The following is a 71004-nucleotide window of genomic DNA, read 5'->3' on the forward strand; positions in this document are numbered from 1 at the left end:
CAGAGAGCACCTTCGTCTGAGTTTGGGACCCTTAACAGCTCTTATTTCCCAAACAAATCCCTTGCCAGGATGGGAACTCTTACCTTGAATTCTCCCTAAATACAGTCAGAAAGATAGACAGGGCCTAATTCTGAGAGCTCCCACACGTAAGACAAGTCATTCTTGAACCAAAGGGTAATTCCAGCTGTAGCTGTTAACTCCACACACCACAAATTTCTTTGCATAATCAGGAACTTGTTCCATACATCTGCTATATAGATTCACTTGTAGAGTTTCTTTTTTTTTTTTACTGAGATGTCCTTTTTGTACCGTGATACTTAGCATGTACTTTCCTGTAAGTACACCCCATGGCTGTGTCTGCACTGCAGCACGTTTTCCCAGTGCTGGGGCCAGGCGTTCGGCTCCCTGAAATCCCTGCCAATTCTAATCTGCAGCTCAAGTGACTTGGCACCCATTTGTCACAAAGACCCTTGGTATCTACACCCTGTGCACGCCCCAGATACTTGAATTTATCTTTGCTTGATTAGGGCTCATCTGCTGCAGAGTTTCTGCAGATGTTTCTTTATTTAAACCATACTTCATGAAGGGAAGGAAAGGAGAGACACATGTAGAGGAAGGAGGTGTGTTTCATAGCATCGCTTACTCTGAAGTGACTCTGATGCCAGGAAAATGTGCACATCGCTCATAATTCTTTTTGTCTCATTTGTTCTCCCCTCCTACTCCCCCCTCAAAAAACCCACCAACAGGAATTCCTTGCTTCCTTACTTACTAATTAAATGTCTCTGTCTACAATAAACCAAGAAGGTCTATCAGTGAGGCAGTTTGTGGTCAAACGATGGTTGGAACTGCTCAGCAGGAAATTTGGTAGGAAAATACGACTTCAGCAGCTTAGCAGGCTTTATTTTTAGGGCGCATGAGCTTATTTAACTCTCAGATGCAAACTGCCAAATTTCTATTGTTGTCAGATGGCTCGTGTCCCACCAGGCTGAGTCAAACTGGTGACTCACGGGCAAGGAGGAATCACTTTGGTGTAAGGCGTTGCGATTTTCTTCCCTCCTCCAGTCTAAGATGTCGAAGGTGATAAAACCTCCAGTCTAAGATGATAAAACTTGTTTGCAAAACTAGTTTCCAGCTTGTTCTGTTTAAAAAATCCTGTTTGTAATCAAAAACCCATCACATTGCAAAATTGTTTGAAAAACACCCGATGTATTGAAGTTGGGTGCTTTTGCAGTTGGTGTGGGCTGTCTCTGCTCATGCTCTTGGCTGGCCAGGTGCAAGCCAAGCCCCAAATGGAAACAACGGGGATGTGTTAGCTCAGCGGTGTTTCTTGGCCAGCAACCCCTGCCGAGAGCTGGGATTTATTAAACCTGGAGCACAGTGCTGTACTGAGGCAGGGACAGGGATTTCAGGTGTGAGCTGGCTGGCACATAGCCAGCTTGGCAAGTGGATGTAAGTCCTGTGGAAGATTCAAGTCCATACATTATTTGGGGAAATTCATGTTCTAATTCCAGCACACAGCCTCTCTCCCTCAGCCTTCCTCCTCCCAAATCCTTACCTTCCTCTGTAGTACAAGCTACTCCTTCTAGAAGTCACTAAATTAGTTCCTCGATATAGATACATGTGGGATTATCTTGGACTCCTTACTGTGCTCGTTGCTTACCCTTCTGCCCTTTTGGCTCTTGAAAGCATTGTGTGCAGTCGGATACCAGCTGGGATAAAGCGAGGGCATGCTTTCAGGCCATCACCCATAGAGATGAGAGAACCTTACGGCGTTTCTGGTGGTTTTGTCTTACCGTGGGCTCTGAAGCAGGTCAGGGGTCTGGTGCCTTGCACGAGAGGAGCAGCTGAGCAGTGCGTGGTGTGCATCACATCGAGCACTCCTGGATCATAACGACTGGGTCAGTCTGTGTGTAGCAGAGCTGGAAGGCAGCGAGCCTGACTGTCTGGGGGGTTTTAAGGTTGTTTCCTCAGGCTTACAACACCTTACGAAGATCTTGTGAGTTCACTCAGAAGGTATTTAGAAGGAATCAACATTTTTTTCTGTTATCACAGTCACCAAGAGGTGTTTGGATCTAATGACATGCCCACCCGGCAAAGCAACAGGTCATTCGAAGCGCTCGTTTCCCTACGCGTGAGCTTTCTCCTCTGCATTCGTGTGTGCTAGGCATCGCTCTCTGGTGGCTGTTCAGGCACTGAAGACACAAAGTGTTGCTGTAAGCATTGAAGTATGCTTGAGCATGCCCCTTAAAATGAGTAACAAGTCTCTCACTGTAATACAACATCTTGTTCTGTAGGTCTCAGCAATGTGGAAAAAGATGGATGGCCTTAGCATAAGGTACAATTAAACTTATTTAGTAGCCTACTACAGTGTGACACTTCTGCTTATAGCAGGCTTATATTGGTTTAACTTTCAGTGACTTATGTACTGAAGAGTCTGTTATGAGTTCATAGTTTGGTAACTATATGAGTTTGTTACTGTTTATTTTGCTTTTAAGGAACTTTACTTATTGTGAGTTTCTTACAGTAGCATCTTCTTGGGCCCTTCACTAAAATGTTAGATCACACAAAGTCTGAGGTTTTGGTGTCAGACAAATCCACATGTGATTTTCAAAATCCCTAAATAGGCAAAATGTCCAGTCCTGCAGTTTTTACATCTGTCAAAGTCTGGCTCAAGGCCATGGCAGTCTGTCACATACAAGGACTGCTCAAGAACTCAGGCAATTGTTCTCACTGCTTGACAGTGGTTATCCTGATTTTTTTTTTCTCTTCTTTGGCCTTGTGACTGATCCGCACACTAAAACTGTCCTGCTTTGTCTAGCAGGAATAAAGCGATAACTGTCCCCCCTCAGCTGCAGACTTCCTGATAACTGCAAAGGATGCTTTTAACATTTTTTTTTTTTCCCAAGGGCATGTTGCTATATGAGCAGAAGGTACTCTGATGTTATGAGAGCTGGAGTGCAAACCCAAACAGGTTAAGATAACTAAATAAAAATGGAGTATGAGTCAGGCTCTCAAAGTAAGGAAGGTGATAGTTTGCTGGGGGATGTATGCAGCATAAATGATGCGTGCAGTGGGTTTATTTCTATATTGAACAGTGAAATAGTGTTTGTATTGCCCTTCATAATTCTGATCTGAACTACAGGTATGCTGCCTTTGTGTTGACCTCTAAGGATGAGGTGGCTTTGACGAGGTGCTAGTCTTATCAGCTAGGGCCTTTAAATGTTCGGGTGTTGTATTTAAGACTTCACATGGAAATCAAAATCCACCTCCACTGCACACCTACCCTTTATTCTGGGAGAGGGGCTCTGTGATGCACTGACCTGAGGGGCAAAGTTGGCTTTAAAAGTTCCCGTTGTCCTACCCACCCCCAGACACCCTCCTCTCAGTTGTCCCAGCACAACCATCGATGGGATAGAGCTCTTAACAAGAACCTGGTTAAATGACCCAGGTTAAAATCAAACGCCTATTTTGGGGGGAGGCCATGGAAATGAGGGTTAAATTTGAACCAGGTCATTGCAGTGATCTGGTAGGCAATGTGACCTCCCAAACAGGAGTTGCACAGCTCAAGGGCAGTGGAAAAGGCAGAGAGGGGTATGGGGAGAAAAGTGGGCAGCAGCCTCCAAAATAAGTTTCATTGTCCTCCACCCCTCAAAAAAAAGAGGGAGAATTGAACTGTGAACCCTGGTTTCAGAGAGTATCAATTAACCAACATGAGTTGTGTTTAAAGGGGGAGTTGAGAATAAATATTTGGGAATGAGTGACTGCTGCATGACAGTGTCTTACATCTACCTCCCCCATCCTCATCCCTACCTGCTGTGCTAGTTTGTGATGATGAGATAATACATGGGAACAAGACAGGAATCTGAACTGCCAAAGGGCAACCACATTTATGGCTGTACCAACATCATGACAAACAGGTCTTACCAATATTCTCCCTGGGTTGGGATGGCTCTATTGCACAGGTATGTCTTCTTTCATACACGCAAGTGGGAGTGGGGTTGGAAAATGAAAAATTATTCTCATGAGCAATGCTGAGAGAAGATGCATTTCAAATTATATAATTTGCAATGCAAAATCTTCAGGTTAGTGAAGGAATTTTAATAGGAACCCTTGGCCCCTTGCTCTGTGGCCTCCTAGCTGTACACATGCCAAGTGACCACTGCCAGCAGTGAAAACAGCATAACCAAGGACCAGAAACAGAAAATGCCTTCTCCAGATATTACTGCGAGAAGAACATTTAGCAGGATGTGGTTGTTGGACTTGAGACTGAAATTTATCCTATGATAAATCTGAACCCTTTTCCTGCACAAATCTGAAAATGAATCAAGGTCTCCTCAAATTACTTCCTGGCTATGGTTGCAGTCAGGTAGTTACATACTTGGCTTTATAGTGGTTTTAAGAAGACGTTTTGCATACTTGATATTGCCCATGTGCAGGAAATTTTGTTTCTCTTCCAATAGCTCAACAGTTGTGTGAGTGAATCTCAACTCCATTGTAACCTCAAGCTCTATGAGTGGCGCTGATCATGCTATTTATATGAGAAAATATTCTCTTGTTAAAATATCTTTACTGCCTTACCTGGAGCAGCATGGTCAGCATCTGACCTTGCTAAATCATGCTCTAAGCTTACACAAGACTTCATTGTGGTGGGGCGCTTTAGCCCAGGTTGTGAGCGCGTTACTGCACAGGTTCTGCACAAGGTTGTAATGGACACTGACAGAGCACACTAGAATTTGTGATCTTAATAATGCCAGGAGGTCACTATTAGAACATAGGAAAACTTTTTAAACTTGTGACACCTCTGTAAAACTTGTAAAAGTATTTCCCAGCCCAACACTACATCTGTGCAGTAGAAAGCAATCCTACCCGTGATATCTGTGTGCTGATCTGATGCTGTGCAATGGGACACCTGTTTAAAGCACTTTCCCCCACTCCCTAATGCAGCTGATATTGATTTAGTATATGAAATAACACCTCCACTGTGTATCAGCTGCTAAATCAGCATTGTTCAAGTGTGCCATACGGTTCTCAGGCTCCTTGTGTAAGATCTCAACACTCACATTTACTGAGATGGCTTTTCTGCCATCTCACTTCCAGAGCTAACACAGCTTGATGCCAGCTTTGGAAACAGCACAGTCCTTTCAGCGGTCAAAAGATATTTCAAGATCAATTTTATGCTGTTAGCATGAGGACACAAACTTTGTGCCACATTTGAATTTGAAATTAATGTGTTAACAGCCAAAACACCAAGTCTAGAAAGACATTTTCCTTTTCCCTTAAAGAAGATATCTACCTTTGCTTTCTTTTTGGATTGAGTGTGCTGTAACAGTAAACAAACTCCTTCCAGCAAGGCACGAAAAGGAGGAAATGGGAGGATGAAAGAGGGACTGCAGATATGCACACTGAAGGGAGGGCGGCTGCGGGAGGCACAAGCAGGACAAAGTGTTTTGGCAGCCCAGGCTCTGACTTTGTCACCCTGTGCAGGAGAGAAAGGTGGGAGCTCGGAGAAACAAATTTGTTAAAATAGGATCAGTGGCAACTGCTTTAGTCTTATCTGTCAGTTTTGGTCTTAGGATGCTGACTCTCAGAAGTGATCTAGTGAATGAGTTCCAAGAAAGTATTCCGTGACTGCAGAGATGATTGAGGTTAATGATGCACTGCCTCAGAAGTTGGGGGATTTGTATAAAACAAAAAGGAATGACTGGTTTCCCATGCTTATGGTTTCCAGGAAATTCTCCCTGTGTGCTGGATGTACTCAGAGTTTCTTAAGAGGTCTACAGAAAAGCTTAAATTTAAATATTATTCTAGTTAATATGTATATTTATAGAAGAGTAAATGAGCACACTCACACATACTGTTTTTCGGGAAAAAACTTTCCTTTTTCATTATACACACACATGCACACACGTGCCCACAGATACATAAAAGAGCAAACAGTGCAAAACATGCATGTTGTTAAGTTCTATACAATATTTATATTGGTCAAAATCCCCCAGGCAGAGAAAAGCTAGCGCAGGATTTTCTTGGTTACTGGACAGTTAAGTATTCTGGGAAAACATATGCACAGTGATCCTAAAGAGAAACTGCTTGACTTCTTGCTTGTCCCAGTGTTTTGGGGGGGGGGGGGGGGGGGGTGCGCTGTTGTTTTTGTATGGAAGCTAAATTTAAGAATCAAAACCAAGAACAGCCAGCAGTGTTAAACATTAAAGTGAAATGACTGTTTCTAGAGAAAAAACAGGAATAGTACTATGCTTTTCTTTGCTGTGAAATGTACCCGTTTTATAGAGGTTAAAATCACTGTGTTAAACGACAAGCTTAAGACTGTCTATTTTCTGCCCCCCACTTTCCTCCACTCCAGCATGCTCCAAAACTCAACCAGCCCTTTTCCCCATGAGAAACCCCGGCAGGCACAGTCCTTCACACATTGTCCACATCTGCTCTATCTACAGCTCTGCCTAGCAATCTTTCACTATGTTTCATGTCTATAGAGCAAAAAGGACAGCAAGGGGCAGAACGAGCCCTTACTAATATACCCAGATATTGACAGAACAAACATGAAGTGGAGAAGATTCCAGCAGCTGGAATTGGTACCTAGAGAAAAGGATCTTTGACCACTGCTGTGGGAAGTAAAAAAAGGTATTTTGAGTAGATCTTCCTCACTTTTTAGGCTTTTTGAGTGCATCTTGAATATCCCACCAACTTAATTTTCCAAACAATGCACGTCCGTAGCACAGCATCTCGGGGGTGATTTGAGTTATGGTCCTTAGGAGTGTGTCAGAGAGAAAATGCGCAGCTTGTACCCAGATAGGACTCTCGGGGGTAAGCTTGAGGTCAGCATTCAGAAGTTAAAATTACAGCTTTTCCGGCATTAGGCAGGGAAACAGGGCTCGGACTTCTAATCTTATGAAGAATAGCTCTGCCTCTTTCTTAACGCTGGGCAACATAATCTGCTTACTGAAACGAGGACTGTTTTGTTTCTGTTCTTAAATCCTACCCAAAGAACATTTGCAGTCTGCCCTCTCAGACACAGCAAAGCTCTGGGGTTATCCTGTGCTTAGGGTTACGTTTGCTTGGCTGGCACAGCGAGACCCAGCCTGGCTTTCGGTGCCCCGCACCAGTGGAGAAGCACAGGATGGCTCTCCCGATCCTCTCTGTGGGACAGTCACCTTTACAGCCGGCTGCTGAGCAGAGCTGTGGGCACACAGGAGCCTGGCAGTGCTGCTCCTGGCATGCACCGCTCTGCCTTTTTTGCTTGGACTTTGCAGCCTGGGTCGATGATAATTTGAGCATCTCCTTGCTGTGCTCCGTGGTGTGCTGTGGAAACAATCTCGGCTGCTCCTCTTGGTTCCCTCACGCCTCCTATTTTTGCTTTCTGCAAATAGAGCGCTGTGTACACTTGCTTTCACAGGGACCGTTTTCTGTTGCTGGTCTCTGTTCTGAGACAGCGCTTCTGAGATGCTAATTTCCTGCCTGTTGTACAGCAAATCCACCCACTGGGAATGACATAGAGCGTTACTGGGGAGCTCTTTAGGGACACTGGCCTTTGAGAAGATCATCAGAGGTGCCTTATAATCTTATCAGTGTGATAGGTCCCCTTTTCCTTGACCAGAGGGAAGTCCTCTTGGGTTTTGCTGGGCAGAGGGCAGGGAGGGAGAGCAGACAGTGTCACCCCATCACCCCTGCAGCACCACAGGGAGAACTTCCTAAAAATGTCATGGGGATGTTTTTAGAGGGACCTAGAGGTTGAATCCATCCAGCAGGTCTGTGGTGGGCAAGGTTAGGAGGAACAGAGCCTTGCTCTCTGAGTAGCTGTTTACTTGCATGTGCAGCACAGGATCTTTTCATCTTTCTTTCTTACGTGACTTTTATGTGTGACTTGTGCTGCCTGCTTGCTTTTGCATTTCATGGATTTGAGCCTGGGTAGTTTGCACTGGTTCTACAAAGCTGGTGAAGATTTATGCTGTCCCACAAACACTTGGCACGTTTCATCTGATGTAGAGCCTGCTGTGTTACTAAGAAAAGCCTACTGTACGAGGAGGGGCTTTCATGGTGACTGTAATACAAGGCCCTGCTTCCTCCTCTCAGGACATCTACCATGAAAACTCAGACTGGCGTGGCATTTTGCATAGGTGTGCCTATACAAAGGTGAGTTTGCGCAGAGAGGTTTTCATATTCCCTTTCAGAGCTTCAGCTTTCCAGCAGGGCAATGAGTTGCAAAGCTTGTGGTGAGCTTACAGCAAATGAATTGCATGTGGAGAACTGGGGAATAGGAAAAGTGAGCTGGCTGGCAGCAATGAAATACTTGATTAATGCTGTATGTTTAGCATCCAAGAGGATTACTGGGTCCTGTCTCTCAGCTTCAGCTAGATAAAGGCATCGACTCCTAACAAATTAGATTTTTGCTTTTAAACTCATAGTTCTGGTGTGTGCCGTTTGCTGACAATAGCCCTTTGTCAGAAAGGGGAGAAGGAACACTGAGCTGCACCTCAGCCAGAAAAACTGTGAATCCACTTTTCTTTGTACCCACATCGTTCCTTCCAGCTTGGCTTTACCAACATCTGAAAAATTACTTTTCCTCTCTCTGAATGCATAATTGGTTATTTATACACAAAGCATAGAGCATTTACTTGGTATACCTGACCTAGAAAAAAAGATTAGTCAAGAACTATCCTAGCAGATGTGAGTGTCAGTCAACATATGATCTCCATATAATTTATAAGGTATTAAATTACAAAATAATGAATCTTTTCAGTTAGCCTTTTGGCACATGATGATAGTATTACATTTTATGTGAGAATATTGACCACAGCTCTTGCCCCATAAAACTGCAAACAGAAATTTGTAAGCATTGGCACTAGTTTCACTTAGAAAAAGACACCCATTATGCTCAGATTACAGTTAAGCTATGTACGTACAGCCTGGAGGTTGTCCAGTCACACGCAGTTCTTTCCCCCCTCTCTTTTAACATTTCCTTAAGAAGCCTAGACAGTGGTTTCTAGGGTGATTTTTTTTTTTTTTTCTTCCCTTGGATTTAACTAGAGGAAGGTCTGCAGAGCACAGAGCAGAAGGTCTTCCAGGATTCTTGCAGATGAGTTATTCCTCTGCTGTCAGCTCTGAGGTGCTGGGCCAAATTCTGCTCCCGCTCACCCCAGAGCGACTGAGCGGCCACCATGTGTGAGAACAGCCCTGTCCCACGAAGCTCCCAAACCCACGTAACTTGGGAATCTCATCTTCCTGCTTCTTGCTTGCAAGTGGAAAGAAGCAGCTTTAAAGTAAGATTTACAAGCTGACAGTTGTATGTTGCCCATTGAGAGTAAGCTGGCATGTAAACAAGTTTCTCATCTGTCTTTGTAAAACTGAAATAATATGAGGTTTTGCCTCAGAGAAGAGCACTTACTCGTGTACCGTATATTTTTCTTGCACCCTCCTGGTTTTAAATGCACCCTCAGGTTTTTAGTGAATCCTCCCCACTCTCATTCCTTCTCTCTCCCATCCCTAGAAGTGGAGCTCTTCTCTCATTAAGTACAATTTTTAACAACCATTTAATGGCAGGCCAGTGGAACAGGGGTGTCCCATGTCTTTCACACAGCTTAGGACATGTCAGACTTGTTGATGGTTCCACAATCCCCTCTTCTTCCCTAGACAGCACTGCACTGTGAAGGATGGTTTGCTGCATGCAGAAAACCCTGCCTGTATCGAAGCCTGTAAAATCCTTCTTGCCTCACTTTGCATTTTGATCTGAAGTTATGGAAACAGCTTCTCTGAAATATATGCATTTTATGGCAAGTGTTGAAATGGGCTCATCGGCCAAAGGAAATACAAATTTTAAAAAGCCCTCTAAACAGTTGGGTTCAGGCCTGCACAGGAAGGAAAGAGGCATGGCACTGGCTTTCACTTTGCCTAGGGTTAAAATGCAATGACACACAGATAGGTAACTTTCCATATATTTCTATCATCTAGATGTATAAAAGGAAATGCAGGATATGTAATAAATGATTTGAAAAACAAGAGAACATTGCTGTAACAGACTAAGAAAAGAGTGTGGCTAACTCATTTTACTTGCTCTTCTTTTGGAGTTACTTTAAGACCCTCTAGTTTAATTAGTTGACTGTATAGCAAAAACTGGCAAGCAATCACTTACAAGATCTTCTCTTAATTGGATGCTCTAACACCAGCTGTCTGTATCCAAGCAAGCTCTTTACTAAGGTCAGCACTCTGGTTCTTCAGCCCTTCAGCTGCACTCAATTTCCGCATAGGAGATTTGCCCTTGCAAGAACTCTGGTGTTTCAGGCCCTTTCCTTCAGCTGGCTTTATAGTCTAGCCCTTGCCAGAAATAGTCACATATAATCTCCTGGGATGTAAAAGCCCAGGTGCAACAGAACAGTAACGAGCTCCTTACTTCTCCCTGGAGGTGCCATTTAAAATAAATTAAAAGACAGCTTAATCTGACAAAAATTAAACTTCTTCTTTCAAAACTGCATTATTAATTACTCTTTTCGCTTATTATTTTTTCTCTCTATCACCAGGCAACTGTTTTGCCTACTCTCAGAACAATTATTTACACATGAAACCTCTCCATACAATAAATTCAGCATGCCTCTATCTATTAAAACCAGAATGTATACTCTTGCAGTGAAATAAGGAAAAGCCAAAAGCTTTTATTATGTCTTTTTAAGCAAACATACATATTGTGTGAAGTTATTGAGTTAACATATGATGATGCATTTCCCAAAGACATGAAATATTGACAGATATCTCTAAGAAAATTAAATTTTCTATTTCCCAACTGGTCCCATGTCAACTGTTGGGGGAAAAAAATGCCAAATGTTGGCATATTCTGACTAAAGCTGTTCTGTTCCCTCCTTAGTTGGCGCATACATTGTTACCTATCCATAATCTCCAAAGGGAGATCCATTGGGATTTTTATATTTCATGTTCACCTGTTGTATCTGGTGGGACCATCCCAGTGTAAGGCTTTGTCTACCTGTGTAGTTATGCCCCAGCAACTTTTCTTCATTAACACCATGTGTGAACCCACAAATTCTGAAACAACTCTTTCACACATGGTGTTAATCAGAAGTTAATGGGGGATAACTCCATGTGTAAACATCTCACTAGAAATGCGATTCAGATGTTGGGTCTCCTCCATTTGTAATGGCCTGGTCACTCATTTCATCCTGTGGTGCTGGTAGTGCAGTCTTTGTTAGAGGTGTCTCAGTCTTGAAAAGAGAATCCATTTTTATCTGGGTTTTTATATTGAAAGACTTCTGGAAGGATTCTGATGTAAAGTAATAGATGAAAGGGTCAAAGCAGCAGTTCATTGTTGCAATGCACAACGTGATTGGGTACATTGTCCTTGCAAACCTCTCCAAGGAGCAATTTGCTATTGCTTGGGACCGCACCAGAGCATACAAGAAGAGTATGGAATTGTAAGGCACAAAGCACACGACAAAAATGGCCACGTGCACAATGATCATTTTCAATACTTTCTCTTTGTTTGTCCCGATCTGAGACAAGGTGGCAGGTTTCCGGAGAGTCCTGAGAACTAAAGAAGAGCACGTAAGGTTGAGTAGCAAAGGAATTATGAATCCTACCACTTCAATAAATATAGTGATCTTAGACAGATAGGTTTTCCAGATACGTTTGGAAAAACCTTCAAAACAGGTTGTGCTGGTGTTGGAAATGTTGGTTGTGGAGAACAATGAAGCTGAAATTCCACCGCTGAGGACCAGTATCCAAACACCAGCACAGACTATGGCAGAATTTCTCCTGGTCCTAATGGTGCGAGATCGGAATGGATAGACGATAGCAAGGAAACGGTCAACACTAATGCAGGTGAGGAACAGCATGCTCCCGTAGATGTTAGTGAGAAATGCTGTACCAGAAATCTTGCACAGGCTATCTCCAAAAGGCCAGTGCCTGTTGAAATTGTAAAAAATTTTAAAAGGCAAAGTGAACACAAAAAGCAAATCTGAAACAGCCAGGTTTGTCATGAAAATGGCTGTTTCACTTCGCATTTTCATCCGAAAGCAGAAAACAAAGAGGGAGGCACAGTTAGTAATCAAACCAAGGATGAAGACCACGCTGTACACGGCTCCATACAAGTTATACTTAAAGGAATCATCTATCAAGCAGGTATGATTGTTGCTGTGGTTTCCCATGCCAAGTTTGTGATGTGCTTCCAAAGAACTTCAAAGTCTACTTCAGTGACATCCATAAAATAAGGCAGTGATCTCTTCTCTTCCTGAAGAAACACATTCCAGGAAGGTTGCTTGACACCTTGCTACCACGTCTCCGTCACGAATCCTTTCATCCTAAAGGAGAGAGAAATAGATGCCATCAGTCTTGCAACCTGCTATCCCCTAAAGTGGCTGTGCAAGAGAACACATACTCTTTCCTTTCTAAATAAATGGATGTGCAAACAAGACCAGTAATTAGGTTTCAAGGTAGTCTTTAAAAATTTCACTATTATTGGGATTTTTCAAAGTTGAACAGAGCAGTTACTGTACTCAGCCTTTCCTTTCCTTCCCCCATCGCTCCCTTGTCCTCCTATTGGAAGGAGAGTGATTGCTAATTCCAACTTTCCACTTGGAAAGGTTTTTCTTTAAAATTTGAGATGGAATTGGCCCAGTGTGTTTGGAAAGAAATTAAATCATGGGCCCACGATATTGCCCAGGTATAGAATCAAACAGTCTGAAATGCTCACCTAAACTCGTAACAAGAGGAAAAGAAGCTGAAAGTTTTAGTGTTTGCTTTTAACTGTGCAGGAATGAAAGTTCTATGGTTTTTCAACCTTTTTTGATGCAAAAGTACTAAAAAAAACCCAAACCTATGTTAACAAAGTACTGCTTTGCCTTTTTTCTATTTGAAAATAGGAGCATCCTTAGACATGTTTTTCAAAGTGAAAAACTGAAAGGTTGTATTTCAGAAATGTTTTTCAAAAATACTTTCCAAAATTATGCTTGCCACTTTTGGACAACGGTGCTTTTTTTTTCTTAAAAATTTCTGCAAAAATGGTATTACTTTCAAAAGGACTTTTTTTGCAAATGTAAAATACTTTGCAAAAAGGACTCCCCTAAGTACCAACAGCTTCGTTTCATTTCTATTCTTTGTCAACGTTCAGAACCTGAAATTTCAGAAGTCTCAAACTATGCTCTTGTAAGACTTTGTCTCAGTTCAGCAAGCTTTAGAGAATTGTAGAGTTGAAGTAAGCATGCTGTTTGTTGGAAATAAGTGCTTTCTGAACTGTCTTGATGTTCTCTTACTGCTCTTCTAAGTATTTTTTTTAAGGCCTGGGAGGATAAGCAGTTGGAAAGTCTCCCTCGCTGGAGTAAGGAGGGTTTGTGAGTTGGAACATGGGCCCTGCAGTCGGCACATCTTGGAAATGTGGAGCAAAGTTGGACAACGAAGAGAAAGACCTTTTGCCTTGTAAACTACAGCAAACCAAATACAAAACAAAGTTTGTAATCTAAGAAACATCTTGGTAGCTACAACTATGGAGTAATTTAGAGAGATGAAACCCTTGTGAAGAGTAGGATCCGTTCCAGAAAGTGATCCTCTGACGCTGTAGTTTCAACAGCAAACATGTAACTGACTCGTGTTAAAGGTTGAAATGGCAACATATAAACAAATAAACTGGGGAAGAAAGCATGGAATCAGGACAATTTGGGATGCAAACTGATCAAAATCAAATGTCTTCCATATGTTTTCCTACTGGAAAAGCTCACGCTGACAATTGTTCTTGCACGCAGGCTGTCAGTGAGTCAGCTGGTAAAACGTCAAGTGTTGAGACAGATGTAAAAGCCATGGCTTTGCCAGATGGAAGGTGCAAGCTCTGCCCTCACCTGGGAGCGCCTGGACAACTGCAGGCTTTACAAAAACCAGCCCTGTGACCCAGAGAGCAGGCAGCACCTCGCCTTTGCCCCTTACAGATTAGTTGGACGTAAAGCAAAAAAGCAGTAAGGGAGGATCCCCAGATCTTGCTTCTCAGAAAGATGACTTTCAAATTACTTGAACCTTTTGACATCCAAAAAGATGACTTGGAACTATTAGGTCTCTCCTGTCAGGGGGGTTCATGCTCTCTGCAGGTTGAGGCGGTGTCAGGACTGGGGCAGCGAAGTGGTGCTTTGGGCTGGTTTGCTGTTCTGGCTGAGTTTGCTGTGCAAGCCTTGAACTACCGGAATTCCCTATGATATTCGTAGGCAGCTTTGGTACATCCTCTTCACTCAATTTAGTAAATTCTTCCTTCGCTTTAGTTGCGTTTTGAGTAACACATTTGTGATGATATCCTGTATTAGCAAATGTTCAAACCAGAAGTAGATATGCCTTTATCAGATTGCTGTGGCAATGACAGAGGAGACCGATCCCATGTTGGAGCTTTCCCTACAGAGCATGTAGGCAAGTGCTTCATTATGCAAACTGTACAGGGCTTTGGGGCCAGATAGGCAGGGTAGGGAATGGGCTGTGTAGGGGAGCAAAATGTTCCTTGCACCCCTTTGTGCTTTTGCACTTATCTCAGGGTTTTTTCCTACTAATTCATGCCTAAATGAACTTTATTGTGAAATGACCTAAAAAAGATACCAAACATTTAAACTTATGAAAAGGATAGTAGTAAAATCTCAAAGGTGCACTTCCTTTGAATAGGTGGTAATCTAAATAAGCGGAGGTCTCACCTACAAGTTGAAATGCCTTTAAGCAAGAACTTAGATTCAAAAGCATACATGAGCTCCAACAGGAATAGCTGTGCCTCTTAGCTTAACCCTCAGCCTAATGCATTAAATTCTTGGCCTGTAACTCCCTTTCAGCAAAGAAAGAGAGTGCATGTTATCTCCATCAGGAGCAATTTTTGTTTATACTGAAATGTAAACTCCATAAGTAGATCCTTTTCTTCTGCAGTGTGTAAAAACCAGGTGTGCCAGACTGTTCTAGTCCAGGCTTCATGTCTAACTGGGGAGGTCTGAGAGGGATTGGGTGTCCTTTGAAACCTTACAGAGCCATATGCCTAGGAGGCTGATGGAAACTCCACTTTCCAATCTGTGCACACAGTCCAGGATTTTGGCTGTTCCTCAAAACACAGCCTGACACAGCAGGTTTGAAAGGCGGCTTTGAAATGCTTACCTTTACTACTGACCTATGTGGCCGTTGCCAGCAGCCTGACCCAGATACTCATTACACGGGAGAAAAGATGCTCAATCACTTGATTCTTTTTTCCCTGCTCTGCATCAGACAGCCACAAGGTCAAACACCAGTTTTTCTGGTGTATAAGTCTATGGGAATTGCCTGCCAGCAATTGTTTAGCTAAGTTATGGTCTTTAAAATACAGGCTTGTGTTGTTTACCTATCTAACACTGAAGTGTTTAAACAAGCTGGCAAGTTGCTTTGAAACTCAGCCATGTGCTTTAAATTCTGCAGCATGAGTCTACAGATTTAGTTTTCTGAATGTAAAATTCACTTTCCTTCCTTTTCACTAAGGATTAAAGTGGTAGGATGCTCTTCATTTATCACACGTTCACCACCGCTATTGCCTTGCTGGGAAAAAAACCCTAGCAATACATTTTAAAATGCTGAGTTAAGTGAATATAAAGAAAACCACTTTAATGTTCTGTATTTTAGGCAGGCCAAAACTTTAAATCCTGTATCTAAAATGGGGGGCAGTACATGAGGGCAGGAATGTACCTAGCTGTTATCAGAATTGGTGCCATAACAGAACATGCAGCCTGTTTAATGTGGTAATATTAAGAATATTCTCTCTCGTAGCAGGGATGGTACAAGTAAACCTACAGCAGCTGTTGCTTACTCATTTAACCCTGTTATTCTCAGAGTTATGAAGTGGGATTCAGCAGAGTAGCTGACAGGGTTTACTTCCATTTGCCTTTTATTGTAGAGAGATCCCCTGTCCTCTGTGTACTGAAAATAAAGGAAAACTTCTACGTATTACTTCCTATGGTGCACAAGTATCCTGTTTACAATTCTTTTGTTTCCTCCACCTGGCATCCCAAGAAATCTTCAAAACAGCCAGTTTGCAGCTTAATTCAGACCAACCATTTGTTAGTACAGAAAATTACTGCAGGTAAAAAGCACACTTTAAAATCAGATTCTGTAATTCTATTAAGCCCATTCTTTCTGCTTCATAAACATCTCATTCCCCACAAGTCCATCAAACTGAGGTCAGAAAAAACAGCATGAAGTTTGGGACTGACATTTTTGCATCTTTGCATTTTCTTTTTCTCATGTGAGATGTAAGATGAATGTAACTTTATCAGTCCGAATATGTAGGACATCCTGTGTGTGTTCATTTAAATAACTAAACACTGCAAAGCATTTTCTTGTGAGGTCTGATACAGACCGAATGTGAAAACCTTTCAAATCTGAAGGATCTCTTTCTAGATTATCGCTATATGTACTCAGGTTATCTCTAAATCTTGAAAGACAAAGGTTTTATAGGTACAGAAGCCAAAACCTGATGGATCAAAAGGTGGGGATACTGGGGTTGGGGAGGAGGTTCTCTGGGTTTTGTCCAGAAATGTCTCTAGGTTACGGCAGCACTTGTTGTGTTTTGGTATAGTCTCAGACCTTGACCTTGGAAATAAATAAGTATTTTCCTTGGGCACAGCATGCGCTTTATGCCTTCTCTTGACAAGAACTACATTCATTAGAGGGTTTTCACTTCCCTGTTACTCACCCAGTTGGTACAATGATCATATGATGTGCAACTCACTTCTACGACTGAGCCCAGGGTTACAGCTTTACAACCACAAACTGTATAATTTCTTCAATTTCTTGGGGTTTATTTCCCTCCTTCTTTCTATTTTAATTATGCAGAAGGCTCAAAAAAGGTTTTGTTGGGTTGGGGGGGAGTTGTTTGGGGTTTTTGAAGATTTTTGCATAGATGATAATTCTGCATGAGGCTATAGGACTTGGATTCTTCCAGACTGGTAGGAGTACTGTAGGTAAGGTGAGATATAGTGCAACTGTTTGAATATGGACTTAATAGATAAACAAGAAACTTTTTCTACCTGAAAAAGTAAACATTTCTGATAATTGTATGACAGTGCTAATGAGCAATCGTAACACCACCAAACTATCATTTCTAAAGGCTTACAAATGTTCACTTGAAAACCACAAAATGTGAATTCAAAGAAAGAAAAGCAGCAATGGAAAACACAACAAAACCATCTCACCGCTGAGTTCCCCACTGCTTTGCCACTCTCGTAGTACCTCAGTGCCTGCAATGGGATCTCCACTTACTAATACTTTCTCTTTTCAATAAAGCTTCACTAGTTACTTTTGGTTGCAAAGAACTTTGAGGGCATTACCTGAAAGCAGTTGTAAGAACAATCCTCCAGTTTGGGGGAATCTGGTTGCTGACTTTTCCTGTTTTGAGGCTGACAGGGCAGTAACTGTGTTGCACAGCGATGCTGGCTCCATTTTCCCAGTGCCAGCAGCGTGGGTTTATGGAAAGCTGTACCAGCAACAGCAGGTGTTGCTGGACCCGGCTGCTGCTGCAGGGAAATGGCTGGGGATGGGCAATGGCTTGGGACGTCAAGTTTGGGGTTGGTTTTTGAACCGACCAGCTTGCCGAGTTGCTGTGAGCTCTCCATCCTCCCCAGAGCTCCTTGCAGTTTCACAGTAATATTTGCCTACGTTTCTTCCCCGGTGTGGTAGGAGTGGGAGAAAGGGTGGGATTAGACAGTGGGAAACGAAGCAGCTGCCTGTAAACAAAGCACTATTGACTATATGAAGCGATGGAAAGTAGAAATGCTTTAATCTCTTTCATTTACTAATCCTAAGTGATGAATTTGAGAACAGTAGGAAAGTAGACAGAAGTGTGACTTTGAAGTCCAGCAAAGGTTTCTGTAGCTTCAAAGAGCCATTCTTCCCTGCGTTTTATCAGAGTGAATGCCTAGCTGGTATGCTGGGCAAAGGGGGACATTTTCTGATGGTTAGCATAAAAGACAAGGCAGGAAGGCTTTTATTCATGGCTTTAACACTTATTGTGCAAGGGTCTTCCGTACCACTGGTACTTTCATTCCCCAGTATTTGCTGCGGGTGTAATAACATCTCCCGCACCTGGTGGGAAGGTGAAATCCTGAATTACTCAGGATCGATCCAGTCAGGTTTCACCGTCTGCTTTTCAAATCCTCTTTGACAGAAGAACAACAAAGCATGGGAGCCCATGACGCATTTCTCTTCTCTCAGCCACCAAGAGTCATCCCGGGGACCCGCTGGGACTAGGTGAGAGCGCACCAGCCTCTGCTTTCCTCCCTGCCTGGGGTGGCCTGGGCTCTCCGGGAACCTCGCAGACCCTCCAAGTTCAACAGCTACTTTCTGTTGCCTGGAAGTCAGTGAACGCAATTGCAGCAGGAACCCAATTTAATTCTTCTCCAAGATGGAACGGGGAAGTGGAAACTTCAGCCTATCGAACCTAATCCTAAAGGTGCTCTCCTTTTTTCTTTCCTTTTTTTTTTTTTTTTTTTTTTAATTGGTCAGTGCTGCCGTTGTCTCCTAACTGTCCTCTGAGACTTACAAAGCATTTCCTGCTCATGGTGACTTCTCTGTGCTGTATCTGTTTTGTATTGAGCTAATTAAAATGTTTCCTTCTGAAGAGAATAGTGAACTGACTTACCCCATATTCAGACACTGATCCTCAGGGCATGACTCTCTTTTTGTTTTCACTGAGAATGTCTCTCTCCATTTACATCACCCCTTTAACCCTTGACGCGCTTTGGCCTTCCCCATCCACTACAGCCTTCAGAGGGTCTGGTCCGGAGACCAGAAATGACAGAATTCACCCCAAACTTCCCAGCAAAGTTTGCACTATTTTATTCTTGTAAGAGGGACTTTTTTGCTTGCAAAGGAACCTCAATCTGATGATGGAGGACTGTAGGAATGTTGGTTTTTTTCACTCTCAGGTGTCTCACTAAGGGAGATTGCTTTATAATAGCATTGCTAGATTCAATAGAAATCCCAATAAGAGAAGATTTAGATGCAAAGAAAAAACTGATGAACTGATGACAAGCAGAGTTACACTGTTTGACCCAATACTTGAAGATTTACAGGTTATTTTCACTCAGAAGTAGAAGTTGGTGATGGAGGTAGCTATGTCTTTGATGTATCCCTGTTTATTTACAAAGCGTGGTTAAGAAAAAAAAAATAAAAAATAAGAGAGTCCTGTTTCCCTGAACCACTGGGGAAACCAACAACAGGACTCAGTTTATTTGCTTATGGTTCCAAAATGCTTTCCAGTCAGCGTCCTGCCCAAAAAGCTTCCTTTCTTTGCTTTCTCTGACACAATTTCCAGTGGTTCCTTGGTGATTGCTTGGCTTTTTGGCTCCTTGTTGCCTTTCCTTGGCTCCTCGCGAGGCGCCTGCAGCCGCATGAAGCCGTCCTTTCACCCGAGCCTTGTTTGACTGCTCTCACCCAGGACCGTGGCTCTGGGCTGGTTCCTCTGCAGTCCCTTTGCTGAAGCAGGAGAGCTGAACTTTCACCTCTGTTTATCCCAAAATTATAGGCCTTTTTTTTTTTTTCCTTGCATACATTAGCACCAACAAGCTTCCATCCAGCTGCCAGCACCACAGCACAAACACCTATTTCAGCTTTTGCAAGCTAAACTGGGTGCAAGGACGTACGGCTGGTTTCCTTGCGGGTGCTGAGCACAGTCCTTCAGCAGGGCAGAAGGCAATCTGTACTCTGCTCCGGTGCTCAGGACCTTAAAGGATCTGTGCCCTGCATTTATTTACTGGAGGGAGTTGATAAAACAGGGCTTTGTTCTCTCAAATTGCTTTATTCTGGAGGGAAAGGGTTAGGCTTGAGAAGCCTCTTCTGACAGCAGTATAGAATGGGTGGGTATCGTCAGCCTTAGTTTCATTTGCTCCAGTGGTCTGGCCTCTGAGTGCTGGAGATGCATGGTCCCCTCCCGGAGCTGCCAGGCTCCCTCTTCTCCTTGGTGTATGTTTCTCAGCAAGATATTTGGAGGCATGATTGGAGTTTTCATGTCATCTCCCTCACCCCCCCTCGGGGGGAAAACCATTAAGGTCTTGAAAAATATTCAGTGGTGTATAATGAAAGGACGCGTGAGGAAGAACAGCACACAGCTATGCTGTTTTTCAGCAAGCGTTACAGAGGGTAAATTTGCACTAATGTGTTAAAATAAATAAGAAATCACTTTGCAATGCAAAAATATCAAATGTCAGCCAGTGACTGATGTTTCTGCAGTGAAGTTTCTTAGAAATCAGATTTCTAATAATGAGATGAGAGAAGGGGAATGACATCTTGGTATTTTATAAGGGATGCTGCTTTTATGGTCAATATCCATTTACCATGTAAAAGCAAATGCATGCTGGGGTGGAAGATGGTGTGTTATCTGCGGGTTCAAGAACTTAAAATGGGAATATTATTAGGTGAAAATAAGAGCTTCCGTCGTGGCTATCTATTTACAGGCATAATAGGTACTCGAAGTATTATGAGATCATGTTATGTACAGAGAAAGCAATCTGCTCTGTTGCTAGCACGCACCTTTGTCTCGGGGCTTAGGGACTGATGAATGTCCCTCAGTTTCACTTGCCAAGATAAAGAGACTTTCCTTTTTCTGCAAAACCAACCCAAACCATTACAAATAATGCAGAAAACTCTCCTTGCAGCTGGGGTCAGCTAAGGCTAGTTTGGCTCTGGAGCGGTGTGGATCTTTACCCCCTTTTATGAGACTGAACTGAGAAGAAGGTGCATTAGAGGAAGTCTTGCAGAGCCACTGTCTGTTCTCACGAATAAAGAGCTCCTCTTTTCAAGGGACAAATTTGCCTTTCACAAAAGGTGATGGCTCCCCTTCCCTGAGACTAAATCGGATCCTTATTTACGGAGGAGGAGCAACGCGTGAAGGAACAGAGTGAGCCTCTGCACGCACACTTGACCTGGAAAGACCTATTGAGGCTGGATTTGTGCTCCAGGAGCCATCCTCACCCACCCCAGCCTTAGACGGGATGGCTCACCGGCATCTCATTTGTGATCCTGGAGCACTGTGTGAGCCATCGGGCTGGGACCACCACATCATCTGTGTGCACCTGGCCAACAACACTCAGGCATCGGTCAATAGAGCCCCGATACTCAAATATGCTTTTAAGCAGAGTTAGGCGCAGCCCGCACAGATGAATCGCAAACATTGGCATAAATACGTATTGCTGCTATAAGTGCCAATGCAGTACCACAATACCTGAGTCCCAAATTGTTTTGCCATGTACATCTCTCTCCAGGGAGCAATGTTCTCTCACCCCCTGTTCCAGGAGTAACATACCTTCCTACAGTGCACCCTTACCCCAGGATCTGGCCCAAGGTTTGGGAAAAATTGCCTTAACTCCTGCTCTTGTGCTCCAGCCATGAGGTCGCAGGCTGGAAGAGGGCAACCATCTTACAGCTGGGAGCGCATCCTCTCTCTGGCACAAGCTGCAGCGCTCAGGCACAGTGAATGTTTCGATCACTGCTTCTCAGAAAACTGGGAGGCGAGGGTTTTTCACGGGTTTTTTTCCCCTCTCATTACAATACTCTGAATGAAAGTGAATGGGTAGTTGCATTCAGGCATTAGTTCTGTTTGTCTGTCTGCTACAAGCTGAACTCCTAACTCCAGAATTTGAAAGACACTGATTTTTATCAGTTGACCTAACCCCAGTTAAGGAGGAGTCTCATTTTTAGTCTCAAAGGATTAAAGTGAAATGCATGCTCAGCCTCCCCCTCCCTTCCTCCCTCCCATGTTTTTCAGGACTTTCTTTTACAATTCAGAGGCTTTGAAGCCCCTAAAGTTACCAAGGTTAGTTTCCTGCCTGGTTTTTTTTTTTAGCTTTCAGAATGCTAGTAAGGGAAAGAAGATGGAAAAGTGCTACGAGGGGGGAATATCCTTATCACCAACCTGTGAACTTTGCACTTCCCATCCTCTGGGTTTTACTGTTCTGTTCATATAAGGGAGCAATACAAAAACACACAATTGCCTCCTCTCAAACAAAGATTGAGGAGTGCCATTAAAAAACCCAAACTTTTCTTGCAAATTCTGCTGCAGTGGGCTTATATTGTGTTAAATCCTATTTCTTCTAAACAGCTGCGCTTTTAGATTAAGTATGTTGTTCATCATTCATTTTACTTCTGACACCAGGTTTTCTATCTGTTTAGAGCTGTATTTGACTTTTTCTCATGGAATTTTGCCACTGAGCTTAAAAGGAGTAGATTTTAGCCATAAATGAAAGCCACAGGGATAAATAATACTTATAAGTTTTGCAGTATAAAATATATAACTTACTTCCTAATTTGTAATACAGTTTGTAGGAACCAGTTCTCACATTACATGAAGCTGAAAGCATGTATCATTGTAAGCTGAAAGTCTACGTTTATGCCACATTTACATACAATCCTTTCTTAAGCTTAAAGTGTCTTTATGATACTGACTTCAAGTACAAAAAAAAGAAGCCCTAACCAAGGGATATTTTTTGCAAATCTGAAACAAACAACAAGGCTAGAAAAGTCCTTAACTTGTCATCTGCAGTGACACAATGAAAATTACAATGTGAATTATATCAATTTCCACTGCAACAGTTTGGAGGAGTAGCTCACATAGTAATTACCTTCCAAAAACTTGGAGATCATCTTTCTCACTTTAAACAGAAACATTCGCCTCTCCCATCCTGACCATAGCATAGCTCAAGTATGAGGAATGAGATCTGGCTGTATAGAAAAAACATTGCTAATCTCCATTGAAATGTACAACTCGAGCCCATCCCCGGCTAGTTTTAACCCCCGGATTTGTCTGAGCCTTCAGATTTCGGAAAACACTACAATCCTTTTTTCAGAGCTGACATGAAATCTGGATGCTTTTCTGTTGAGTTCAAAAGCGAGGAAGCAGAAACTTACCACGGCAGAGCAGCCGGGGCTGAGATCATGCCCACGGCTCGGCAGATTTCAGCCCGATTCCTCCCTGACAGCCCACATTTATCCTTTTTGTGTGCGTGGAACGCGAGCCGAGTTAGTCCCACGCGGAAGATCTGCGTGCTCGACTTTCTAAAAGTTTACCCGTTCATCTTTAAAATCTAAAGCGACTGGTAGTTGTCTGCCTTCCTTTGTTCGGAGAGGAAAGAAAACTGCTGAACGCTGCAGCCATCATGTCTTGGGAAACGGGACACAAGAATGGGCCCAATGTCTGGGCAGGGTCTGTGGGCTGGGGGAACTCTTGGGGGTCTCGATAGGAAACGCTTTCCATTGGGTAGGGATGTATTATTAGTGCCTGAGCCCGCCCCGCGCCCCGGTCTCTGCTGGGTCCCTCTCGCGGGGCTCTATTCCCTTCCAGAGCGTTGCCCAGCCAAGGCAGCTCCCAGTTCAGAATTAGCAGCTTAAGGACAGCCCCACAATGGGTAACGCGGATTTCCTGAGCAATTAGCTGGCGGGGACAGCCTGCGAGAGCGTGCCCGCGCCTCCACGCCGGGGATGGTAATGAGCAGGGGAAAAGCTGTTTAAATCTCGGATTTTCCTTCGCACGGCTGTAATTGGTTTTCCTTCCAATTAAAAAAGCGAGGAGCAGAGGGGGGAGCGGGAAAGCGTTGGGTAAGACTAGGAAGCTGCAAAGCAAAGCTGGCCGTGAAAATAAAATGCCTTCTAAACAGATTTAGAAAGGGGTTGGGTTTTAGGTTGGGGTCGGTTTGGGGTTTTTTAAATCTTCTCAAAGGAGCTGACTAGAACAGTCTGGACTCTTGTCCCCCAGCAGTTTGCTCTGAAAGCCCCGGGTTCCTGCTGGAAAACCTGTAGGCTTTCAAATGTTTAGGGACATAATTACAAATACTCCAGGGAGGCGCTGCTGCTTTTGCCTGTGTAGCTCACCCCGGGAGCTGCTGCTGCCTTTCAGTGAATCTGCCTTCCAGCAGAGCCACTAGCTAAAAGCTTTTTATTTTTATCTCTTACCTTTAATACCAGCCCTTCAGCTAGGGAAAGAGGATCTTCTGGCAGCAGGAGTAATGCAGCAGACGGCTTATTTGCCTCCGCCTGTTTATGCTGTGGAGCAGCTGGTGCCCTTTTCTTTCTTTTTCAGCCCTCTCCAGTTCCATAGGTTTGAAATCCTGAGTCTGCTTTTAAAGCCCAGCCTCCCACCTAACGTGTCTCGCTCGCATTGTGTTTGTCTCTCCTTTTCCTCCACTCTTCTCGGCTGTTCCCACAGGCAGCCAAGGCCAGTAAACAACTCATTGTGAAGCTGGAACTAATGTTATTCCTTGGGCTGGTGGCTGATGCAGCGGTCTCTGACTTGCTTCTGCAGCACGCTCAGCTGCCACAGGCTTTTATCCAGTCGATGCAAATAACTTCCTGAATATCTCATATAACAGCCTAACTCCAGTCTGCAAAACCTCATCCTCTGAGGGCTTACAGTTTAATAAAACATATGAAAACACGAGTGTGGATTTGGATGGCAAATGGCGAAGGTGCAGATGTTTCCTGCTCCTAATGGTCAGAGGTCCATTTTCCTTTTTTCAGCTGGTAAAGATGACAGCCAATCTGGGTAAATTGTGAAGGGATGGCCAAAAACATCGGCCACCAGTGTCACTTGTGTACAGATGTGGGGGGGAGCATGCAGGCTGGGAGAAGGCTCAGGATGCAAAATCCACCAGTATCACCAGTAAACTGGCATACAGAAATCAGCTATGGCCCTTCATGGCTTGTGGGCATTTTCAGGCTGGCTGCTTTTCACACCCCGGGGCCCATTCTTATGCGAGTGTGAGTGCTCTCAGCAGGGACCGATTAAACAACACCTCTGCATTTGAAATCACCCTTTTTACAGAAAGAAGCGTGGTTTGGATGGTTTGGAGCTGTGTGTACTGCTACAGATTAGAATGAGCTGCCTGAAACCCTTTGCAGATTAACATCTTGTGTCTCAGCCTTCAAAACTATCAGTTGCTGGGCAAACCCATTAGAAAGGAGACTGATTACTCCTTGAAGCATGCAGCATAAATCTTAAAACAATATTTCTGTGCTTCTTACAGTATTTAACCTGAACGTGGCAATCATGCCAACTTTGATGCTGCTGGAATTTAACCAGGCAGCTGTACCTATCTGGGATGTTTGCTTTCTCTCTAGAGTTATTGGTTTAATTAAACCCTCCTAATGAAAGTCTTCAACTGTTGTGAACTTCAAGGGTTCTCAGGAACTGCTCCTTATTATGTTACCTTTAACCTAACAGGAGACCAGGGATGGTATTTTTGCCCTTTATGGAGTCCATCCTTCTAAGCCACTGTAGTGGTTCCAACTTCATATCCATCCGTGGTTGCCATTGAATTCAAACGCATCTCTAGTGAGCAGGTTATTCAGTCACCTGTTACTCTGGGTTTTTTTCTTTAAAAAGGAGCATCTTTTTCTGCCAGCTATAGGCAAAACTAGAAGCTGGAAAAGTGGGATCTCTAGGGTGACCCATGATGCTGCTCTCTAGCCTCTAGAAATCACAAAAAAAACTCCCAACATTTTCCCCTATGGGACATAAAAAGGTTTTGGTATTAACAAGAAAGAAAATGTCCCCAGAGCAATATATTTCTGCTTCCCTCTAAGGCACATTTCACAGAGCAATACACATAGGCCTTTACCCTTCTCCACACCAGTTTAAATAGGCCAAATGCTGTGCTATCAATGTACTCAGTATATTTTTTTAAATAAATAAAGTACAAACATTTCCAACAAAGTGCCCTTAACATAGGTTTATTTGCCAAACATGAAAAAAGGAGGTGGCTGCCTCTCTTCTTGGTTACAGTTACAGGCAAGTGTTTTCTTTAAAATGGAAAAACAATGAATAGACTCCTCAGCTCTTCATCTCTCCTCTTTGCACAACTCATTTGCTGTCCCCACCCTGATCCCATGGTGTTCATCTTAGACTTGGGACAGGGTGGGATTTAGTGAGCTCTCCTTGTTAAAACATTGGCAGTACATCAATAATCTCTAGTTATTTTGGAAAACAAGGGAAACTGGACTGTTATCTTATTGAAAACCACGGCTGCTGAGAAGGCATAACATGTTTAAGCAAAAGTTTTACCCCCTGTTTACAGTACTCAAATTTTCTGCTTATGCATAGAAACCCTACTGGTATGATACCTCTGTTGTGTTTTTGGTTGTCTGTCGTGTCAGTGGTCTGGTGGCTTTTGGACTGGCATATGATATTTCCATTGATTTCAGCCAGACAGGAATATCTGAATTTAAGGGACAATTTTGCCCAGAAGACTAGCATATTGCATTTCTGGATGATTAACACTTAATTCTTCTGCTGTCAAACATACTGGCTATTTTCAGTCAATTGATGCTTCATTGTGCCAAGATTCTTACTTCAGGGCACTTAGGAGCACTCAAAAGGAGCCAAAGAGCAGAAACCAAATCAAAATTGCATTTTAAAGACCACTAGAATATATAGGATAGAGACATTAGCTTTTCCCTTTCCTCCTCTATTCGTTGGCAAGGCTTGTTTCCTTCCTTTGCTTTCTTACAACAGCAGACTTAATTTGTCATTTGGTAGCTAAATATTGCATGGCTTTAGTTAACCCTGATACGGCAGCGCGTATCAGATGTTCCGAGGCCCCGCAGAGCCCTCCCTCCGTAGAGAAGAGTCTGTGAACAAGATTCTGTTAAGCTGCTGTGGTCAAAATGGACCATCGCACAGCACCGGAGTGCTTTAAGGACCCTCCTTGGAGAAGCAGGTAAACCCCACATTGCCAAAATACCTTCCCCTTGCGCTTACAAACTTGGTTGTATTTAGCAATTTTGGCTGTCTGCAATACATCTATATGATGTCCTGTATCATTTGCTCATCCGATGAGGCACACCGCTTCCTAAGGTCTCATGCTTTTGTAAGCGCTGGCTTACTACAGCTCCTATAGAATACGGTTAATGTCTGGGTGACCCCAAAGGAAACATTTGGATGATTAAACCAACAGGTTCAATTATGTTAGAATGGAGTATTTCATTTAAATGTGCCCCAGGAAAGCTAAAGGAAAAAATCAGTAATACTGACATTTTCCTGGAAAAAAAAATATGTTACTTTACAGAAACCACAGTCTCTGCTGGAAAAGATTTTGAAGGAAAATTCCTGAGCAGAGGTAGCAGAACCCTTCAGGAGCTCACTAGTGCTGCAGTGTTTACTAATACTTAATGGTTTGTCAGTTCTTCCATTTGAAATCCTTTTTGAAGAGTTTTATAACAAAGCCATAAAAAATCATTTTGGAATCAAGTGGAAATACAAAGCCTCATCCTGTGTATGTTTTTTTCTTTTTTAAAATATGCATTTAAAAGGACCTTTTTTAATGATTTTAAATGCTGTAGTGAGATGGCAAAAAAAAAAAAAAAAAAAAAGGCAAGTGCCTATTTGAATCAGTATCCTTGCAAATTTAAGAAGGCTTCATCTGAAAACCCTGGTTTGTCAACTTACCAGCACTTAAAGTTCCATCACTTTCCAATCCAACAGGACTTTTTGCTAATAAATGACAGGATATTTCTTCTCCAAATATTTAGTCAAATCAAAGCTTTTTGGGGGGCGGGGGAAAGTGCTACTTGCAGCAGCGGAATGACTGAGTGTCCAGAAAGTCCCTGCTGCTCTCAGCACTGACAGTTTTCTAGTGTGAACACGATCTGCTAAAACACGCATACGGTCCATCCGGGTAAGGATTGGATTAACCAATTAACCTGTGATTTGTTTCTCTGATGTTTAGACCCATCCAATAGCAACTCTTTGCATTCTCATGAGTCCTGAGGGCCTGCCTTTATTAAATGCGCTTAACTCGAAGCAAAGGCATTACATTATGAGCTGCTGAAATGTGTTTCATTGTGTGAAAAGTGAATCAGAAGTTCATACTCTTTGCTAGGTCAGGAAAATAGAAACTTCTGGTGGCACCAAGTGCCTGAACTGAATATTCCTCCAAAGCATGCATTTTTTCCTAAACTTTTGGTTTTCTTTGCTATGTAGCATCATTAATAAGCTCGAAGAATGTCAGTCTTTTGGACAATGTCCTCTCCGTGCCTCGAGGCACGCCTCTCCCTTTGCTTTCCATGTTTTGCAGTAATTTAATCGGGCTCTTCCAAGTGTGTCTCAGTAGTTTCAGAGTCTTTAATTTTTCTTGTCAACGGAGAAGGGATTCATTTTGCAGACTCCCTGCTCATTAGTCATTTTCCCCATAACGTGGAACAATTTCCAATTTTGCATGACCAAATCTAGCCGATAATGTCTCCCTTAAGAAACTGCATCCAGGAGTTACTTCAGGCAAGAAAGAAATACCTGATTATTCCCTCCACCAGAACGAGTTCAGAAACTCACTGTCCTAATTTGGTGGGGGATCTGCGTTCGCTGATTCTTTTTACTAAGTTCAAAAGGACTCTGCATGCTTCAGAGTCCCCGCTTTAATAAACACGCGGTAACGTATACCGTTGTTTTGACAAGAGGCACCCGTTATGCCGAAATCTTATCCCCAGGAAAACAGAGCAGGTGTTTTCCAGCAAAGCTGCTGGGCTGCCTGCGTGAGGCACCGCCAGCACCGGCTGATGAGGAGCCTGATTTCAGAGTTACGCGACGTTGCTCCTGTCACGGCAGAGGATGATGTTTGAATGTGCCCAAGGGGAAGCTGAACCGACAGCGTTTGTCTTCCCATAGCGGGGAGCAGAGCAGGTTTTAACGAAAAGCAGGTGAAATAGAGTCATTTCATTCTTCTTCTGAATCCCAGCGATAGCCAGCCAATGGATCCTATTCCAGGCATGGTGGAGCCTGGTTTTTTTAGCAAAGAGCGCCCTGTTTGACTGGTGTGACTGGACCTGCAGCGGCTGTTGGTGTCAGCAGGAGGTACCGTATCCGTATTTCACACAGCGCAGCTTCCCTGGGCTGAGGCTGTGGGGCGGCTGTAGTCAGACCGTAAAATGGCTTCAGTAAGTGCTGGTGTTTTACTGGAGGAAACTGAGTTTCACCAAACAAATGGGGAAGGACGAAGAGTGACCATGTCAGGAAGAGCCACTGCAGAGCAGTTAATGGAGCAAGCATAGAACAACAGACGATGCGGGCCAGCGCTGGCTGACTTCCCCATGCAGTAGCAAGGACAGCACCTCGGAGCACAGCACTGGAGGGATATTAAGTTTCAACAAAACAAACCCAAAGGACATGAGAAACTGGTGAATATAATCTCTGTTCCGATGGTAAAAAATCAGAGTTTGAAAGGAGCCTGGAGCACCTAAAACAATTGAAGGCGCAACCGGGCAGGAGCTTGCAATTCTGCTGTGCATGAATAGAAGGAAGAAGCAGCTGAATATCAGGAAACGTTTTCTAACAATGCGGACTATTAGACTTCAGTGGAGACTCCGGAGGGAAGTGATAAAAGCCACATGGACTGAATAATAGAAAACTAGACAAAACCATAGCGTACATATACTGGAAAGAAATCTTTCGGTACAGTGATACACAATTCACAATACCTAGCAAACATAGCACTGCTATTATTAATAACATCTTTGAGATGCGTTTTTTGATACACAGATTGCCTTGGCTGTCCCTGCGCCTAGGAGGAAGCCTGTTTTCTGCACTTTTGTAAGAAATCTCAATTAACCCAGGTCCCGCTCCCTCTAGAGGGCAGCTGCTTCCCTTAGAACCACTCGGGAGAGTGATCTCCCCACCAGCGTGCTCTGGTTCCCACTTTACGTGCAGTCAGTTTTGGGGGCTTGCAGGATTTTGGCTGTGCCGCAGACAGCAGGGTGATGCCGGAAGATTCACAGCCCCATCGGGCTCCCCCCACCTTCGGCACTACACCAACCTCCGTGGCTGTATCAGTATCAGAGTTAAATCAGTAAAATTCATCATGCTCTCTAGCTTCACTGTCTTGGAAGCCTCTTGCAGCATCACAACATACAACAGCATAGCTGTTATCAGGGAATTTATTGATGAAAGAAATACGCTAGAATGGATGAAAAATATTTCCAGTTTTCATTAGCATCCAAGCTATTGCAGTACCTAGGAGCTGGTACAGCCTGCGGTTCCCCACTGCCTTCTCGGTGGTTGACCCTTTTGAGTATCTTAAACCAAAAGACGACTGTTTGGAGCATGACTAATGCCCAGCTCCAGTGAGGTGGGTGCCATTGCACAGAGCTACGCCGCACGCCGAGGTCCAAACCTTCGCGCCGGACTTCTCTCCTAGGGACTGTGTTAGTAAAGCGTATTAACGGAGCTAATCTTGCCAAGCCGTGTGCTTTTCTGTTGCACAAACTTACAGTCAGACAGTGTTATGCAAATCAAAGCGGTATTATTCGTGTTGCACCACCACTTAACTCCTGCTCTCTACCAGCCCATTGTTGATAGTACTCTGGCATCGCGTCAATCTGATTGCGATTAAGCTTTTTACAAAGCATCGTTCAAGGCTGTCTGTTCTGGTTTTGATTGTTCGTGCTCTGAAAGGTTCTCCACAATGGATGTTCCGGGGAATATGCTAGCAGCTGTGTTGGTAATGGCCTTCTCTGATAGTTTTGATAATTTTTTTTGTGACTCATGAAGGTTATTTTGGTACTAACTTATTTGTTTTTCTGATTGAAAAGTGGTTTCCGAGGAGAGAAAAGTACATATTTAATGCCCTAGTGTTATGCAATTTTTTCTGAAGCCTTTTTCTATCCACAAAAAACTTTCTTCTACCAGACACTCCAGAGAAATGCCTGTGTTCCTAATGAAAGCAGGATGTTATGTGTAGAGGAGCAGTAAAGAGGAAAGATTCTGATACAGATATCAAGGCCTAAGTGTGTTGCCAATACATAAATGTAAAAATAAAATGGAGCCTGCATTTCATTTTGGAAATAGGCTATATTTCCAGCTGAAACTTGCTGTCTTGGTTCAGCAGAGTCTGCAATAAAGCAGTTATGACGGTGTACTGAGAAGGAGCAAACGGTCTTTCTCAGCTTGTGAGCAAATGTAGGAAGGCAGCAGCATCCAGGCAGTGACTGTCTTATTTGGGGAAGGTCTGTACCTTGGGATCCTCCCTCCACACGGAGAGGAGGCTGGTTTGTTAGGCTTAAACTTGGGAGGCTTCTTTTCCATTATATTTTTTCATCCTCTTCTGTCTCAGGACATTATTTTTGCATTTGGGGGTAGTGGGGTGTGGTTTTTTTCTCCACATGAGTTCAATGTGCAGGAATTAGGCTGGACAAGTCTCTATTTTACATCAGCTTATAGAAAATACAGAAACTTTCTCTCTGCTGTGCTCTGTAATTCTGCTGTCCTCCCCTGCTTGCAGTCCACCTAACCCAGAAATGATAGGAAAAAGATGTTTCTTTAACGTTTAACTGTTTGACCTAGTGCAGGAATTGCCTGGTACAGGCTCTCTCCAGCATTTCTTGTTTCTCTTCACTTTGCCCTGGACCATTATATTTCACTTCATAAGTCTGTGAACTGCTATTTGCATCTGTGCTAAAGCTACATCAAATAAACATCAGGTATGCAAATACAGGCATTGGCCAATTTCCTTTTATTTTAAACTAAAGGCAACTTGCAGTAATTTAGTGTGAGTTGAGCATATCAAAGTTTCCCTGATATGAGAGAAGATCCCTCCTCCATTTGACTGAAAAGCCTCCCGTACAGAGGGACAGGACCCAGCTCCCATCTGCGAGCACATTATCTCCATGGAAGCCTGCAATAAAACATTGCCTTGTGGATGGCCCCAAAACACCTCCAAAGTGCCCATCGGGGAGCTCTCACAAACCCTTCTTCCTACTGGCTCTCCTTTTCAGGACCACAATAGCCTATAGCAGACACTTGGCATCCACTGGAAGTCCAGCCTGAAGTTACAAATTAATCCCAAAGCTGCTAGTTAACAACTAAGCCCCAAATTCATGCCCAGGCTAACACTGAAGAAATGTGGCCGATGGAAGGCGTACTGCGTGCTGCACGTCACCAGGTGTCCTCTGGAAAGTGAATTCAACCAGTTTTTCATGGAGTCATCTGGAAAGAAGGTATTAACGGGCCAAACGCACCCCTCAGTGATAGCTTCCACCAGCAAGGAGGCAACAACAAGTACCTAATTACAGGTACCAGCAGCGTATCGGTCAGGGCTTAGCTTAACAGTGGGTCACTGATACAGGACAAGCTGTGCAGCTCGCGAGGTTCAGAAATAAGGATGAGTCCAAAGTTCAGACCAAAGTTCAGTTTTGAACTGAACTTTCCCACAGACATGGGGAGCTCAGGGAACGGATCTCGGCCTGAGCCACCTTGAAAATGGTATCACCAGTGCTAGGATTTAAAATACAGCGGGGTGCTGTTAGCAGATGACAACAGATGGTCTCTGTTCGCTTCCTTGGAGTGCCCGAGGGGGGCTGCGGAGAAGCTCAGGGGGTGACACCTGGACACTGCTCAGCTGCTGCCAACAGGTTGCGGTACCGAGAACGCAGATGTCACGTCCTAGCCCCTGCCACGCTCCCAGGTCTGAGGGTACAGCGACAGCCGTGCCTCGGGATGCCTGTCATGATGAATATTTCAGTTTCTGGTAGAAGGCTGCCATGGGGCACTTCAGCACAAGCGGAGAATTTGTTCCAACACTAATGACTTTCTGAGATAGGTTTGCAGCTCTCAGCTGCTCATCACATGGAAAGAGCCGGTGCCCAAGTCATGCAGTGACTGAGACCCAGTGGTCCTTTTAGAGGAGATGGGTGTTTCTGCAGTGCCATCAGGTTGAAAAAAAGAGCACCAAGACAAATAAATACAGAAGATATACTGCATAAAAGCTGCTTTTCTAAAAATGTTTTTACTCCTGAAGGAGAAGTTGCTTGGAGAGGCAGCTTGCCATGTCAGGGGAAAGGCCACCCTGTCTAGGAGCTCCCTAGATAAGAATGAAAATCCTTGTATAACATTTCCCCCTGTTATCAGAGGGGAAGAAACACTTTTAAAAGCATTGTTTTTACAGAGGAAAGCAACACCATCAGGGCAATGACTTTTTTTATTTTACCTTTTCTCTGTGGACTTGGGATGGCCTTCCAAGCCAAGTCTTCAAACCACCCTCCACCGCTGTCCCTTCACCCATCTCTGCCACAGACTCTTTCTGGGTTTGATCGGTTCTTGTTGCAACTGCAAGAGGTTTTTGCTTTCCTGCTGTCCTCCCTCCCTGGCCTGAGCTACCCACCTGCTGGGGGCACCATGTCCTCCCCCCTGCCTGTTGCTTCCCATCACCGTGGCCATCTCTTACGCTTTTCCACCTGCTCTCAGGGCACTGAGTCCCTTGCTTCGCTGAATGCACCCTGTGCACAGGTTGCTGCACAGGAGAGGCTGGTGCTCTGTATTTGTTACCAGGGCTAAATATTACCTAATTTGTTCCCTCAGCAGAGCTGGTGCTCTGCTGGGTCTGGGTCAGGACAGGGTTCATGCCAGTCTGCATCCTTCCTTCTGTAAGATGTTCAGAACTTTGACTAAAGTTTTCTTGCCATTCAGTGCCCTGGGATTTAGTTGCCAAAGTTCCAGAGCCCTTGTGAAACCAGCTGCTCCTCTGAGATTCAACCGTATTCAGATGATCCCTTCCCTTCTGGGTTTATGCATTATCTGGTACCACAACAACGGGGGTTACACGTAAAACCTGGGAAGGCTGAAGAGTATCTGGATTTGAACTTGCACTTTTGATTTTTCCTTTGTCCAAAAGCCATTTTTAATGTGGAACTTCTCAGATTCAAAATTCAAATAGCATTCTCATCCAAATGACATCCTGACAGTTTGCGCTGACGCAGAGATTTTCACCTTGTAGAATTCCCCATGGCCGATCGCTTCCGAGTGACCAGTGCCGCTGCCGCCAGCTCAGCTCCCGCAGGAACACGCGGCACCGCAGCCCCATTGCACGCCCGCCACACTGCTCTAGAGAAGAGCCCTCCACGAAATGTGAGACCCTCACTCATAATTCATGGACTTCCTATTTTATCATCACTAAGTGAACAGGGAAGGGCAAATGTATTTCCTGTGACTTGGAGCAAAATACAGGATTTACTCCTAGGTTCATGTCTTCCCTCCTTTACCATCCTTCTGTTGGGAGAGGATTTGCTTAAAGGAAGGATTTTACTTAACATTTAACGGCAAGTGTTATTGGCTGAAGCGAATAGACCAAAACAAATAAACCCCTAGTTTTACATAGTCTGATTACAAGTCTTTCCTGCTGGTTGCTAAGTAGTGTCTTGTTTCTTGTGATGTAATTTCACTAATTAGCAATCATCATGGACTCCTCCAAGGCAAACTGGCTGTGAAACGGGGGAAGATGGGATGCTTTTTTGTTTATGATACCACCAGAGCGACTGCTGTCTGAACTGCGCCAGCACCCACTGCCCTCGGGTACAGTGCTGTGGGCTTGAGGATTATTTCATCCATCCCGTCCCCATCACTGCCTTTGTCAGAGCCACAGATGTGATGTTCAGCAAAAAGAAAGCTGGGAAGTTTTTCATTGATTTCAGCTAGGTGGTGACGCAGCCACGGCCGGCAGGTTTGCTAAGGCTTTGATGGAGCTCTTCTGTATTTGTTGGAAAAGGCTTTTATTAACCTCGTGCAACCAAAAAGCTTCCAAATGGCCCAGTTCCAGACTCCTTCATCCCTGGGCCTGACTCTGCGCTGCCTGTCCTGAGGACAGCCGGGAACATCAGGGAGCAGAGCGCTCGGTGGGCTACGAGAGGCCGCGGTACCCAATTTGACTGCAACGCACGTTCAGAGTAGGACGGCACGTCGAGGCCACCGAGGTGGGTTGAGGAAAGCCCTAATCCTCCTCCCTTTTCTGTAGGCTTGGCGTGTGCGATTTCCCTGCTTGCAGCGAAGTTGCTTTCCCTGCGCAGCGGTGAGGTGGGCTGCAAGGAGCGGAGCTGCAAGGCAGAGCCCAGCTCTGGGGACAGGCAGCTCTTCTGCAGGAGCTGCAGATGCAGTTTCCTCGCAGGGCTGGAAAACAATGAGTTTTCAATCAAGCCAGCATCTTCCAGCAGGCTCTCAGCTCCGTGCCTGGGGGGATCCGGCTCCAGCTGCACTGTGCCGTGATTCAGGGCAGGAAGCAGAAACCAGCACGCCCAAAGGGAAGCGCCGGAGGAATTCAGGGAGACAGAACGCAATTAAATAGCCTGGAATTTGTCCAGGTCCTTGGGGTTGTCACCCCATCTCCTACAAAACTTTAACGACCATATGTAGCCTGGGTCTCTGCGTTATGTCTCCTCTGAGAGGCGGTGTGCAGGGCAGTGGTACTGGAACAGTGTGAAGTGTTTCCTCCGTACTGGTTTCAAACCAAGCTCCAGCCACTGCCGTGCAGAGGTTTTGCTTTGGGAGCTCTTGCTGCGGCAGTGACATGGCTGGACTCCGCTGGGGCTTGTGATAAATATTCTCATGTGAATTTGAAGCGACTTCTTGGACCATTACTAGTGGATGCTATATTTATCCTAATGCTGACACATCTTTAAATAGTACGGTTACATGACAAGGTCCCTGTTTAAAGGGTTTACCACTATCACTTTCACTGAGTGTAGTTCATTCAAAGCAGTTTGAAAAGGAGCAGAGCCTCCCTAAGCACCACTTTGATCCTACTAATATTTTTCTGACCAGAAATAGTTGCCAGAGACTCTCCCTTCTCTGTCAAGTCGTTGTTACACCTCTTCTGTAAACGTTTTTTCCTCTCTTTTTGTTTTCTTTAGCTTTCCCAAACCACCTCTCCTACCATCTTCCAAATCCTGCTAAACTGCTTCCAAATTCCTCATCACCCCCCTTTCTCAACACAGCCTTTTGGTACACGCTGCCCTCGACTGCCAAGCATGTGGTCCTCCGCTTCACCTTGGAGTAAATGACTTATTTCTAAACATCCCTTGAGAAGCATGATTTCACCTCTTTGGCTGGGGTGCCCTGCTCCAATATTGGTGGGACATCTGTTTGCAATGTGAGTGATAGAAAACTGTAGCCTTTTTTTTTTATTATTTTAACTGCTCCTTCTTGTTGGCGGCTCTTCACGCTTAAACTTGGCTTCTGCTAATTTATAACAATGACGGATGCATCTTTAATCACAGGAGTACTTTGCACGTACCTCTGGCAGCTGCCGGCTCTGATACCGTGCCCGCGCTCGGGGAGCTGCTGCCAAGGCAGAGCAGCGGCTGCTGGCCCGGCTGGTGGTGAGCACAGCCCAGGGTTCAACGCACTGCTCGTGTTTCCTGGTCTCTTTCCTTCTCATGTGCTTTTATTTATTTTTTTGACTGCATTATCTTTTAATGAGGACAGTGTCACCAAATGACAGTTCCGTCTTAGCTTTCAGCTGCACCAATAAAATACCATCTGTGGGAAATGAACAGAATCGAGGCCTTTTTGGGTGGTAAGCAGTAGTTGCAGCAGCCTTACAACCATTTTTAATAATGGACCTTTATCTGGACAAGGAAGGAGGAAGAATCTTAATAAAGCCATTTGATGGAAGGAAAAACTTACCCAGGGCATGGGCTCAGCTTCGCTACCACTGCAGTTGGTTTGGGTCGATGAGAGCAAGCTGACTTTAAAGTCCTATATACCTCATCCTCGGACCCCTTTATAGGCAACAGAGCTTTCAGTTTGTTAAACATGATGCTGTAGGACAGCTGACAGTGGAGAAGGGGGAGTACGCAGCCAGCCCTGCGGTTATGGCTCGCTTCCTAAGGAGAGAAGGGGAAAGGAGCTGCTGAAATGGCCCCTGCTTCATTTTTTGAGTTACTGCCACACCTGAAGTCACAGGAAGCACCATAACTTCTTGTCGCTGGAGAAGCTCATGATTATACACCCTGTTCTTCACCCCACATTGCCGTGGGCATATCTGTGGTCCAGTGCACATCTTCTCCCCATCCCTGGCGTGGGTCTGTAACCCACTTTTTGCTTCTCTTCCAAGCTGCTGCTCAGTCTTTGCTCTTCTCTCTGGGACCCTTTTGCTTGGCCCTTTTCAATTTAGTTTTGCTATGAGCAGAAGTTATGACCGTAGCTCTGTCTTTGCACAGTGTTGGAGTTAAACTTTCCCCTTGTTTTAGAAAAACACATGGTTTTGCTTAGCACTAGCTAAGGAATTACAAGCCGTATGTCTTGAATATGTATCTGCCAAGGTAAGTAATCTCTGCTGTGAACTTGAACAATCAAAGCTCATGGTTATTTGTTTTCCTATGTATAGATTTACCATTTATTGATGTTTTCTTTTCTCTAATCAAGACGTCATTGCCGTGTTTAACTAGGCGGTCTGTCATCTGACGTGCCGTGGGTAGCTGGGCATACTGCGAGGCTTTTCCACCGCCCGGGGCAGCACAGCCCTCCCGCATGTCAGCAGCAGGCTGGGGCAGGATCTGGCAAGGAATCCCAATTTACTGTTTCTACCAAATCTGCTGGGGGAGGAACAGGTATAAGCAGTGTTTTACACATCCAGATGGCTCCCTGTAGTCAGCCCCCAGAAAAGGACTTACAGAAATCTTAATCCAGGCTGTTCAAAATGCCAGGGGATGCTGAAAGAAGTGACTGGGTATTTTGTATCAGCTTTTTTGAAATGTGCAGCATATGTTTGCTTAAAGAAATAAGGGAAAGCCTGACTTTAAAGGTGTGTAGCATATCTTGTGAGTTTCCTGAATATTTTTTGTGATTCACTTTGATTTATGTGGTAGTTACATTCTGAGGCAAAGCTTTGCAGAAAGAGCATATCCTGGAGCCATCACGACTAGATCTTGAATCTTGTCATTCACAGGTGGACATCTGGGTTTGCAAAACTCATGATAACTCTCAAAGGCTTCCTTGCTTGCTGCCTGTCTCTTAGCCCTGCCAGCGGATTGTATAGCTTTATCTGCACCAAGGTCCATGGGTTAGACACGCTGGATGAGGACAACTGGAAACTATTTGTGCTGTTATGATTCAAATCAACAGTTATCCATACACCTTATGCTGAAAAATTTTAAGTGTTTTGAGCCATGACTATTAGATTTACAAAGCCTGTGCAGAAGGAGTTTCACTTATGGAAGGAACTCCTCAGTAAAGGATGAGAAAGGGTTTACTGTAAAAAATGATTGTGTTTTGCAGAACTGCCTTGGCAGCATTGACACAGACAAGGTTTTGAGACCATTTTGTTGGCTCGTACAAGTTGCTTTTACAAATAAAAATTATTTCCTACACTGTCATTTAGAATAATTTAGAATTTGCTTCTTGCCTAGTGTCTTAACCTCAGACAGGTGCGGAGAGATCAGTGGTATCAATTTAGGCTGCAAATGGAGCATTCCAAAGTTAAGAAATGCCACTATTTCCATTATCTGCATATTTTTTGTACCAGCAAGTATGTTGGTTTCTCCACACTCCATTTTGGTGCACAGGGTGATAAACAGCAGGTTTCAGGACTTGAAAAATTGGCTAAGTCTTTACAAAGAAAGAGTTTAATTAGCTCAGAGGGTTTTTTCCTTGCCAGATTTCAAAGGCTTCCTCAAACAACGACAGCAACAGAGATTCTTGGGACAGTTTTTGAGAAAATTTTAAAATGCAATTTGGGAGCAGTTATCGCTTGCCTTTATAGGACAGAGAAAAAGAGATTTGAAATGTGGGTGCTCTCTGATAATCTACTGACTTAAATGACCCTTTGTTTTAGTCCTGGAGTTATTTGACATGCATACAGACACAGGGCACTTTCCAGATCTCTCTAACCCCAGGGAAACATTGGGAGCTCTGCCTGCCCTGCAGCCTGGCTGGACCCAGCACCTCGCCTGGAAAACCTCAGCCTGTGCTCTTGGCACAGGTTGCACACGTCTTTTTTTTTTTTTTTTTTGGTCCAGAGAGCAGCAGGCAAAAAAAGCAACTGGCACAGAGCCTGGCGTAGCTGCGTGTACGAAAGCAGGGCCAGAACCCAGCAAAAGCACCTTCAGGGAGCAGAGCTGGGGGAGAGAGGTCTCTGGTCTGCCAGGAGAGAGCAGGCTGTGCTCCATTTCAGAGAGGTTCACGCAAAGCAATGCTGCTTTTCCTGACTGCAGGCAGAACTGCCTTCAGTCTGACAGAAGCACAGAGTATGACTCCTGTGTCCCTGTTCTCTAAAGGGAGGTTTGAAATTGGGAAGGGAAAAGGGAAGGCAAGTTTCTGGTCCCTTCTACCCCAGGGAGGAGCTGGTGCTCCCAGGGAATGAGCAAAAGGGAATGCTGCACTAACCTGCTACACAAACCAGAACAAACAATATAAAAAACCCCACCAAGTGCCACAGAAAGAACATAGATACAGCAAAATCTCTGCTCACCAAAGCTCCCCATGCCGTGACCAGGGAGCAGGCAGGAGTCTGGCTTTCACTCGTCTCTCCCGAGGCTTTCCGTCAGTCGGTGCAGCACTTGGTTTTATTTGGGTAAGTTTTTCTGAAACTACCTGGGAGGATTTATTGAGCTACGTCAATTCTGAGCATGCTCTGAGCTCTTGACCAAGGACACTATATTGAGCATTGAGGTTACTCTGGCTCTCAGCTGAGCAGATCTCTGTAAACACGCAGGGCACGGCCATCCCGGCGGCAGCTCTGCCCAGGCGCAGCGCTTGAACCTGACATTTAAAAATAGCCTGAACGGAGGCCGAGAGATGAAAAGAGCCCACAGCATGTCCACCAAACACAAACCCTTTAATGAAGCCGAGGGACTGGGGCTGGACCAACAACTTTGTGAGCGGAGGGAGATCTAGTAGCCAGTGTCACTATGAATAGACCGCTTGTAAAAAGGCTTACGTGCAATTTGCACAAGCGGGGAGACTGCTCAAGGAAAAACAACGTTCAATGAAATCTTTTAAAAAGCTCTGCTTTTTCAGTCCACGTTTAACATTTAAACTGCTCTGAATTTGATACCTCCAGATTCAAACTCGTTCCATTACAGAAGCACACAGAAGGAGGGGAGAGAAAAACTCGTTTGGCTTGATTTTCAGGTAAACTTAGACTTCTTCATGAGCTTTTTTCCTGGCTCTCTATATTAGTGGAAAGCAGATAATTCAACATATTCTTACAGCCTCTCAACAGTATCAGTGTTTTGGCTAACAGCAGTTCTGTGGGTAACTTGGAGAATCAAACCCATTTTCTATGCATTGAAGAAGTAGCCACCTCTGTCATACAGAAACCCGTGTTTGTGATTCAGAATGGGATATTCTGCAGAGAAAAAAGTTCGTAGAAAAGCTGCAGGGGAGTTCCCACCCATGGGGTTTCGGGCTGTTTTACCCACCCACCCACCCACCAGCAGCCCCCTCCCATAGCTGAGCATGGCAATAGAATAGAATAGAATAGAATAGAATATTTCACTTGGAAGGGACCTACAACAACCATCTAGTCCAACTGCCTGAGAGGATCCACTGCTCCTGTGTTTAGCTCTGCTAGGACGGTGCAAAGCTTCGGTGTCTCAAGGGGATTCCTTGAGGAGCCTTTAATGACAGGCAATCTGTTAGTTTAGCAAGATGATGTCTACATTTTCCAGTGGACCCAATTATACTGCTGGATGTAAGGCTGAGCTACCGCATTACCGTGAACCTAATGTTAAGTTGAGAGAATTTTTCTCTAAAACCAAGCAAATTGGGCTTCGAGAAAAGGTATCTGAGAATGGTGCCAAGTGTGAGCAAGTATAAATACTAAGAGATGCAGCCTGAGCAAGAGCATGAGATCCAAAGCCATAAACTTGGAGGAAGCTCAGCTTTGTTTTATGGCTCCAAAATGACTGCAAAACAGTATAAACATGCCCTGGTTGACTTTAACTCTTTGGGGAACTGCAGCCATCTACTACAGCAGCACAGAGCTCCATGCAGCCACCGAGCCTGCCTGAGCAGGGGAAAACATCAGAGACATTTGACGCAGTGCTTAAATCCAACACTTTCTGGATGCAGCCTTGCCCCTGGGTAACTCAGACTCTTGGGCTCATCTCTAACATGCAGTTTTTCCAGCTGCTCAAAAAAAACCCCAAATCACCAAATGATAAAACCCATTATTTTTTCTCCTGTTCAGCATTAGAGAAACTCAGCTGAGAAGTTCCCACAGCCTTTCTCTTGTTGCCATTGCTGATTAACTCCTCAGCCCTGGAGGCAGCAAGTTATCATCTCCCTTAGAGGACTGAGCCAGATATTCCTCTTCTTCAGATCTGCTTATTCCCTCAAATGAAGCATCCAGCATGGCTGACATTAAGTTTTTAGGATGCTATTCTTGCTGCTTTCTCCGTGACCCTGCGCACACCTACTGTCACGCAGTAAAGTCTGTGTTCCTCCTGCCTCTAATGAGATAAAATAAGTAACCTGATATTTTGTGTTCCTCTGCCTGATTGCCTCCCTCAGAAATAAGGCAGAATCAGCAGTGTCAGGGTCCTTTCAGTTGTGTGTTTGGATTTTGAGCGGTTGATTACCTGAAATCAGTACCTAGGATGGTCAAAGGGAGGTTGCGAGTGCTTCAGAGACCTGATTTTCAGAATGCGGGTCCTCAGCACCTGAAGGTCAGCTCTTTTCTCGGAATGGGTGCCCCAAAACATGAAGAACCTTTTAAACATCTCCATGAGTGTTTGTGGGGTGTCTTCCTCGCAGGTTTGTGTGCATTTGCATGTTTGCATTTGGAAACATGGCCTTGTATTCGAAACAAATACTCCAGATACACCTACTTTTACTGCTGTGATGGGGGGTCCTGGATCTATCAGCGTATGACTATATTACACGGTAGCGCTGTGCAGAGACTTGAGCTACTGCTGAAGAGGCAGCTGATCCTGTGCTAATTAACTCTGCCGAGAAATGAAGCCTGCCAGCCAGGGAGGACCGGGCTGCTGACAGCCCTGCACTGTTCTAGGACTGAGGGACTTTGTTCAGCTCAGGTGTCCCTGCACGAAGCGCAGCGGGCTGACTTGCTGGGACCTGCCGGCACCGTTCGAACTTGCACGGAAACCCAGGTCACGTAGTGCAAATCGGTTCACTCCCGCAGACCGCTGGCAGACGCCCCGACTCCCGGAGTTTGCTGGATGTTACCATGGAGAGAGCATTAGCTATTTCTCTTTTGCCTCTTGTTGCTTTTACAGCAGCGGTGCTGAGGGCAGGGAGCAAAAACCGTAGGCAGCCACTCTGGATGCACAGGAGAGAGAAGAGTCTTACTTGTACTGCCTGTCCTCAACCGTCTGAGGTGCGAGCATTTGTCAGCCAGCTACAGCCCACAGGTGAATTTGTAAAATTAAGTTCCCCATGATAACTCCAGCCTCGCTTCCCAGCTAAATGGTGAACGTGCCCAGTTGTCCCAGCTCTGCAACGAGCAGCGTAGAGCCTGTGAATGGAGAGCTATTGGGCATGCAGCCATCCCACTGAGGGGCACTGGATGTGATGCTAACTGCCTTGAATTCGATAAACTGTTGTTGCCTGAGAAAAAGTCAGATTGGGCCCACAATGTCGTGTCGGTGCTCAAATAAAATTCCACATTGCTGGGGCCAGGGAGATGCCACCCACTCTTTCTCACAAGTGTGGAAATTTCAGCTGCTACAACAGGCAGGTGAAATGAATGTGTAATCCTCCCTGGATTTATTTTTTTTTTTTTTTTGGTGGAGTTTTGCCATTCTATTTCAGTCCTTAGACAAGGTCAAGCAGGAGTTTTGTTAAGGAAGGGCTGAAGCCAGGCGTAACTGCAGCACCGATGGAGCATCTCTAAGTCTAACACCACAGGGACCGGGATTTGCCCCGGTCTCAGACGGGCTCGGGCAGGTGCAGCTCTGCAAATACGTGGGGTAATTTGGGAATGACTGAGCCAGGAGGTGATGGGATCGTGGGGGGACAGCACTTCCCTGACCTTGCTCCAACGAAAATCCAAGCCCATGGAGAAGGGGCTTAAAGCAGAAGTTCTGATAATTCATTTCCCTTTTTAAAAATTGTTTAAATTAGCTGTGTGATTTAAGATTGCTAATACAAAACAAAACTGACCAGTTTTGGAGCGGGAGGGCAGTATTTGGTTTCTGAGCAGCCAGCACCCTCTCATGCTAAGGCTTCCTGAACAGGCTGCCAAAATGCCCAGGCAGTTTGCAAAACTAGAGCAGCGGAACACCGAGTGCTGGCCAGGAGGGAACGTGCTGCAGAGCTGAGAGCAGCTCTTTGGTACTCAGGTATGAGCCTCTTCTGATAGATACCTTATTTCTAGCTGCTGTTTACATGCAAACTTGAGGTAGGAAGAGAGGGATGAGGCAGAGCGGGGCCGATTTGCCAGAAGATGAGAGAATTATGAGGTTTTTTCCTAATAACAGTTTCATGCTTCCATTCCAGCTCACAGCGGTGCAAACCTTTGAAACCAGCTAATTAAAAGTACAGCTTGCTTAAGTGGGTGCGTTTTGCCTGCGTTCAGAGCTGTGCCTATTTACATCCACGGCAAAGCTGGCCCTAGAGATTTGCAGCGGCGTGCAGGCGAGCAGGATACGGCCCTCGCTGCTTTATCCCAAGCCGAGGAGCTCTTGCCGCTCTGTCAGCAGCTGCCGGCTCTACCGGGTTTTTATGAAGTGCTGTTTCAGCTGCGGTTGGGGCTCACCTGCGCTTTATAAATACCCGTTCTCTGCCAGTGCAGGGCTTGGGCTCTGAGTCAGCAAAACATTTCAGCACGTGCTCAATCATACCCCAGCCCATTACAGAAGTTAAGGATCTGCTTATTTTTAAGCTTGCACTTACATATATTTGGGGGGGGGGGGGGGGGGGCTTGAGTGGTGTTGCCAAGCGATGGTCAAACCTGGGTGCCGGTAACGGTGGCTCTCACTGCCTACCTGGAGCTCCAGGTGAGCCCTGCCCAAGCTACCTTCTGCTCTAATGCTTTTAAAGAATGTAAAATTGTCCAAAACTGTAAATATGGGAATAAACATTCCCACAAGTCATCTGCTGTTAATTTACAGTTGAATCAATTCATTTTAATCCAAAAACAGCAGAGCAGTTTTCAGTCTCTGAAGACCATTGAATATTATACTTGATATCATAAGCAAAAGGATTGCAGGGCATGTCTTTCCCCCAACTGTTTTATTTCACCAAAAGCATTTAGTGCTTTGCCAAATTCTGTCTCTCAGGGTCACTGCAAATGTGTTCTCCTTCTGCTTTTCATATAATACTGAAAAGTGAGCTGTGGTTGTGTAATTCGTTAACTATTCTTGCAATTTTACCTTGGAGGCTTCTCTTTTTTAATGCATACATATAGCTTGCTCTCACAGACTTATCTCCCCCTAAAAAAGTAAGTACAGGAGCAACCTGTGCAGTGCTGCCACAGCAGATTGTTACCTGAAATAATGGGAATTATTTCTCTCGGAAGCCAGAGCAAACAAACAGCCAGATTCTTTGATGTCTTGATTTGAAGAGGCTGCTCATGGCAAGTGGTCAGCCTCCCAGCTGTGACCATGGTCAGCTTTAAATATGAAACCTTTTTTCCAGATCACCTTCGATATGTCTCTTCCTATCTGCAATATCTGGTACTCCAGGTGATCATTTCTCTGTCTGTCAATAATGGGAACCAGCTGCTTAACAGCAGAGGAGAAGACAAAGCGAATGGGCTTACCCAAACCGCTCTTGCACTGGAAGTTATTCAGTTGTCAGACAGTGATTCCTCCCTCGGTGCCCATCCAACCCACCGTAACAGATGGCCCCAGGCACCGTGTCCCTTTGATTTTAGCATCAGTTTGACGAGCATTTTTGCTCATGGGCTCTAGTACATGTCCAGGACAGCGGTCAGGGGCTGCACTCAGGTTGACGGGTTTTGAAGGCTGTGCAGTGAGAGGTGTAGCCGTACACCCGGTGAAATCCCGGTGCGTCTCTCTGCCAAGCTGGCAGGGACGGAGTCTGCGCCCTGCTCCCCGAGGAGCGCTCCCCATGCACGGGGCTGCTCCAATCACCCAGAAAAAAGCTCTCAGGCATTGCTTGACTCCACTCAGACAAGTTAGACTGCACAAGGCATGCTTCACGTTAAAATTATATCACAAAAGAGCAAATGGACGTTGCCTGATTTATGTCTTCATTTACCTTTTTTTTTTTTGCCTAATGTTGAGGAAAGACCTTGGTAGGAAGCAGTGATGTTATGCAGCTGGCTATGAGCACTGCTGGGTTCAGTGTCTTTTGCCACGTTTGATTCCTTGCAGCTGCTCAGGGTTGGTCAATTATCTCCTTAAAAGAGGAATTTCTATTTTTAAAGGATGACTAGAAGGCTGATGGAAACATGCAAGAGAGCAGAAACCCAAATATTTAGGCAGACCTGTAAAGTGCTTCCCATAGCCAACACCGCAGCTGCAGCTAACACCAAACGCTCTCTGCTTTCTGGGTGATACATTTTTCTTAAGGGATAAGTTGCTGGAACAGCTTGAAGTGAGCATCACCTTGCACTTGCACAGCCTCAGTCACACCTCGGTATGGAGCTGCACTGAAAAAACAGCAACGGTGCATTTTTGCTTCACAGAATTGTTCCCAGTTGGTTGTTATTGTCCTGGTGTCGGGTCAAGTCTTATTCTGCATTACTGCTGCCTCGGTCCCTGCGGTAACGAAGGATGCTGCAAACCGTGCCGCAGTGGCTGTCCTTAAAGGCACGGGCAGAGCTGTGCCAGAGCGCAACAGGTTTGGGACAAGGGACAACTTTTGGGCTGCAGAAAACTCACGTAGCTTGGGTGGCTGTAGGTCTCGCCCCGGCTTGCTTTATTCCGTGAATGTACTCCAGGGCTGGGGAGGGTTTTGTGCAGCCTTTGCCAGCGAGTGGCGTGGGGTTAAGCACATGACAGCACAGCTCATGCACTCGGGATTTAAAAAATATCTATACTGTTGTTGCTGAAAAGTATGAAACGACGTCTGGTCTCGCTTGATCTTTCCCTTCCTTTTAGCCTTTTTAACTAATAATGGGCACATGTAAGTGATTAACACGACCTCGTGCGACTGTTTCTTGTTGTTTGTGCAATCCTCAACATGTGCTTTATCTTCCAAGTACGAGGTGGACGTGTTTGGCATTTCGTACGCGAGGGGCTTTGCCAGCCCCGTGGGACGGCGCTCGCCGTTGTCGTGCCGCCGCAGCTGCAGCGATAGCTGCCGGCTCCCCCCCGCGCTCTCCCCGGACCTCTGGAGCATTACACTGGGCTCACTGTTGGAGGGGATCACTTATTTTGCTGGTAAAAAATGCTTTTTTAATTTGTGGCCTTCATATTCAGGGTAAGCTCGTTCTTTGCCTGTGCGATACAGATACAGTCTTTGCTTCGCTTCTCCTTCATGAACAGCAATGTCTGACAGCTGCCGGGGTGGGTTTTATCTTCAGCGTGCTCTTTTGACCCCTCGTGTCCCTGCCATCCATCAGCAAGTCAGGGTGGATCCACGTCAGATGCCAAAACTGAGGATAGAGGGGAAAATCAATTAAAATCTTAGAAAAACTTTCCATATCCCTAAAGAAATCTTGTTTTCTTTGAGAAACATGTAATAGAAAGTTGGATCTAGGTTCCACATTCTGTCCAGCTGGCAACCAGTTCACAAAGTCATCCAAAAAATTGTTTTGAAACCATGTTACTGACAATACTAACCATTTAACACACCGAGTGAGTTAAAAAATAATGCAAATACTGGAGAAAATAAATGCATAACATGTATACATTTTGTGAAGATTAAGGGAAATTAAGATTGAAAATGTCTTAAGCATAAAGATGGTGCAAAATGCTGCCAGGTGCTCAGGTGAATGTCACCCAGATTTCTAGTCTTGAATCTCAAAGAAAAGGGGCCATATTGCACTTGCCATGGGCAGCCTTGGTGTGAACAGGAGCTCAGGTGCATGTGCCTAATTCCTCCTGTCTCTGGGCAGGTTGCACAAAACCAAACAAACCTGAGCTTTGCGACATGGCCGGTTCCAGAGGCCGTGGATGAGGCGCCCGCTGCTTGGCTGACTCTTACCTGGATTACTTTCTACCTACCTTTTCCCTTGATATGTCTTTTTGATCAAACTTAACACAAAACGCTTCTGTCTGTTAAGGCACGCTGTGGCTCAGCAGAGGCCCTGCGAAGTCTGGTGGCATTGCTGGATCTCCTTGGGCTTGTTTGCATAACTTTCTATGTGCTCTTTAGATTTGGAGTGTTTGTTTTCATAATACTTTGAAGTGTTGACCCATGACGTGGTTTCCTACAGCCTCCTAAGAGGTACAAGATAATAAAATATGTTTTTACTTTTAAGGTTTTCTTTTTTCCCCCAAAAAGGCTGTTTTCAGGAAAAAAACCTGCTAGGTTTGTGCTGTATCTGGGAGGAAGGTTGGTTCTAGGTCTATAAAAATAAGCATGGATGCATGCCTGAGCAGGGCTACAGTAGCAGCATGGATAACATAGGTCCTGCTGGAGCAGGGAACTCCTGCAAATGGAGCAGAAATGTGATATTATGCAAGGGCATTTAGTGGAAAATGTACCATAACTGAAATGATTTGGTTTATCTTTCTTTGTGACTTGTGGCTGGAAGTCTGTAAGCTTTTTGGCATTTCCCAAATCCCTCTGTTAACCTATGGGAAAAGCAACACTGAGCAACTGGGAGGTGGGGAAGATCCACTAAATGTGAAAAGCTGAGGTCAAAGCTAAACACATAGACTGAAGCAAACAGTCTTGTGCTGGCAAAACCAAGATGGTTGTGATTTCCTTTCTAATTTCTGTACTTCTGGGATGTGAGCAAGAAGCTGACAGTCTGTTGTCTATAAAAAGGCAGATAAGCACTAGCAGAGGTTAAAGCACAGAGGACCCCAACATATTTATCTGACCTTGAGTACCATGGGTCATCATGTCTGTCCTCTTACCCCGGTCTGAGATTTCCAAGTTGGAGACACCCACATTTCTTTGCAGTTTGACCCAAAGCACATCTGCATGCTGCTTCCCCGGGGCTGTCGTGTGGGTTCTCTTTCCGGGGCTACACCTGCTAAGAAATACAAGGAAATCTGGCAGGCCCCATAATATGGGAAAAAGAAGTCACACAGCTTCGCAGCATTAAAGAGGACTACACGTTAAGTAGCCAGCTACACTGGTCTGTAAGGACAAATAGGATCTCCCCACCAAAAAGCTCTTCTTCCTGTCTGTTGGACCACAAAAACCGTGCTGAAGGAACACAGCGCAACACCTGGTGCTCCAGGCGTTGTTTTTCAGGTTGCTAGAAGAGGCCGTGCCCTCACGGCCCAGAAGGCCAATCGCACCCTGGGCTGCATCAAGAGAAGTGTGGCTAGAAGGTCGAGGGAGGAGATGGTCCCCCTCTGCTCCGCTCTCAGGAGACCCTACCCAGAGTACTGCGTTCAGCTCTGGGACCCTCAGCGTAAGAAAGACATGGACCTGCTCAAGCAGGTCCAGAGGAGGGCCACGAAGATGACGAGAGGGCTGGAGCACCTCTCTCTTGAAGACAGGATGGGAGAGTTGGGGTTGTTCACCTGGAGAAGAGAAGGGTCCAGGCAGACCTTATGGCAGCCTGCCAGTACCTAAAGGGGACGTACAGGAAAGATGGGGAGGGACTCTTTATCAGGGAGTGTAGTGCTAGGATGAGGGGTAACGGTTTTAAACTGAATGAGGGTAGATTTAGATTAGATGATAAGGAAGCAGTTGTTTACGGTGAGGGTGGTGAGGCACTGGCACAGGTTGCCCAGAGAGGTTGTGGCTGCCCCATCCCTGGCAGTGTTCAAGGCCAGGTTGGATGGGGCTTGGAGCAACCTGGTCTGGTGGAAGGTGTCCCTGCCCAGGGCAGGGGGGTTGGAACTAGATGACCTTTAAGGTCTCTTCCAACCCAAACCATTCTGTGATTCTATAATTCTATGAAAGTAACGGTTTTAACACATAGGCAAAATATCACAGCAGCATGGAGGTTACTACACACAAATTAAAATCTTTGTGCAAAATAAGCCTTAAAATGTGCTGAAGTTGCTCTTGTATTTGGAAACAATAATAAGCAGCAGAGATGCACACTGAAAGTACAAAGTAGAAGCAGTTGTAGTTTAATGGCAGGAAGGCACGGTGATGGGGAAAGCACCAGCCTGAACCATCTGTGCCCAAAGCCCAGAGAACAGGGACCCCAGATTGACATGAACCCCCTTCTCCCACCTCCATCCCCACCAAGGTGACCCTGTGGTGCCCAGTTTAACTGGCCCAGGAAGTGCATTTCTGCTCTTCTTGGCCAAATATACTCCCTCTACAGCATGGTCATGGGTGAGAAACCACAAAGGATGAATGAGATTTAGTATGTGCATATATTCCCCTAACACCCTGCTCAGGTCCTGCAATGCTGGTGGTCCCCAAGGGCACGTTGTCAATGGCAGAGAGCTCTGATCTCGTCCTTTGGGCTTCTCCACGTGACCTGCCCTCACCAAAAGCTGCAGAAGCTGATACCTTTGGTATACTCACTTGGGAGCTTTGCCTTGAGTGGTCTTGTCTAAGGCAAATCCATGGTTCGTTTACTCTGCCAGCTGGACCTGCCATAAATGCAACGAGCCACAGATTTCCTTTTCATAAATTTAAAAAATTTCCACTTAAGCATCAGTGTAAAATCTGGTCACTCTCCTTGCTCTGAGGAACTGTTTGACTCTGGAATGAGTGATCCAGTATTCTGGAAATTAAATTAATTTCCAAATATATGCAGGGTCACAGAGTAATTCTAAGTCAAGGAGTTAAACTTGTTTCCTTTTCCTTTGTATTTAAGCTCATTTTGATTGTGTACAGAGCATATCTGAGATAAACTTTGCAGTAAACACACATTAGTACCAAATTCTGCAAGAAAACATTTCTGTCTTTTTTTTTTTTCCCCCTTAAACTAGGGCTTTAAATGGATCCTTCTATAATTCTCAAGGTCATTGTTAAATATTTTAAATAGTTGGTCAAATGCCAAACTACTTTCATTGCCTGAATTTCTCTCCTTGGAGAATTACTGCAGACAATGAAATGCGGCATCTTCAACATTTGTGTCAAAGAGAAACCTGCCATGACAAGCAGTTTTGTAACTTAGGAACTTGACTAAAGTCTTGTATTGTGTTGAGTAGGACAAAGAGTCTCATGCTGTATTTAATCAGCAGATCTCTGCGGCATCCTGTACTGCAATTATTATAGCTTTTATTTGTTGGGGAGAAAGAGATCTCATTTCTGCATTTTGTATTAAATTTGGGCTGAAACCATCTGCTCTCCTTAGAAATACCTGGATGAAGCAATTGCCTGCAGTGGGAAGCCTTGATTGCCCCTTGTCCTTTCAGTGTTAGAGCATGCTGTGGGACTGGGGAAAGCAAAATGGCCAAATCGAAAGGAAAGTGAATTTTTCCTTTCTCCAGTTCCCAAGCACGGTGTATTGATTTGCAGTGAAAGCCTATTCAAGACAGTGGGAGAACGCCTCGGTAGTTTGAGTCAAGCCTTGATCTACAGTGGAATACATGAGCAAGCCTCGATCTTGCCATACAGCTTGGTTTTCTGCTTTCTCAATTTTATACTGGGAAAAACCTAATTAAGGTCTTTCTGTGATACACTTTTCACCATCCCTTTACTTATGGAAGGAGTTGAGGGGGCTTAAATGAGGCTGACAAATATGCAGCAGTGACAGATATGCAGCAGTGAAAGAGCTTGTAGCAGTCAGATACCATAGCTATGCTGTACATAGAGACTGACCAAAAATGTTCAAATGACTAATAAGTTGTTTGCCTGATCATGAACTCTTATTTGCTCAGAGGAAGAAGTAAGCAGAATTTGCTGAGGTTGGATTATGAACAGATTAGGCATTTGTCTTCCTTTTGTGAGAACAAGCGAGCATTATTAGGCAGAAAACAGATGAACCTGTACTTGACCGAGTGAAACACATTAATTTTTATTTCCTTCAAAGCCCTAACTTTGATTTCTGCACTTGATTGACACTGATACTCCAAAGTCTCTGGAAAGAATTGGGCATTTATCCCTGTTACAAATCTGCGGGCTGGGCTGGTATTCATTTCCCTTAGCTTACCCATAAACGTCTGGGCTGGGGTTTAGTGGGTAACGTGCCCCGTGCTAATCGGCCGTTGGCCGCGGTTAATGCGTGCTGGCGTGGAAGCTCCAGCTCACCGCGGCAGCAGGGAAGGAAGGACACGAACTTTTATTTTGCCACTAGTTAATCCTCCCCCCCCATCCGCCCCGTTGTTTTTTCCCCTATTTAAGGGAAGCAGAGAGTAGAAGTTGTAACTAATTCCTTCTTTCATTTCTTTGCTCTTAATGAAAATTCAGGTAGACCATAATTTAAGTAAGCACATCCCATGGAGTGAGGGGAGAAGTGTCCTTCTGGCAAAGTAGGGCAACTTCGAAATTTGTGCGTGATTGCCCTCAGTTCAGCCATTTCTGAAACCGCATAGTGCATGGCCAGTATGGAACAGCCCACACACGAGGGTGTTTAGCTGCTGCAGAACAAAAATGCGCCTATTTGTTTCGGCACTGAAGGCAAGTGGGAAGTGTTGCCCTTTGCTTTGCAGATGCTCCTTCAGTATCTTGAAAATTATTTTTAAAGCTGGAAATTAAGATTCTTTGGAGAAAAAGATAGTAGGGTCTTAATACAGTCTTAACCTTTTTAACCTCACAGCTTTAGCTGTTCCAAATGCATTTACTTGATGAGTTTATATGTGACCGTGTTTGTTTGGAGGCTGCATATTTTGGGTCCCTAGATATTATCTCACAGTGAGGATCAACATTTCTAAGGATGTATTTCTACAACCAGTAAATAATGCAGAGGAGACGGTGAGGTTCACAAGATTTATCAGATGGTTGCATGGAACCATCACCCAGCCCTTGAGGAGGCTGGAACGATGGCTTTTTGGTGCTCTCTGCAGTTCTGGGGGTATTGGCACGGCTACAAACTGGCACAGCTTTAGCAGGGAGACAAAAAGTGGTGTCTGCAAACCTGGCTAGCTAAAAACCTGGCTGCTATAAACAGTAATGCAGAGATGGCGTTCGAGAAGCATATCGCTAGGGTTGTTATTTCTTTATGATCTCTTTTCTGGCCTACTCAATATTTGTTTTACACAGCTGCCTCCAACATCTGCTTTTCATCTCTGCTCTTTATCCATGGAGGTATTCAAAAATGCCTTTCTTCTTTCAGCTGCTTTATGTGTCTCCTGTCTTGTCAATGAAATGTGCAGCTAATTGAATTCAAAAATCATTTTAAAATAGGCTATTGCATATTTTACACACAAATAATTAAAGAAGTAATGTCAACTGCCTTCCACATAAAGGAAGACGGGGAAAAATAGCAAGATGTGCCTGGAATTTCTCAGGAATCTGAAAGTAGGCTGAGCCCATTCTGTAGTTTCAAGTTGAGATCTTTTCCCACCTTTCTACCTGGTGGCTTTTAAGCTGCTTTCCCAGCCTCCAACCTCTCCCTTCTTCACTTGGGGCAATGAGGGCCTGAGCTGTGGTTCAGCCTTTTAGCCCAGGATCCCTCTCCAGAGCATCGGGCTTCCCTGGGTGAGCTGTTTCTTCTGGTTAAGCATCTAGCCCTAATGTCAGAAATAGCTGATTTTTTGGCTTTTGTTGTCAGTTGGCATGAAAACGTTGCTGAGCAGCACCACGGCCCTGCGACAGCAGGTCTTGGCAGCTCTGCTTCACCCAGCTGGGATTAGGAGGTCTCCATGTGTGGGGGGGGCTGTGTTTAAGTGGCTCTTCCATACCAGTTTCAGCCTGCAGCCCTCTGCCCTTCTCTCCTCCTCCCCAATAAATGCAGGGGGTTGCTTTTGGATAAAGGAGGCCGCAGGACTGAGGCATTTCTCAAAAAGCAAATAGAACTTTTGACCTCAGCAAGGAGCAGAGTTTTGCCTGGACTGAAGGTCAGCAGCTCCATGAGCTGTACGGGCTAGAGACAGTGATGCCTCCTCTGTCTGATACTCACTACAGCCTCCTTGGAGAAAAGCCCTTTTTCTTCTCAGAAAATCCCTCTCCTTTTGATGTTTTTCCCATTCTTTGTTATTTATCCCCTTGGACAAAGCTTGCCCTTTGAATAACATCCTTCCAAGCTACAGTATCTCTATATTTCTGTGGCTGAGCTTCTCTTCCATCTTGTATCAGCTATGGAACAGGCAAATCTGCATTTTCTCACGTAGATGATCAACAGTAAGGGTAGCCACTAAGCCCTACAACTGACTTTTGTTAGGCAGAAAGCACTCCCACACTCAGGTGGAGTAGTCTGAAACGTAAGGGACCCTTCCAGCCTGGAGGGCAAATAAGGTTTGCATTCCCCCCTCTGCATCACCTTCCTCTGAGCTACCTGGCCAAATGGCACATCATACGGAAAGCAGATTGGAAAAAAGCTGCCAGGTCGTGGCTCTTTTGGATGTCTAAAAGGTGTAGGGGGTTTCAAGGAGAGAAACGTGGAGCAGAATTGGGGGCAAGTGGGATCAAGATCTGCAAGCCCCAGAGGTCCCAAAACCAGCCCTGCAGCGGAGCAGCACTGAGGTCAGTGTCCGCCTGGATTCACATCCACCGTTTTTCTTTCATAGGCAAAGGAAAATCTGATGTGTTTATTCATGTTCGTAGATCTGAAAATGTAAACTATGTTAAAGTAGCTGCTTATAGTGCAACCTCTTAACATGAGCATTTTTTTCTGTTCTGGGGTGAATTCCAGCAAACTGTGCTGCTGTGTTTACAAGGAAAATGCCTGTTTTCTGTGTTCTCAGGGCCACAGCATGTCTCATTAAAAATCCTCTTTGGGAAAAGCAGGCTAGTTAGCATTGCTCACCCCAGTAACATTGCAGTGAATAAATATTCCTACTCTGCTATTGGAAAAAAAAAAAGAAAAAAGTCATGAACTAAAATCAGATTGAAATAATCGTTTGCTACCTCCTCTGGTGTATGCATGTGTTCCAAGTTTTAAAACATTGAGGTGCTTAGTTACTCTACCCAAAATCAGCCCCAGGTCTCAGAGCAGGGTGAGTGCCCCTTGCAGCCGAAGCCCCGGGTAATCATTTCTAAATGCCAGGAAGGATTTAGCCCGCTCTGGGGATTCCCTGTGCAGGCTGGTAACCAGACAGACAAACAGCCCTTCCAGAAGGATGCTGGCTCCCCACCGTGGCAACAAGCACAATTTTAGCCGGCGAGCGTGTCGGCAGCGGCACGCCAGCCCGCCGCTGAGGTTGGAGCAGGATGGAAAAGCGATGGATGGCCGGTGGGCCAGCACCCCCAGCCCCCTGAGAGCTCCATCCTTCAGCAGGTGCTATTCCAGGAGCTGTTTCAGCAAAAGGCCGGGGGAACCGGTACCCCCACCCGGTACTCCGGGGTAGTACCCGTAACCCCCACCCGGTACTCTGGGGTAGTACCGGTACCCCCACCCGGCACTCCAGGGTAGTACCTGTATACCCCCACCCGGTACTCCGGGGTAGTACCCGTAACCCCACCAGTACCGGTGGGGGTTACGGGTACTACCCCGGAGTGCCGGGTGGGGGTACCTGTACTACCCCGGAGCATCGGGAAGGGACACCAGGCCTACCCCGGAGCATCAGGTAGGGATACCAGGCCTACACTGGAGGGTCAGGATGGGAGGCTGGATCTAACACCACGTGCCCGTAGGGACAACAGGTGAACTCCGGCGCATCACAAAGGGTTCCGCCACAGGCCCAGAGTACTGGTGGGGGAACCGGTTCTATCCCGGAACGTCGGCTAGGGACACGGAGCCTAACGCGGAGGGTCAGGTAGGAAGGGTGGGTCTAAACCCGCGCGCCCGTAGGGACAGCAGGTGTACCCCGGAGTACCCCGGAGTACCGGTGGGGGTTATGGGTACTATCCCGGACTGCTGGGTAGGGGTAATGGTACTACCCTGGAGCGTCGGGATGGGACGCCAAGCTGAGTCCGGAGCATCAGGTAGGGATGCCAGGACTGCTCTGGAGGGTCAGGTAAGGAGGCCATGTCTACCCTTTCCACGCAGTGTGGGAGGCCAGGTCTACCCTTTCCGCGCGAGCAAGGAGGCCAGGTCTACCCCTTCCGCACGAGCAGGGAGGCCAGGTCTACCCCTTCCGTGTGAGCAGGGAGGCCAGGTCTACCCCTTCCACGTGAGCAGGGAGGCCAGGTCTACCCCGGCCCGCGTGAGCAGGGAGGCCAGGTCTACCCCGGCCCACGCGAGCAGGGACTTGGAATTTGGAGTGGCGCTCTGGGGCTGCCAGGTCTACCCAGGTACCTGGCAGAGGTTTAAAAAAAAGGGCAAGGGCCGGACCCCTCCGTCGCGCGACGAGAGGCCACCTGCTCTCCCCCCCCCCCGGCGGCCACATGCCTCCGGGGGAGGTGGAGTGGGGCCTCCCGGTCCCACCCAGGAAGGAGTGCTGCTGCCCGTGGCACTCCGGCCGGGGGGCACACGCGCCCGCCCGCGCCAGCCCCACCGCGGGACGAAAGGGCAGGGAGAGGAGACGCTAGGGGCAGGGTCCCACACTTCCCAATGGTCACCCGGCTCTGTAAACAGACTTCTGTGCGCCTGGCGACAGATCAGAGCCACGCTAATCAGTCCGTCCAGCTCTGCAGCAAAGCTCCACAGCATACTCAAAGAAAAGCCAAAAACAATACGTTTATGGAATCAAAACATCGCAAATACACTTTCTTTACACTGCTGACACTGAAAGGAGAAACAGATGCTTCTGGTTTGGGTGCCTGTCTAGCCTAATTTCAGGAAAGCATGGAGATCAGAGGGAGGAAAAAAAAAAAAGGAATCAAAATGTTCAGTCTGTCACATCTCCAGTTTTAAATATTATAAATCATTTGTGTGCTGCTACAACAAACAGAGATGGGCTCAGCTTTGCCAAACGCTGGGCGGTGTCCCTCCGTGGATGGATGCCGTAGGTAAAATTGACAGTAAACACCAATCCTGTGAAACAGCCACACTGGCACTGTTGCAGCGGCAGTTTTGCATGCCCTCTAACAATGCGGCGTTATCTGGGGAGCGGGAATAATCCCAGCCCAGGCCCAGCAAGGCAGGCAGTTTGTAAGCTGCCAAAAGGCTATCGCTGCAGTTTGGCAACATCCAGCGAAGGAGCGTGTGTGGGAGCTGAGTGGCAACTCAAGAGCCCCCCGCCTGCTCCTGGCATGAAGGCTGCAACTGGGAGAGCACCGGGAGATGCAAAAGCGTTATACACAGCTCAGATGGGCCCTTGGCACCAGGGCTTTATTTAGATTATTGTCTTTATTGCCATAAAAGGTAAAAACAAAACGAAGCAACACGTTAAGCAGTGCTGCTGACATGGTGACTGTCTGACTGAGCAGTGCCTGGAAAGACAGTGTCTGAAAAAAGGACCAGGGCAAAAGCCAGCCTCTTTGTAGCCCTGTCACTTTTTAGAATAGAAAACTGGCAGGATTTATATCATGAAAGACATGTCATTAAAAATTCTCCCCAGAGGGCTGACAGGGTTAAAGTGCCTGCGTCTCACAGGCACATCCCTGCTGAGTGGCACCAGCACCCTCCCGCATTGGACCGACCTCGGCCTCAGCTCGGATGCTCTCACGTCTGCGGCGGGTCGGTCCTGCACAGCCCTGGGCAGCACTTCCCCGTCTTTGCTTCCCAATAAGCTGCAGTGAGGATGTGAAACTTTTGCCACGGACTCAAACATTGTATTATTTCATATGCGCTATTTATTGTTTTACTATGCATTCTGCCCCCACGTGAAATTTGACAGGAGTGAGTACTCGGTGTCCCACCTTTGGGAATCATCCCAAAGCTCTAAGTCTTAATTACATCTTAATTTCTCCTCTAACAGGCAGGACCCTCAGCACAGCTGAGCTGTGTCACAGCCTCCCTGCCCCAGGGAGCGCAGGTGCTGCGAGGGGGTGAAGCTTATTTGGGCAGAGCTGTGCCTGGACCTGCCGCTAAATCTGCCCCTGCCGCCCAGAGCAACCCTCGAAGACGTGTCGGAAAGGGCTCTTTCATCAGCATCATTTATATGTTGTGGCATCATCACCATTGACCGAAATGGGTAAAACGCAGGACCTCTTCCCGGGATTTTCTGGGCTTGTCACCAGCCCCGGAGCTAACCCTGGGTTGCAAAGGAAAGTAAAGCTACAGAAGTTATCGGGAGATGGTAAGATATTTCTCCCATCAGTTCCTGTGTTACGGGGCTTTGGGGTTTGCTTGGAGGTCATTTAAGCTGTGGTAGCGCGGCTCGGTGCATGGTGAGGCTGTGAGCTTCTTGCAGAGGGTGTGCTGGGGTACGGGGTCCCCGAAGAGCTGCTTTTTGGCACATTTGTTTGTTCAGACCTTCCAGTAAGTTCTGGCTAGTTATTCATTATCAGAGCGTAGCTAAAAATAAATACGTGAAGGAAGAGAGAATTTCCCTTTTGTCTAGCTGAAATCATCTATGTTTCCTAGTGAAAAGGATTCTTAATGAGGGAATTGGCTGAACCTTGTACATCATGATTAACGTGGAGGGAGTTTACACCCATTCACCAGCTTATGTCTTCAGGGAAGAAGTGGATGTGCCTGCAGGGCTTACACCTGCTGAGGTGCTGTAGCACTGGGAAGCACATAGTACCCCGGGAGAAATCCATGATCGGGCTATCCGTGGATCCGCAGAGCCGGCTGGACATTGAAAGCGTTGCTCCCTAAACCCCTAACAGGGACGGCAATGCCTGGGCTCCCTCTCTGACCGTCCACCCTGCCACCAGCCTCAACGGGTAGCTGCTTTGTCGCATAGCTGAGCCTGCACCAAGCAGGATTGAAACACAAACGCAAACAGTGCTAAAGATGAAACAAATCCCCCAAATGCCAGGAAATTAAGTCAGCCGTTGTATGAGGTGAGAAGCTGTCACCTCCACGCGCTGTGGTGGCTGGAGGGGACCGGTGCTGGCAGCAGCGAGCAGAGCTCACCCCTGCTCTGCTCCGATGGGTTACGGTCCTTCCTCGTGCCTGTTGCATCCTTCAGCCGTGTGTGCCTGAATGCACCGCTCATCTCTCTGGGTACAGCCTCCTGGTGCCACATCTGTAGCTGCAATCTGATTTTCCCCTAATTGTACTGTAAGATATATGTCCGGGACGTCAGGAGGGCTGGGTCGTGCAGCTGCAATCGAGCACTTTTTCTTGCAAAAGTCAAGCTGTGGGGTGACTTCCAAGTCACGGTGTCATCTGATACCCTGGTAAGCTTCTGTTAAATTGAAAACCGTATGTCACCGAGGGACCTTTGCGTGGGCTGTGTCCTGACTGTGCGACCCACGTTGCTCATGGGTTTGCTCGCAGCAGCACCCCTTGCAAAAGCGCAGCGCAGGTCTGCAGGGTGTGGGCAGGAGCCCCGTCCTGACCCCTGCCTGCACAGCCTCGCTCTTTGCACCCAGAATATTTGCTTTTCGTCTTCAGGTGTGAACACGTTGTCACGCTGTTGTGACAAACGGGCAGCTCCTGCCTGCCCACGGGCACCTCCAGCAGGGCTGGATCCTGAGCAAGGAGGTTGCAGAGCAGTGCAGGATTCTCGGGTACCAGCAGCCCCCTGCTACTCCTGGTTGTTCCATGTTGACTGCCCAAAAAATTGTTAGGAGAGGATTCGCACAAACCTGGTGTACAAGCCTGCTACAAAGCAGTTACGTCACTCCCATGGCTGGTCACTGGCTCTGAGTTAAGGCAGTGTTCGCACAACTACATTTAGAGATGAGCTACGTGCTGCTGCTCCAGCGCGGTCTCCTTGGGTGAGCAGAGCCAGACAGGATGCTCCTGCCTTTCCTGTTGCGTGTAGCATTCAATAATTACGGGCAATCTAAACTCTGGGCTTTATTATTTTTTTTTTGCAAACACCTGTTACTGATCATTTCCCCCAGCACTAATATTCTGAAGTTGTTTGGCTGTGTTGATGGTTTTGGCAGAAGGCTCTGTGCCGGAAGGTAGTTAATCATGGTCCTGGAGGTCACCTTTATGGGAATGAAGAGGGATTTTTTTTCCCGAGGGAGAAGAAGTTTTGAGAAAATTAGTCTGATGAGAGAGAATTTTTGGCAACTAGAAGCTTCTTTTTTTAGGTGGCAACTTTTGTTCTCAGTTTCCAGAAGAAAAAAATGAGTTTTTAAGTTGTACAAGGCTTTATTTAGTTGAAAATGCAACTTTTCACTGAAAAGACAACTCCAGGAAAGTTTTAGTCAGCCATGGTAGTGCACAGGCCTTCATCGTTAAACATAAGCTCAAGTATCATGAAACAGAGTATGCCTATTTTTCAACTGCTAGACTTTGCATTATTTAGGTCTTTTGCAAGCAATGCGCATATAATAACATAACTGGATTTTCACATAAGTTTCCTATACATTGATCTCCTAATCACTTGAACACCCTGTTGACGGGAGGGACAGCTGGGGTGGTAGTGTTAGGGCAGGGGGCTGCGTTGAAGACGGGGATGCTGGACAAAAGGCTGAATGCCTGAAAACGCTGCTGCCATGCCCTCCTCCCGCTGCCGGTATCCGGTGTGACTTATTCGAACGTCTCTCTCCCGGCCCCAGGCAACAATGTCATCACACTTAGGGTTAGGGTTAGGTTAGGGTTAGGAGTTAGGGTTAGGGTTTGTATTAGGTTAGTTTGAAGGGCTAAGGTTAGGCTTAGGGTTAAGGTTGGGTTAGGGTTAGGATTAGGGTTAGGGTAGGACTTAGGGCTAGGGTTAGGGTTTGGGTGTAGGGTTAGGGTTTAAGGTTATGGTTAGGGTTAGGGGTTAGGGGTTGGGGGTTAGGTTTAGGGTTAGGATTACGGTTAGGGGTTAGGGTTAGGGGCTAGGTTATGGCTAGGGTTAGGGTTAGGGTTAGGGTAAGAGTTAGGGTTAGGCTAGGGTTAGGGTTAGGAGTTAGGATTACGGTTTGCATTAGGTTAGTTTTAAGGGCTAAGGGTAGGGTTAGGATTACGATTAGGGTTACGGTACGACTTAGGGCTAGGGTTATGGCTATGGTTACTGTTAGAGTTAGGGTTTAGGGTTATGGTTAGGGTTAGGCGTTAGGGTTTAGGGGTTAGGCTTATGGTTAGGGGTTATGGTTAGGGGTTAGGGTTAGGGGTTAGGGTTAGGGCTAGGGTTAGGGTTAGGTAAGGGTTAGGATTATGGTTAGGGTTAGGGGTTAGGGGTTAGGCTTAAGGTTAGGGTTACGGTTAGGGGTTAGGGTTAGGGCTAAGGTTAGTGTTAGGGTTAGGGCTAAGGTTAGTGTTAGGGTTAGGGCTAAGGTTAGGGTTAGGGTTAGGAATAGGGTAAGAGTTAGGGTTAGGATTAGGGTTAGGTTAGGGTTAGGAGTTAGGGTTAGGGTTTGTATTAGGTTAGTTTGAAGGGCTAAGGTTAGGCTTAGGGTTAAGGTTGGGTTAGCGTTAGGATTAGCGTTAGGGTACGACTTAGGGCTAGGGTTAGGGTTAGGGTTTAGTGTTATGTTTAGGCTTAGGGGTTAGGCTTAGGGTTAGGGTTACAGTTAGTCGTTAGGGGTTAGGGTTAGGGCTACGGTCAGGGTTAGGGTTAGGGCTAGGGTTAGGTTTAGGTTTAGGGTAAGAGTTAGGGTTAGGTTTAGGTTAGGGTTAGGGTTAGGAGTTAGGGTTAGGGTTTGTATTAGGTTAGTTTGAAGGGCTAAGGTTAGGCTTAGGGTTAAGGTTGGGTTAGCGTTAGGATTAGCGTTAGGGTACGACTTAGGGCTAGGATTAGGGTTAGGCTTAGGGTTAGGGTTTAGGGTTATGGTGAGGGTTAGGGGTTAGGGGTTAGGCTTAGGTTAGAGTTAGGGTTAGGAGTTAGGGTTGGGGTTTGTATTAGGTTAGTTTTAAGGGCTAAGGTTAGACTTAGGGTTAAGATTGGGTTAGGGTTAGGATTAGGGTTAGGGTACGACTTAGGGCTAGGGTTAGGGCTAGGGTTAGGGTTAGGGTTTAGGGTTATGGTGAGGGTTAGGGGTTAGGGTTAGGGCTAAGGTTAGGTTTAGGGTTAGGAATAGAGTAAGAGTTAGGGTTAGGTTTAGGGTTAGGTTAGGGTTAGGGTTAGGGTTTGTATTAGTTTAGTTTGAAGGGCTAAGGTTAGGCTTACGGTTAAGTTTACGTTAGGGTTAGGGTTAGGATTAGGGTTAGGGTACGACTTAGGGCTAGGGTTAGGGCTAGGGTTAAGGTTAGGGTTAGGGTTTAGTGTTATGGTTAGGGTTAGGGGTTACGGGTTAGGCTTAGGGTTAGGGTTACGGTTAGGGGTTAGGGGTTAGGCTTAGGGCTAATTTTAGGGTTATGGTTAGGGCTAGGGTTAGGGTTAGGGTAAGAGTTAGGGTTAGGGTTTGTATTAGGTTAGTTTTAAGGGCTAAGGTTAGGCTTAGGGTTAAGGTTGGGTTAGGGTTAGGATTAGGGTTTGGGTACGAGTTCGGGCAAGGGTTAGGGCTAGGGTTAGGTTAGGGTTTAGGGTTAGGGTTAGCGTTAGGGGTTAGGGTGTAGTGGTTAGGCTTAGGGTTAGTGTTAGGTTAGAGGTTAGGGGTTAGGGTTAGGGCTAAGTTTAGGGTTAGGTATAGGGCTAGGGTTAGCGTTAGGGCTAGGGTAAGAGTTAGATTTACGGTCACGGTTAGGTTAGGGTTAGGGTTAGGAGTTAGGGTTAGGCTTTGTATTAGGTTAGTTTTAAGGGCTAAGGTTAGGCTTAGGGTTAAGGTTGGGTTAGGGTTAGGATTAGGGTTAGGGTACGACTTAGGGATAGGGTTAGGGCTAGGGTTAGGGTTAGGGTTATGGTTAGGGTTTAGGGTTATCGTTAGGGTTAGGGGTTAGGGGTTAGGCTTAGGGTTAGGGTTACGGTGAAGGGTTAGGGGTTAGGGTTATGGCTAAGTTTAAGGTTAGGTTTAGGGTAAGAGTTATGTTTAGGGTTAGGGTTAGGTTAGGGTTAGTATTAGGAGTTAGGGTTAGGGTTTGTATTAGGTTAGTTTTGAGGGCTAAAGTTAGGCTTAGGTTTAAGGTTGGGTTAGGGTTAGGATTAGGGTTAGGGTACGACTTAGGGCTAGGGTTAGGGTTAGGGCTAGGGTTAGCGTTAGGTTTAGGGTAAGAGTTAGGTTTAGGTTAGGGTTAGGGTTAGGATTTAGGGTTAGGCTTTGTATTAGGTTAGTTTTAAGGGCTAAGGTTAGGCTTAGGGTTACAGTTTGGTTAGGGTTTGGTCTTAGGGTTAGGGTACGACTTAGGGCTAGGGTTAGGGTTAGGGTTACAGTTTAGGGTTATGGTTAGGGTTTAGGGTTATGGTTAGGGTTAGGGTTAGGATTAGGGTTAGGGTTAGGGTTAGGGCTAGGGTTAGGGTTAGGTTTAAGGTAAGAGTTAGGGTTAGGGTTAGGTTAGTGTTAGGGTTAGGAGTTAGTGTTAGGCTTTGTATTAGGTTAGTTTTAAGGTCTAAGGTTAGGCTTAGGGTTAGAGTTTAGGGTTAGGGTTAGGATTAGGGTTAGGGTACGACTTAGGGATAGGGTTAGGGCTAGGGTTAGGGTTAGGGTTATGGTTAGGGTTTAGGGTTATCGTTAGGGTTAGGGGTTAGGCTTAGGGTTAGGGTTACGGTGAAGGGTTAGGGGTTAGGGTTATGGCTAAGATTAAGGTTAGGGTTAGGGTAAGAGTTATGGTTAGGGTTAGGGTTAGGTTAGGGTTAGTGTTAGGAGTTAGGGTTAGGGTTTGTATTAGTTTTGAGGGCTAAGGTTAGGCTTAGGGTTAAGGTTGGGTTAGGGTTAGGATTAGGGTTAGGGTACGACTTAGGGCTAGGGTTAGGGTTAGGGCTAGGGTTAGCGTTAGGTTTAGGGTAAGAGTTAGGTTTAAGTTAGGGTTAGGGTTAGGAGTTAGGGTTAGGCTTTGTATTAAGTTAGTTTTAAGGGCTAAGGTTAGGCTTAGGGTTACAGTTTGATTAGGGTTTGGTCTTAGGGTTAGGGTACGACTTAGGGCTAGGGTTAGGGTTAGGGTTACAGTTTAGGGTTATGGTTAGGGTTTAGGGTTATGGTTAGGGTTAGGGGTTAGGTTTAGGGCTATGGTTAGGGTTAGGGTTAGAGTTAGGTTTAGGTTTAGGTTAGGGTTAGGGTTTGTTTTAGGTTAGTTTTAAGGGTTTAGGTTAGGCTTAGTCTTAAGGTTAGGTTAGGGTTAGGGTTCGGATTTAGGGTACAACTTAGGGCTAGGTTTAGGGTTAGGGTTAGTGTAAGAGTTATGGTTAGGGTTAGGTTAGGTTTAGGGTTAGGAGTTAGGGTTAGGGTTTGTATTAGGTTAGTTTTAAGGGCTAAGATTAGGGTTAGGGTTAAGGTTGGGTTAGGGTTAGGATTAGGGTCAGGCTACAACTTAGGGCTAGCATTAGGTTAAACCTAACGTTTTAGGGTTATGGGTTTAGGGTTATGGTTAGGTTTAGGTTTACGGTTAGGGGCTAGGTTTAGGGTTAGGGTACGAATTAGGGCTAGGGTTAGGGTTAGGTTTAGTTTTTAGTGTTTGGGTTAGGGCTTAGGGTTAGGGCTGGGGTTATGGTTAGGTCTCATCAAGACATAACTAATTCCTGACATACTACACTACTTGTAATTGAACTTATGACTAATACTAAGAAAGAAATTTTTGGCAAATGATTTATGAAAACCTGAAGAAGGTATCCTCATGCAATTCTTTCATTTCCTGGTGGAAATAAAACTATTCCATATTTTTAATCATACATTATTTAATTTCCTGTAAGATAGTCTCCCTCATTAATTTTGCATGCTGTTCACCAGTCCACCACCTAATGAGTCACAACATCCCCAAGCCCTGGACTCTGCTGTCACCTCCAGCGTCCCACACTGATCACCTGGCTGCCACAAGTCAGCTTATTGGTGGTGGATTGGATGCTCGAGGATTTTTTAAATATGCCCTGAGCACAGACACGTCTGCACGGGTCAGTTTTGCTCTTTATAATCAGGCAAACATGGTAGCCCACAGACATGAGCACAGGGGAGGGGATCAGCCCTTTTACAGCGTTTTAGAAAAGTCACTGGGAGCCCAGTTCTGCAGTATGCGCAGGTCCAGGCATTTAACAGGTCTGGCTTCTCGGGGCAGCAAAAGGCTTCATCATCACTGACAAGAGGAGAAGTGTGTTCTGGTCACAGCCGGAACTGGTCACTGTGTGCAACCAAGAAAAATGTGCTGCTTTTCAGCTTCTGCTTTCATTCTCAGAGAACTGGAAATAACACGCTGACAAATACCAAAAGTCAGAATGCAAGTGCAAGCAGCAAACAACAAACCTGCATTTGGGCTAAAAGCTTAAAAAAGGGGTGGTCTTACACCAAACTATATGTCTATCCATGTTAAGTATTAGTTTCTATGAGTATCAGTGTGTATTTACCACAGCCTAAGTAAGTGGGACAGATTTATTCTTCAACATTGGCTGTATAGCAATGTAATTACTTACCCTAACAAAAATAATTCTTGGGGCATAGGAGTGGATAATCAGCCCCAGCGGGATTTATTTGGCATACTTGCAGCATGCAAAGCAGAGCTCCTGAAAAGCTTTCTGAATAAATGGGCATCGTGTGGCAGAGGACTGAGGTGGCAGCTCAAAGGTGAATTCATGGCCCCAGGTCTGGAGCTGGCCGTGACTTGCTGCCTCCTCCCAGCACTGATCGCACTGTGCCACAGCAAACTGGGAGGATTTGCTTTTTGGCTGACTAAAGCCATTGCTTTCCCAGCAGAGGGCACGATGCGCAGTGAGAACGGTGATTACCCCTGCCAGAAGTAATTTCAGGAACGATGCAGCAAAAAGGAACAAGAGTGCAGAGCCAGAAACCCCAAAGGCAGGATGTGTCCGGGGCTGCTCAGCACCTTGCAAAGGGTCTGGCTGCATCCTGAGCAAGCACCCCACGCTGCTGACTGCTCCCAGCCCAGAGCCACAGTGGCCAAATATCTTCCGCACTTTCGAAAGCACTTGGTTTCATTATAAAACACCCTCAAAGCTATTTTAAATGGAATTTGGAGAAATTTCTGTGAATTAAAGAAAATGGAGCCAGCATCTGTTAGAATGAATGGAATTGTTCCTCATTTTCCAGAATTTTGAGGCATTGATGTCAAAATAGCAACGTTTTCCAAGACAACTCAATGTCCTCTAGCAATGGAATTTACCGCAGGGAGCAAACCCACCTCTTCAATTCAATCTGCTCATGGGTTGTGTGAGGTCTAAATTACAGTCCTTTGTTTGGATTATCAGTGCTTAAGAAAATCAATCTCTGAAAGATGACCTGGTTGTAGAAAAATACTTTCCTGTCTGACCGTTTCCTTCTTAGAAATGGCTCCCTGGATTATTATCAAACTTCCTTTGAAAGAGGCTTCCAAGCAAAGGCATGAGAAACATTCAGTTCTTGCCTTAATTATTAAGTGAGGCAAACATGCTGTTTAGCCTCAGCTGTATATTTTAACTGTTCTGGTCATTCCCATGACCTGGAAATTTCCCTTGTTGTGCACCATCACATGTCTATTCCATATTTTCTTTTATTTCAACTTCCTGCTCATATCATACTACTGCAGCAATGTGATTCCTGACTGGCACACACTTAAAAGGATTGAATTATAAATTGATTTTCCTCCGAGAGGCAAAGTTTACACACATGCTAGATCAGTGCAGTGACCAGTTGGGCTGAATGGACAAAAATCACCTGCTTTGAGCAACTCCTGCATGGTAAGAAGGAAAAAATCACAAGCACAAGGTCTCTTTGGTGCTGCCACCTGAGAAAGAGGGTTGTGCTGCTCCGCTCCCTTGGGAGTTGCGTGCTAGAATTGCTTATCTGCTCATGGTTTCATGAACACTGTTGTTTGTTAATATTATGAGACGAACTGACTGGGCCACGAAGCTTCAGGGTGTTCAAACGGCAGATAACGAAAGGCTTGGCAAGGATTTCACACCCCTGCCCACTGGGGCTAACGTGTGTTTTACAACTTATTTTATGCTGCTTAGCAGGTGTTGAAAAAGAGAACTTGCACCAAAGATAGCCCTTGAAATGGTCACACGGATTGCTCAGCAAGGCAAAGCTCTCAGCACAACCCAGGCTGGTTGGGGTTTTGTTTCACCCCTGTCCCGCCTTTAGGATATTCTCCCGATAAACAGCAGCCCAGCTGGTTTTCCCTTTTGACCCATTATCTTGTAGCCAAGGATTTTTTCCAGCTTTGGAGAGATTTGTCTAAGGTTACCAACGCCTAAACAAGAGACAGACTGCGGATGTGCACTTGGCCTGCCCATCCTGCTTCCTCCATCACTACCAGCTTGCGCTTGCCCTGTGGTGTTTGCTTTTGTTGACAGCTCCTTCCCAGTCCCACCACCGACACCTGGCCACCTTGTTCATAGTTTCTAGAAGATCTGCTATGGACTTTCTGCCATTCACGATGGACCCCTGGACCTCACATCACTTCAAAAAGCCCTTAAAAGCACTGCCTGATCTGCACGGCAGGTCTTATTCTTTTTTTAAAGCTCTGGAAAGATTTTAGGTTGGCCCCCAAAATGTCAGCTACCGTTGCATCTTCAAGCCTCCAAATACGTCATCCCCACCTCATGCAAACCGAAGGTCTGGTCCCCACAGGTACACGAGCAGCCCCTTGCCAGGCTGTGTCCTGCCCATCGGTGCCGTCCACTGGCCGTCCCCCTCCGTTTGCAACCCCACTGCGGAGGGATGGGTTCCTCTCCCTGCACCCCAGAAAAGGCTTCTGTGGTCAGGGAGAGGATGGACTGGGCTTCCTCAGATGCCCAAAGAAACAGCAGCGTCTGCAGTGCCTGTGAAACCAGGGGAAGAAGTGCTGTCATTTTTGGGTGCAGAAAATAGCTCCAAGCTCTTGGCAAAGACAGATGGGTCTGTGAACCTTTTGCAGAGTGTGACCTGACCTTGCAGCCACAGCTATGTGAACAGTCAGACCTGCTGGTTCATGAACCAGCCCCAATCACTTAGGCAATCGTCTTTCAAGTGAAAAACAAATAGCCCATGTATATCAGAGGAGAGCTGTGGAGAAATCCCCTTTCTTTTAATGATTTGAAACTTCATGTGAATATGCAAAAGGAATAGAGGCTCTGTCACTGACCACAAAGCACTTTGGGGATTCCAGCTATGCAAATCTCTTGGTAATCTGGTCTGCTGTCCCAGCTGTGGACCCAGAACTTCCTTGTGGAACATCTCCTTCCCTTCCAGCCTGACCGCTGCCCAGAAAACCCGCCTGCTCTCAGGAGGGATGCTGGTGGCTGGTCATGCGTGAGGGCGAGATGTTGTGTCCGCAAAGGTCGTACCAGCACAAGGAAAAGCTAAAGGCTGCTCAGCCTCTTGGGGACTTATTTCAACCCACCACTGCAGAGTGTGCACAAAACAGCTCTTCAGCCCTGGGTGGTAGGAGGAAGGTCTCCCCTCCACAGCACTCGTGAGCTGTGCGCTGAAACCGTCAGTAGATTCTGGATCTTCAAGCTCCCTGGTGGCTTTCTGCTGACAGGGGAAAGGAAATGCTTTCTATTTATCAGTTTTATCATCCTGTGTAAGGTTTGTTTCCTTTACATTTGAGAAGGTGATCAGAAGTGGGGGTGATGGGGACAAACTGCTGGTACGCATGCATGAGCAAAAATGTGAATTTGCTTTTGCTGCTTAGATTTAGGACAGGAGATACAAGCGTGCAGCAACATTTCTCTGTCATTTGGGTTTTCTCTGTGTCCCTCTTTGCCACCCTAAGGAGTCAAATGTGGTCTAAATGTTCACTAATAAAAAACTAGCCAACTTTGGCTGTGATAATCTTCTTATCTGTAGATCTCAGCTGAGTGAATCCAACACCCAACATTTTATTTTATGCCTGTCTTAGCTTTGGTGAGCGTATGATGCAACGTGGGAACCTCTGTTCATCAGGCCATGCCAGATGGGGGAAGTTTTAAGCTCCGTTCCAGACCTGATCCGCAATCACTGAAATCAGAGACAAATCGGGGCTCCAACTTCAACACAGATGAGAAAGTCCCCACTAGGCTGTTCTTCACCTTCCCTGGGATTTTTCTTGCAAATCCATCAAGGTGGAGATGCAGCAATCAAAGCAACAGGAGCAGCCATGGTTGTGGGGTCCATGGTTACTTTTGCAGAATGGGGACAGTCCCTAGGCTTTTGGTTTTTTTCTTTATTATATATGTTTTTATTGTTGAAGACTGTTTGGGGCATTCATTTGCCTTTCAGAGGAGTGTGTAGTTAGGAGATGCTGAAAAAAAATCTCAGAGCTGTGGGATTACTTGTCTCTATGTGTATATTGCTCAGGTTTTGAATAGGAAAGATCACTAAAGAGTTTGTTGGTTCTTAATACGTACAAGAGCAGACAGCAGGATAACAGGTCACCCGGTTCTGGAAACAGCCAAGTTGTTTCCTGGCAGGCTCTACAGATAACTCAGTTTTATTAGTATTTTTATAATAGATCTCCATCAATGACTTCCCAGAAAATAAAAACTGTTGTGAAGAAGTACCCAACACAATATTCTGGGATTCAAAGCAAGTTTAGTCTGGCTGGACTAAGCTGATAACCATCATTGATTCCTTTGCTTTTGATGGAGAGTTCTATAGTATTAACATCAGCTAACATAATTTTGGTTGCTAGCTTACTTCAGATCAGTAAAATGCTCATTCATACTATGGAAATGAGTCACTTGGGAGGGAGAAGAAATTTCTGAACTCTTATTTTGCACAGTGTGAGAGTCTCAGCTCTGTTTAGTCATCATTTTGTGGCATGTCTTGTATTAAATGATTCACTTTTTCCAGAGCATGTGAATTTTGTATGTTGCTGAATGTTAGAATAACAATTTCTTTGGTGCCCAAAAGCCAACAGAAAAAAGTGGATGGTGTTATTTAAAGCTTGACCTCACAGCCAGCTGAAAGACATGTCCTGGCATAAGACAGTAAGACAAACTCATTGCCTAAATGTGTCTTCTTCTATTTTGTAGTGAAGATGTAGGAACACTGCCCAGTTCCCAATGGAGCTGCAAGCCTGAAACACAGGAGAGCTCCCCAGCTGGGGGGGCTGTGAGGCTCACCACGTTCTGGCCCACCAGGCTCCTAGTCACCAAGCAAAAGTCCCAATTCCTGACTCTTATCAGCACTTTCAAGTATTTCACCGTGGTACCTGGGATCCTGATTTCCAGATACAAGTAAATACCTGCTGGATTTTTCTATAGGCTGTCTTCTTTTTGCATGCTTGCTGTTTAAGCCAAGTCACACTCAGTGTTTGCTTTCATTAATCTCTTAAGAAAAGGATTGTCTTGAGGGCAGAGGCACTTGTAAGATATAATCAGGCAGAAAAAATTCATGAGCCAAGTGGTGAATTCAAAGATTAAAAATCCTGTAAGCCTTGTGTACCAAACACGGCTCCGGTCCCCTGGTCAACACTCAGCCATCTGCATCGGCTTCTGTAGGAGGGGGCAAAAGTGCAGCAGATCCTCAGAAAAAATATAAATTTGTAATAAATAATGCACACGCTTTAACAAAACAAAGTTTTATTAATTACAGCACTTCAAGTAGCAGTTTGTCTGTCCTGAAAGGGGCACTTCAGGCTTCCAGAATAAGAACAGTGTATCACAGTGCATCAAAGTACTAAGACGTCCTTCCTGCAGAAGGAATCGGCTTTGTTAGGCAACATGCATCCGAGTTTTTTTAAGTGACTTGATGAAATTCTGTTCTGCTTTTACTGGATACCCAGCCCTTACCAGTGTTTCCTTTCAGTCTTCTGAGAAACAACGATGTCAAGCACTCTTCCCTGGCTTCTGGCCCACCAGTGTCCACAGCATCTCTGACGCTGCCAATATTCATCGTAAATAACTCCACTCTAGGCAGATTACTTCTGTGAATTCTGATAATAACACTATTCATAATTTTTTTAAGTGTATTACTGCAGCCAAAGGGATTAGAATATTTTTAAAGATTTTAGCAGTTGTAAGTAAGAGCTCACTATTTTCATCTCATAGAACCAGCCAAGTACCTCTGCATTATTATTGCTTGATTTTTGATGTAGAAGCAAAATTCAGGCTTTTCTCAGAGAGTGTCATGAAGGAACACAAAGAGAAGGTGGAAAGGAAGAGGGGAGGGTCTCTGAAATTACTCTGGAGATGCTAGGCAGGGTATAGTCACATAAAAAAGGTTTTCATTTAGTGTCCTTGTCAGAAAAAATGCACTTTAGTAATCTCAAAGATCCCAATGTAAGATGCATGCTCATTGGGCCAGGATATTTACCTTTCATTAAAACTGAGCTGACTTTATCTGACATGCAAAAAACCCCTATTTTGCTTCATTTAGTCTGGCTGGAAGGAGACAGTCCTGCTGCCAGCCGCCTCCTGCCCCGGCAGCAAGACGGGTGCACCTAGTTTCACTGCCCCTTTCTGGGTGTTGCCTTTCGGGCAAGTTTATCTCCCTGAAGGAGGAAAAAAATCACTTCTGACACCAACTAGAAAAAGCATGATTGCGAAATTTAGAAACTGGCTGGTAAGCATAGCAAAGAGCAGGAAACTCCTCCGCACTTGCTGTTTGTCTTGGGTTTGTGAAGTCTGACCTTCAGTTGACAGCTCTTGTGCCCCTGCTCACCTTGGACTACAGGCCACTCGGGAAAGTGCTCGCAGCTCCAATTTTCAGCTCTAATAGTCTAAGTGCCAAGTAACTGCTACCAGCAGGGCATGTCAGGCATTCGCTGGTACCAGTTTGAGTGTGAGGACCTACTGCAACCTGAAGGAGGGAAGGTTAGAGCTGAAATTCATCACGCTTGGGTTTTGTGCCCCATATCCTTCTTCTTCTCAGGTGGGCAGAGGCTTATTGCTGTGTTTGGGCTGGCAAGATGTATTGAAGGTCTGGAAGCATAACGGAGGGAGGTTGTATGTAGCATTTTGGCTATTAATACTTGGGGTTTGGCTTATTTCATTTTTCTTTCCACCTTATCACAGAAGTTCAGTTTCTCAAAACCGCAGTCTTTAATTGAAGCTGGAGGCCATCCCCCTTGCAAAGTGCAAAAGTAATCAGAAGTGCCTACATCCACTTGTGTGTTGGGGAGTGTCTGAGGTATCTGGAGTACTTTATGTTTTGCTGATAACCATCCAGCGCTTTGAGGAGACCCTGGGAATCACCAGCTGGGTAGTAGCTCTGTTATACATCCACCCGAGCCCGAGTGCGGTCAGAGGAACATCCATGGCCCTGGTACCCACAGCATCACTGCCAAGGGAGCCGGAATAGCACTGCAAACCCCAGCGCATCCTTCCCTGCCTCTGAAACCATGGCCACCG

At 45.5% G+C, this 71004-nt stretch overlaps 1 protein-coding gene and 1 long non-coding RNA gene across 4 annotated transcripts in view; both read right to left on the minus strand.

Moving 5' to 3' along the window:
• Window positions 1–10638: 10638 nt before the first annotated feature.
• On the minus strand, window positions 10639–39325 carry LPAR4 (lysophosphatidic acid receptor 4). 3 transcript variants are annotated; one of them, XM_075053701.1, is made up of 2 exons: window positions 39198–39325; window positions 10639–12314 (listed from the first exon to the last, which is right to left on the minus strand). In XM_075053701.1, exon 2 carries the CDS (start codon window positions 12159–12161, stop codon window positions 11115–11117), a length of 1047 nt encoding a protein of 348 aa, XP_074909802.1. In that variant the 5' UTR covers window positions 12162–12314; window positions 39198–39325; the 3' UTR covers window positions 10639–11114. The 3 variants fall into 3 exon arrangements, with proteins under 3 accessions (XP_074909802.1, XP_074909801.1, XP_074909800.1); XM_075053700.1 differs by lacking the exon at window positions 39198–39325 and adding an exon at window positions 23929–24292; XM_075053699.1 differs by lacking the exon at window positions 39198–39325 and adding an exon at window positions 22888–23774.
• A 29930-nt stretch (window positions 39326–69255) lies between these two features.
• LOC142043126 (uncharacterized) overlaps window positions 69256–71004 on the minus strand; it is a 10044-nt gene continuing 8295 nt past the window's right edge. Inside the window, exon 3 of the long non-coding RNA XR_012653950.1 lies at window positions 69256–71004. This exon is cut by the window's right edge and continues 1108 nt beyond it. This is a non-coding gene — a long non-coding RNA (uncharacterized LOC142043126).

Source organism: Buteo buteo, chromosome 22 (assembly GCF_964188355.1).
Source record: "Buteo buteo chromosome 22, bButBut1.hap1.1, whole genome shotgun sequence".
In the NCBI taxonomy this organism is placed as follows: Eukaryota; Metazoa; Chordata; class Aves; order Accipitriformes; family Accipitridae; genus Buteo; species Buteo buteo.

What these genes read in the sequence shown, in the direction of transcription:
- LPAR4 (XM_075053701.1), bottom strand. Translation starts at nt 12,161, where the DNA reads ATGGGAAACCACAGCAACAATCATACCTGCTTGATAGATGATTCCTTT.